Source organism: Rana temporaria, chromosome 11, assembly GCF_905171775.1.
Source record: "Rana temporaria chromosome 11, aRanTem1.1, whole genome shotgun sequence".
In the NCBI taxonomy this organism is placed as follows: Eukaryota; Metazoa; Chordata; class Amphibia; order Anura; family Ranidae; genus Rana; species Rana temporaria.
The window spans coordinates 42,898,887-42,970,975 of record NC_053499.1 but is presented as its reverse complement, the minus strand read 5'-3'; the positions used below and the strand labels follow the sequence as shown (position 1 = coordinate 42,970,975).

General features: G+C 46.6%; 1 protein-coding gene and 1 long non-coding RNA gene across 2 annotated transcripts; one reads left to right on the top strand and one right to left on the bottom strand.

Annotated features, from left to right (window-relative positions):
* Positions 1-18,591: 18,591 nt before the first annotated feature.
* LOC120916885 lies at positions 18,592-19,571 on the bottom strand. The gene is made up of 2 exons (XR_005744111.1): positions 19,088-19,571; positions 18,592-18,887 (listed from the first exon to the last, which is right to left on the bottom strand). It is a non-coding gene; the product is annotated as an uncharacterized LOC120916885 (long non-coding RNA).
* Positions 19,572-23,635: 4,064 nt separating this feature from the next.
* On the top strand, positions 23,636-40,663 carry LOC120917275 (interferon-induced transmembrane protein 3-like). Its single transcript, XM_040328444.1, has 2 exons — positions 23,636-24,036; positions 39,843-40,663. The coding sequence occupies exons 1-2, from the start codon at positions 23,794-23,796 to the stop codon at positions 40,056-40,058; spliced, it is 459 nt and encodes a 152-aa protein (XP_040184378.1). The 5' UTR covers positions 23,636-23,793; the 3' UTR covers positions 40,059-40,663.
* Positions 40,664-72,089: the final 31,426 nt, after the last annotated feature.

Genomic DNA, 72,089 nt, shown 5'->3' with positions numbered 1-72,089 from the left:
TTATTGTTTCACTTTAAGAATTATTAATTTCACTGCTCCCGAAAAAACGGCCGTTTTAAAAAATAAAAAAAGCATTGATACATGTTCCCTGGGGCAGGACTGAGGTCCCCAAACACTTTTTAGGACAAAACTTGCAGATTAGCCTTTAAAATGAACACTTTTGATTTCTCCCATAGACTTCTATAGGGAGTTCGGCGCGGCTTTACATATTAGTTTCAATGCGCCGGCTGCTACGATGGTTCATGCGCCTGATTAAGCCTCCACCCGGAGTACTAATTAATGCATGAACCAGCGCAGCGCACATAGCTTAGTAAATCAGGCCCATTGTGTTAGACCCGCTGAAATCCATCTTGTGAAGGTTCTAGGAAATGTGAGGGCTGGGTAAAACTTTGAGTTTCTCATAAAAGATATAAGGGGTACATGTGGGGATTGTAAACCCTGGGTCATTTTAAATCTTTCCCAAATAGTGATTGTATGTTTTGTAATCTTATTGTCGATTATTTTGTGGTTAGAGGAGGTGGACCATATGAGATTTGGTATAGAGATTGGGTCGCTATCAATGGTTTCAATTACTACCCATAGTGGAATTTCGTGGCTTGCATGGTATTTGGGAATATTTGCTATTTGCGCAGCATGAAAATAAGTGGCAAAGTTTGGGAAACCTAAACCTCCTTTAAGTTTAGGGAGGTATAGGGTATGTGGAGAGATTCGAGATTTTAAAGTGCTCCATATAAATGATTGTGTTTTTCGTTGTAGGTTTCTGAGGAAGTAGGCTGGAATAGGAATGGGTAAAACTCTAAAGAGATATACAATTTTGGGTAATATAGTCATTTTTATAACATTTATTTTACCTAACCAAGATAAGGGGAGAGTGGACCATTGCTTTAAATAATTTGAAATTTTCCGTAACAGTGGGGGGTAGTTGGCGGAGAAAATATCTTTTAGATCAGGGGTAAGTACAATACCTAGATATGAGAGATGTGTCGCGGACCATGTAAAAGGGAGGGATATCTTCGATTGTTGAAGTATATCTGGGGGCAAAGAAACGTTTAAAGCTATAGATTTTTGCATGTTTATTTTTAATCCAGATATATGTTTATAACGTTGGGAGCTGTAATATGGGGGGAGGACATGAAAATTAAAATATCATCAGCAAATAAGCAGAGTTTATGATGGTGGCCAGCCAGTTCTATACCACATTTTTTTTTTTTAAACTTTCTTTTTTTTTTCACCTGGTAACCTTACAAAGAAACTAACTTCCTGCTCCTTCATGTGTACTATTTTTTCCCCAATGTATTCATTGGATCAGCCATGGTTGTCACACAGGCTAGGCTACCACCATGTCGTTTTGTTTTTTAATATGTTTTATTGAGAGTTTTGCTAGAACAACAAACTACAACTATGGCCCGGATTCACAGACATCTTACGCCAAAGTATCTGTTGATACGCCGCGTAAGTTCTAGGATGCGCCGTCGTATCTATGTGCCGTATTCTCGAAACCAGATACGCCTGAATTTCGGCTTGATCCGACCGACGTAAGTCTCCTACGCCGTCGTATCTTGGGTGCATATTTACGCTGGCCGCTAGGGGCGCTTCCGTTGATTTACGCGTCGAATATGTAAATGACCTAGATACTCCGATTCATGAACGTACTTGCGCCCGTCTCAGTAAGCTACGCCGTTTACGTAAGGCGTACGTCCGGCGTAAGTTTACCCCTCATAAAGCAGGGGTAAGTCATGTTAAGGTATGGGCGCAGGAACAGCGTCGTATTTTACGTCGTTTACATAAGTCGTATGTGAATGGGGCTGGGCGTAGGTTATGTTCACGTCACAGGCATTGAGCCGGCGTATGTTAGGGAGTATATGCGCTGTGATTCTGAGCATGCGCGCGCATGCGCCGTTCGTTCGGCCATGCATTTACATGGGGTCATGGTTAATTTTAATACAACGCGCCCACTGCCTTGCTACTTTGAATTAGGCGGGCTTACGCCGGCCATTTTACGTTATGCCAGCGCAAGAAAGGAAGCAAGTGCTTTATGAATACAGTACGAGCCTCTCTATGTTACGTCGGCGTAGCGCATATCAGATGCGCTACGCCGCTCTAAAGATACGCCGATCTCTCTGAATCCGGCCCTATGTCTTTACTTCAGTTTATGGCAATACACACATGGAATGTACAGGTCATGTCACTTTAAAGCAGTGCAATAATTTAAAATGTCATCCAGACCCAAATACCGTGCATTGTGTAGTAGGGTGACCACGTGTCCCGGATTGCCTGGGACAGTCCCGCATTTTGCAGGTCTGTCCCGGCCACATTCATTCCAGGACAATACAGTGTCCCGGAATGAAACTGACACAGCCACCCCCCCCCCGGGCCAATCTGATGCCCCCAAAAAAGGCTGCCACATCACCACTTTACTCACTGACAGTACTTGTCCTGGCCAGGAATGCCTGGAGGAGCACAATCCCACCCCTGCTTGTGATTGGAGAAATCATAAATCCCACCTCTTGTGTCCAATCACTGTGCTGTGATTCGTTACAGCACAAGCTGATTTTTGGAAAGGGAAGGTGTCGCTGAATGGTAGTTTGGAAATGTGGTTACCCTATTGTTTAGTCATGCGCTGCAATGGAGAAGTGTTAGTTTTCCTTCTGTTTTCTGCATCTGCAAGCCTATTCTAACCAAATGGACTGGCTTATTTAAACACACATGGCTGCTGAGGCGCAATGAACCCAGGTACCCCTTAACTGCAATATATACAGTACCTGTCACCGAGAATGTGTTTCCAGCACGACAGCATCGCGCTGATTCTCGGCGACAGGGTACCGACATCTCGCATTCGCTGGAATTGGAAAAGCACATTCCAGCGAGAGCGTCATAGAAGCGACAGGGATCCGACTTGGATTCCCGCCAATTCTAGCCGCGGCGTTTGGTATGAATCATGAGGGAGAACTCCACGCCAAATTTTAAATAAAAAAACGGCATGGGTTCCCTCCCAAAGGGCATACCAGGCCCTTAAGTCTTGTATGCATTGTAAGGAGAACCCCCTACGCCGAAAAAACTACGTGGGGGGTCCCCCCACAATCCATACCAGACCCGTATCCAAGCACGCTGCCCGGCCGGTCAGGAAAGGAGTGGGGATGAGCGAGCGCCCCCTCCTGAGCCGTACCAGACCGCATGCCCTCAACATGGGGGGGTTGGGTGCTCTGGGGCAGAGGGGGGCCCTGCAGCCCCCTACCCCCAAAGCACCCTGTCCCCATGTTGATAAGGACAGGGCCTCTTCCCGACAACCCTGGCCGTTGGTTGTCGGGGTCTGCGGGTGGGGGGCTTATCGGAATCTGGGAGCCCCCTTTAATAAGGGGGCCCCAGATACCGGCCCCCCCACCCTAGGTGAATGAATATGGGGTACATTGTACCCCTACCCCATTCACCTGGAAGAAAAATGTCAATAAAATAAACACACAACACAGGGTTTTAAAATAATTTATTAGTCAGCTCCGGGGGTCTTCTTCACTCTCCGGGGGGTCTTCTCCACTCTCTGGGGGGTCTTCTTCCATCTTCTCCACTCTCCGCTGTCATCTCGGCGCTCCCCGCTTCTTCTCCCGCTCGCTCTCCGGTGCCTTCTTCTTCAGGGCTGGCCGCCGCTATCTTCGTGTTAGCTCAATTACTAGCGGCGGCGCAAGCCCGCTCTTCTTTGCCGTCTTCCGCCTTCTTCTTTTCTTCAGATGTTGACGCGCCGCTTCCTCCCGCTGTAATGCCGGATACATGGCTCGCACTGATTCATATAGGCCTCTTATGACGTCACGGTCCCATCATGCTCCGGGGTCACCTACTGTATGTAACTAAAGCCTCCCCCCCCCTGCCCCTTCACCCTATTTAATACACACTCTTACAACAATTAGGTTGGAAAGGGCAAGGCCACAGCTTTATTAAAGCCAACATAACATTTTGAACATTAAACATTTCATAACCAGTGCCAGTCACAGTTGTACAGTGAGCACACAATTCCAAAAGGTGGGGAGGGGCCTGTCCTTACCATAAGTGCTGGACAGGCCGCCTACTTCCGATTTCCAACCAGGGCATGATCCATTACAGCCATTTTATGCTGGCAAGGTCAAGAAAACCGCAGCAAGCTGTGACATATCAAAGAAAAAAGTGGAGCGAGGTTGGGCAGCTCTTCCCAGCACGTTTCCAAAAAGACCCAGAATTCCCTGGGGCGATCCCTTTTACCCGAGCTCAGGCCCATCCCATTCCCCAAATTAACCAATCCTTAAAGCGGAGCTCCACCAAGGAACAACATTTTTTTTTTTTATATACATACCTGAGTGCCTGTTGCTAGGCAGATAGTCCTAATCTGCCACTTCCTGATCAGCTTCATTCTTCTGTTCCTCGGCTGCCTCCTGTGGAATGGAGGAGCGGTGTCTTCTGGGACATTGTGTGTGTCCCAGGAGGCATCATCCATTCACGGCGCGGCTCGCGCATGCGCAGTAGGGAATCGGGCGGTGAAGCCGCAAGGCTTCACTTCCTGATTCCCTGACCAAGGATGGCGGCGGGGCAGCCGAGACCCGAGCATTTGCTCGGCTTCGGCTACCGTCATCGTGGGCACCCTGGACAGGTAAGTCTCCTTAGTAAAAGTCAGTAGCTACAGTGTTAGTAGCTGCTGATTTTTTTTTTCACCGGACCTCCGCATGACCACCACCTTGTACAGTACCTGGCCATGCCCCCCACAGTCAAGCCTCTCTTACCCTAAGGGGGCTCAAGAGGCCTTCATTAGCACCTGAAATCAGTAACTTAGTGGGATAGTGTAGGAATGCTTAAAGTGGACCACGTAGCATGGTAAATGTATACTAAGTAATCTGTAAGTGTAACAGTTTCAGTGCAATGAAAAGCACTCTATGAATGGAAGACCTTTCATTTATCCACCTATCCTCCATTCATATGTAGCATCCCCTAGCGTAGCTAGAGTGCTAGAGTTAGGTTTTTGTGAGTGTAGGTAAATATGTGCAGAAAATTCTAGAAGGATGGGAGTAGAGGGGAGAAGGAGTTGCTTTGGGTATTCAAGAGGGTCCTGACCAATCCCCAACAGATGGGTTAGCAGGGGGCAGGCCCCCTCAAATACTCAGGGTCAGCCTAGCTGGGGGATGTGGAGTTCGGGTGGAAGCTGGAGATGGAGTGTTAGCTGTCACCAGTCTGGTCTGGTCACCAGTCATCTCTATGCTGCACATTCGTCGGACGGCGATCATCTCTCCGTGCCCCCGATGTGACGGGAGAGCCCGGAGAAGCACCGGATGGCGGCGGGAGGGGGGATGTCCCCTCCCGCCGCCTATAAGAACGATCAAGCGGTGGAACCGCCGCTATTATCGTTCTTACGGTGCGCAGGATCACCGCCGGAAGAAAATGATATCTGAATGATGCCTCTAGGTGCAGGCATCATTCAGATATCCCCGCACAAAGTACAGGACGTCATATGACGTCCACCCGGGATAACAGATCCCCTTTTTGGACGTAATATGACGGCGTGCGGTTTTAAAGTGGATAAGCTGCAGCAATGTTAACATCCACATTGCATCTCTTTCCGCTGGCAGATGTTGTGCGTAATGACGTCACATTAGGCACTACCATTGGCATTTTGTAATACGTTTGATGTTGTCAGGGGTGCCCCTGATGATGTCAAACATATGATAAAATGCGTTGGGTAGTCATAATGTTATGACGGTGGTCATATTGTTATTCCTGATTGATGTATATTGCTGAAATATTCAGCAGAATTTTATAGATGCATACCAATGTTTACATCAGCCCCATTCACCAAGGGGAGCTGGTAGTCTAGTGCAGTGTTTCTCAACACCAGTCCTCAAGGCGCCCCGACAGGTCATGTTTTCAGAATATTCATTATTTTGCACAGGTAATTTGATCCATTTCACTGCCTTACTAATTACCAGAGCAGTTTCATCTAAGGTAAATCCTGAAAACATGACCTTAAGCGCTGGAGTTGAGAAACACTGGTCTAGTGTACATACACTGTGTGTAAAAACCTTGTAATACTATAGTAAGAAAAGTGTTCTTGTCTTCACCTTCAGGTATGTACTATATATATTATGACAGTCAGATGTGTATATAGGCTACTGACACTTCTGTTGTTCCTGCTTACTTGCACTGAAGTTGCAGTCTTGTGTATACTATATTTCCAAAAGTATTGGAACACCTGTCTTTACACGATCATGAATTTTATTGGCTTCCCAGTCTTAGGCTCCATGCACACTGAAGCTGATAAACTGCAGTTTATTGGCGTTTTGACTTTTTTTTTTTTTTTAAACCCATAAACTGCACTCTATGTTAGCCTATGTGTCCATGCACACATGGACGTTTTTTAGTGTTAATGAGCAGTGGAGTTTATGGGCTTTTTACTGAACGCCAGAAATTTGCGTTCAAAGTGCCGTTTTTCGGCGGGAAAAAATGCTGCTAAACGCTTATAAACGCTCAAAAACGCAGCTCGCCAGCGTTTTTTAGCGTTTTTGTATCCATTGAAAAAAAAAAAAAAAAAAAGCTACACTGAAAAACCTTAATAAACGCTATTGCAAAAATGCTAAAAAAACTTTGAAAAGCTCCCTGCAAAGCTACTGGCGTTTTTTTCATAGATTTTTTTAGCTTCCAGTGTGCATGAAGCCTAAACCTCCGACAGCAACACAACCAAAAATCGAAATACTGTTTTTTTTTTTTTTTTTTATAGAGTAGAAGACTAGAACCCCTGTGAGCTTTTTATTGCTTGTTGCAGTCTATTTGCTCACTCCATCTAGTGAAACCATCGTCATTAGAATAGACGGGAGTATGGAATGACAGACAAAACCTGACAAAGGTTATAAGCTTTCCTCACTCACATTTACCAGACTAAAAAATAAAATAAAATAAAGGTTTTAAATTATATTTTTATTCCTGACACCTAACCGATACAAAAAAAAAAAAAAAGAAAAACATACAAAACGACTACACATTCCCATTCATATAACCTTTTATGAGCACTGGAGCTAACAAAGATGGTTAATCTGTGGTTATTGTAATTAATCGGCCTATTTATTTCTGGAATATTTAAGCGTAATATTGTGTTAAGAATCTGGGTCATTGCTGGGTGTGTTCGGTATGCTATATTATTTTATGTGCCTGAAGGATGTGGATTCACATATCACATCAGTTGCAGTTCCTGCTCTACGTAGAGAGAGGCATGGATGAAGCAAGAAGCTAACTCGGTGAACTATGACTCATTGTTCAATGTAATAATGTTTTTCTTAGGACTTCCACGTATTTATGAAAAAAATAAAAAATACTACATGAATGTAGAGCAGGCTGCGTAAGTGGGCAGGTGGGGCCTACAGAGGTAGCTGTGTGGTTGTTTGTCACATCCTCCATGTTTTCCCATGAATTAATTGGGCACCAAGTACCGGGTCACATGGAAGGCCTACTCCGTGGGTTCTTCTGGACTACGTTAGGCACTTTGTTATGGGGTCACTTTACTGCACACATGGGGGCAGGGGCGGATCCAGGGGGGCAACAGAGCAATTGCCCCCCCCCGAGAATGTGGGTGAGTGGGCTGGCGGGCTGCTCCGCGGTTGAGAGAGCGGGTGACTCCGTGGGTGAGAGAGTGGGCCACTCCGCGGGCAGGCTGGGCTGTCGTGCGGCTCAGTTGGTGAACAGGCGGGAGCTCAGCGGGCGATTGAGAGAGCGGGCAAGCAGCTGGGCGGCTTGGTGGGTGAGCGGACGGCTGGCCAAACAGGGAGTCGGCAGGTGGGGGACATCATCTCTCACCGCCCAGCACCCGCCCTGCATCTCTGCAGTGCAGTTCAACCCTCACTGTGCAGGCAGCCGCAGGAAGCAGAGAATACTGCTAAAATACTTTCTCCCAGCACAAATTATTGCCCCCCCTACCAGCTCAAATCCCCCCCCCCACCAGCTCATCCTCTATTTCCCCAATACCCCCCCCCCCCTTAAAAAAAGTCACTCCTCTTGGCACAAATCTTCTACTCCTCAAATCTCCCCTCCGAATGCACATCCCCCTCACTCTGAAAGCGGTAGTAAACCTAGCTCCTTATGAAATACTTACCTTAGAACGAGGCGTCGGTGTCCCTCCTGGTCCACACCGAGGCAGCTGACATTTCGTTTATCTTCCGGGTATCGCGGCTCCAGCGATGTGAGTGGCTGGAGCCGCAATGTCGTCACTCCCACGCATGCGCGCAGGAGACTTCTTTCCGGCAAGGTCCGGCGGCTGCCGGGCCTTAAGCCGAAAATCCCCTGTGCGCATGTGCCGCTGTATTCAGCGGCTCATTGGGAGGGAAATATCTCCTAAACCGTAAAGGTTTAGGAGATATTTTTTTTTTTACCTAAAGGTAAGCTTTATTATAGGCTTACTAGAAAAAACAGCAATCAGCGCACAAATGTTACAAATAAAACTAAATTGATTGCAAGCTGAACACCAACAGAGGCAATCACAAAAAAACTCAAAAAGTACAAATGATAAATAATAGTAAAAGTGCAGCGCAAATAAAGTTCTTGACTGAAGAATCAAGAATTAAGATGACACCCAGTGAGATAGCAAAAATCTTCGGCAAATGTGATGATAATATCCTCCACCAGTAGAAGAAGTGCCTCCTTACCAGATGAGTTGGACCATATGTTTTCACAAGTGGTCAAAGACAGCTTGTTCTTACCATAGGGGAGATGGTGCAGTGGAGTCCAATGCAGCAGTGAATAGTAGGTCCAATGTGGAACACCATAGAATCCATCCGCAGATAAATCCCAGCAAATGGGTTTCAGCGGATAGATCCTATGGTGTGTACACGCCAGCGGATCTGTTTCCGCGGATAAATCTCCCCTGGGATGGATTCCAGCAGATCGAATATTTGCTGACATGCAGAACATATCCATCTGCTGGAGTCCATCCCAACGGATGGATCCGCTGGTCTGTACAGACTCACCGGATCCATCCGTCCGAAGGGATCCCCCGCATGCGTCGTAATGATTCGACGCATGCGTGGAATTCCTTATATGACAGCGTCGCGCACGTCGCCGCATCATAATCGCGGCGACGGCGCGACACGTCATCGCCAGAGGATTTCGGCGCGGATTTCAATGCGATGGTGAGTACACTCCATCGCATTAAAATCTGCTGAAATCCTCGAGAGGATTTATCCGCGGAAACGGTCCGCTGGACCGTATTCGCGGATAAATTCTATCGTGTGTATGGGGCCTTAGTCTGGTATGTCTGCAGACAATCTGCTAGAAAACAACTGGCCAGTAGGCGATAGGCAATGTAAAATAGAATAAAAACTCGGAGCAACAGCCACGAGCAGCAGCAGAAAGGACGCGGGTGACGTCACAGGAAAAAACTCCTCCCCCGAACGCACGTTACGTCAGGATTGGACTTTGTCAGAGGTGGGTGAACTTCCACAGGATGGGAACCTCTGTGGTGCAATCTACTCCCATTGCCATGGGAGACAGACTGCTGGTGGAAGGAGTGCCAACATCTCCCCCTTCACATTACTCCACACTGATGCCATCATACCCCAATATGTTTAGGATTAAGTATGAGCTTTATGTTCGCCTGTTTGCCGAATAGCGAACAATTTGGGGTGTTCGCGGCAAATTTGAAAGCCGTGGAACACCCTTTAAAAGTCTATGGGAGAAATCAAAAGTGCTGATTTAAAAGGTTAATATGCAAGTTATTGTCATAAAAAGTGTTTGGGGACCTGGGTCCTGCCCCAGGGGACATGTATCAATGCAATCATTTTTTTTTTAAAACTGAAGTTTTTTCGGGAGCAGTGATTTTAATAATGCTTAAAGTGAAACAGTAAAAGTGAAATATTCCTTTAAATTTCGTACCTGGGGGTGTCTATAGTATGCCTGTAAAGTAGCGCATGTTTCCCGTGTTTATAACAGTCTCTGCACAAATCACATTTCTAAAGGAAAAAAAGTAATTTAAAACTTCTCACAGTTATAATGAATTGTCGGTTCCCGGCAATACAGATAAAAGTCATTGAAAAAAAAGTTATGGGTTCCCCCCTTAGTCCATTACCAGGCCCTTTGGGTCTGGTATGAATATTAAGGGGAACCCTGAACCAAAATAAAAAAAATGCGTGGGGGTCCCCCCCAAATTCCATATCAGGCCCTTCTGGTCTGGTATGGATATTAAGGGGAACCCTGCGCCAAATGTTTGGCTCATTCCTATTTAAGACCCATTCAATCACTACGTGTTTGCAAGTTACTTACACTACAACCCTTTCAGTAACTTTAGACCAGAAAAAAGACAATGTTTCAAAACTTTACTTAAAGTGGTTGTAAACCCCCGGATATAACATTATTTAAAAAAATAGCACATATCACAGGCAGCTGATCGCTGCCTGTGAAAGTGTACTCACCGCCGTCATTAGCTCTAAAATCTTATTTTTAGTTTTGATGACGTCACCGCGCTTGCGCATTGTAGCCTCGCAAAACCGGCATCTGAATGGGTTGCCGATTTTCATTTCCATTCTTTCCGGCCCTGAATGTGAGCGAGCTTCGTGGGCGAGCTTCCCCTCTGTCCGCAGAGGAGAAGTCTCGCGATGCTATAGTCCTCCTGTTCCTGATACCCCCCTTCCCGTGTGACTGAACATTCATTGCCGTGTATCATGGTTGCTGCGGTAACAGCAATCGACATCGAGGCTTGGTAACGGCGCTGCGGCGCATGCGCGAGATTTAGACCAGGGAATCAGGAAGGGCGGAAGTGTCCTCAGATAAGGATTCACTCAGCAGCACTAACAATGGCGATTTCTACAGTATGTCCGAAAGGAGAGAAAAAAACATTTTTGCGGGCCTCGTTTTTCACAATCTTATATGCAATATGCATTGCCATGCCCTTGTGTGACATGCTATTTAAAAAATAGAAAAAATTGTCCGGGGTTTACTTCCTCTTTAAGAAAGTGCAAAATGAACATCTCACAGTCCAACAGATAATGGCATTTTTCTTAGTTCCTAGTTCCCTAACTCTAACTACAGGCTTGAGTGCTGCACTGGGATATCTACTAAGGCACACGTGTCAAACACAAGGCCCGGGGGCCGAATTTGGCCCTCAAGGCCATTTTATAGGCCCCTTGTATTGTTCCTGCAGCTGCGGCAACCCCCTCATTGTTGCCCTCATATTGTTTAGCAGTCAGCAGCAGATTGGCGAACAGAACTCCTCCATCAGATCCTACACTTCTTCATGCAGCCACCAAGATGCTCATATCTGCCCCCACCCCTTTCCTGTCTCAGTATTCGGCAGCAGAGAGGAAGACAGAACTCCTACTACAGATCCTGTGCCTCTCTGTTCAACTGCCGCCCCCCCCCCCTTACAAGGTAAGGGGGGGGGGGTGCACTGTTGTGTAAGGGAGGATGGGGGACTCTTGAATTCTGATGATGGGAGGGGAGCTCTTGACATCTGATGTAAGGGGGAGTGGAGTACTCTAATATCTACTTTTACAGATACAACTGGCCCTTTGAAGTTAACCATAATTCTGATGTGGCCCACAATGAAATTGAGTTTGACACCCCTGTGCTAATGTGTATTCCAAGCACAGATAAGTCCTTTTACAGGCATGTTCATGTAGCTACAAGTCCTTCAGAGGCATACTCCAGTGCTGGTGTCTTCAGGGCAAACTGCAGGTGCAGATGACTTTACATTCTAATGCTGATAGATGGCCCCTTGCTGCTCCTCGCGGGTGTCATTCTCCCTCCCTTAGTGCCGGTTCAAACTACAGCGACTTGGGATCCGACGTATCGCCCCAATATGCGCAACATGAGAAATTCCATTGCAGTGAATGAGAGCCGTCTTAATGCACACTACTGAAGTCGCTCCGACTTCAGAAAAGGTTCCTGTACTACTTCAAGGCAACTTGTAGGCAACTTGTACCCATAGATTTCAATGGAAGTTGCCTCCAAAGTCAGATAGATCACTGTCTTAACTGAAGCAACTTTACAGGAACAGAAAATAGTTTTCTCAGGCAAACCCCTCCCTCCCTCAGAGCTGATTATTGTTTGATTTGCCACTGGCAAAGTCGCCTGTCCTGGAGGCGACTTGAAGTCACGTTGTAAGTCGCTCCAAGTCGTGCTGAAGTCGTCTCGCAAAGTCGCACTGGAAGTCGTGTTTCCCCTGTGTGAACCGGCACTTACGGGTACACAATCTCTCTTCTGCAAGGGAAAATGTTCTCTCTGGGGTTCTCGTTAGAGGGAAGCCTAAACTCTCTCCATACCAGACCACTGAGCGTGCTCGGTCTTGAATAGGAAAGTGCCGGAAACTCGCGCATGCGCACTGATCGTGCCGGTTCCATGCGCATACGCGGGAGTGACGTCATCGCTGCTCCGGCCAGTCACAGAGCCGGAGGGGCGATACCCGGAAGTCACTCCGGGTATCATGGCGGCTGCGGAGGAGAGGAATGAGGGTCGCTGCGGGGGCTTCGATCTAAGGTAAGTAATTCATAATGAGCTAATATGCTAGTCAGACTAGTTCATTATGCTTTTGTCTTGCAGGGTTTTTTTTTAAATGTGTTTTTGGGTTTACAACCACTTTAAGCTCCATTAGCTTTGGTGGAGGGGAGGTAAGGCATAAGGGGGTCTCTCATTAACCATTTGACCTCCGTAAAGGTTTTACCCCCATCCTGTTTGGCACTGCGCTACTTTAACTGGCAATTGTGCGGTCATGCAATGCTGTATCCAAACAAAATGTATGTCCCATTTTGCCCACAAATAGAGCTCTCTTTTGGTGGTATTTGATCACCACTGGGATTTTTCTGTTTAAGATATAAATGAAAAAAATACTTAAAATGTTGAAACAAAATGATATGTTCTACTTTTTGTTATAATAAAAAATATGCAATAAACTCAAATTTTTCCAAACATTTAGGCCAAGTCTGTCATGTCTTTGGTAAAAAAAATCTCAATAAGCGTATATTTATTGGTTTGTGCAAAAGTTATAGCGTCTACAAACTAAGGTACGTTTATTGGAATTCACGCAGCTTTTACTTTCTGATTGCCTCATTTCTTGAGGTACTAAAATGGCAGGGTAGTACAACCCCCCCCCCCAAATGACCCCTTTTAGGAAAGGAGACATCCCAAAGAATTTGTTGAGAGGCATGTTGAGCCCATTAAATATTTTATTTTTTGTTACAAGTGATTGAAAAATGACAAAAAATGTATAGAAATGTACACAAAGTTGTCACTAAAATAATATATTGCTCACATATACCATGGTTATATATGGAATTACACCCCAAAATACATTCTGCTGCTTCTCCTGAGTATGAGAATACCACGTGTGAGACTTTTTGGGAGCCTAGCTGCGTACGGGACCCCGAAAACCAATCACCATCTTCAGGATTTCAAAGGGCGTAAATTGCTAATTTCACTTCCCCACTAACTATCATTGTTTCGGAGGACCCGAAATGCAAAGATAACACAATGACCCCCCCCCTATGACCCCTCTTTTGGAAAGTAGACGCCCCATTTTCTGAGAAACGTATTGAGTCCATGGAATATGTTATGTTTTTTTTACCACAAGTTTCTGGAAAATTACAATTTGTTTTTTGTTTTGTTTTTCATACAACGTTGTCACTAAATGATATATTGTTTAAAGGGGTTGTAAAGGAAAAATGTTTTTTTTTCATAATAAGCATCCTTTAGGCCTTGTACAGACGACCGGACAGTCCGCTGAAAACGGTCCGCCGGACCGTTTTCAGCGGACATGTCCGGCCGGAGATTTCTGTCTGATGGTTGTACACACCATCAGACAGAAATCCGCGCGTTGTCTGATACTTGTCTGATTTTACTGACCACCGTGATGGGAGGGTTTACTGCGGTGGTCAGTAACTTGCTCACCCCCTCCTGGGAACTACATCTGTGCGTCAGGATGCTCTCTACGTGTTAGAGACTTCAAGGAGGTGTGAATTACTGAGCGTGCCGCAGTTCATACTGGGAAATGTAGTTCTTACATGAACGAGCGCCGCAAACCAGGAAGTGAATGAGAGAACAGAAACTAGAACGCCGGAGGTGATATAGATGTAGGAATTTAATAGGTATTTACTCGTTTTTTAACAGAATCATTACACTATTCTGTCTGTCTACCTTGCAGACTTTAATTTCTAGGCAAATTTTTTTTTTCCTTTTAAACATGGCATGGTTATACGTGGTTGACTATAATGGCATCATATGTGCAACTGATAAAACAGTCGATATTATAATTAAAAGGTTTTTATTACAAAAATAGAAACATTCCATAACATTTACAATAAAATATCAGTTGTGACAACCATGAGTCAACTTATCGTTGGCATATACAGTTGCAATAAAAAGTATGTGAACCCTTTTGGAATGATATGGATTTCTGCACAAATTGGTCATAAAATGTGATTTGATCTTCATCTAATGCCCCGTACACACCATCACTTTATGTGATGAAAAAAAATTGACCGTGTGTGGGGGAAAACGTCGTTTTATGTCTTCTAAAAAACGACCAAAAAAAATGGAGCATGCTTCAATTTTATGTGTCGTTTTTCAAAACGTCAACTTTTACTTCACAGAAATTGACCGTGTGTAGTAAAAAACGTTGTTTAAAACGACGTTTTTTCACCCACGCATGCCCAGAAGCTAGTTATGAAGCGAGCTTCAATGGAAAAAGTGGCGAGAACGTAACCTCGCTTTGCTAGAACATTGTGAGAAAAACGATGGTGTGTAGGCAACTTCGTCTTTGAAAATTGAAGTTTCAAAAACGTCATTTTTTACTTCACAGAAAATGTCGTTTTTTTCATCACATAAAGTGATGGTGTGTACGGGGCATAAGTCACAACAATAGACAATCACAGTCTGCTTAAACTAATAACACACAAAGAATTAAATGTTACCATGTTTTTATTGAACACACCATGTAAACAACAGCATGGCGCTCGCTGTTCACCTTTGTTGACGTCTATTAGAGCCTATGGATCTAATCAGGTGTTTCCAAAAAACACCCCCGCCGCTGTAATTCAGGCGCCCGGCGCCCGAAAAGGGCCAGGCGCCTGAATAGGGGGTGGCAGCGGTGACCATAGATAGATTCATGCACTGCATGAATCTATTGGTGATAGAGGGGAGGCAGCACCGCCACTGCCTGCTGTAATCATTGCTGGAAGCACTATGTGTAATCACTGGGCCAGATTCAAGAAGCACTTGCGCCCGCGCAACCATAGGTTGCGCGGCGCAAGGGCTTACTTGCTCCGGTGTAACGAGTGCTCCTGATTCAGGAACCTCGTTACACCGACTGCAGCCTAGGATGTGACAGACATAAGCCTCCTTATGCCTTCACATCCCAGGCTGCATTCTTGCGTTGGCCGCTAGGGGGCGCGGCCATTGTGATCGGCGTATAGTATGCAAATTGCATACTACCACCGATTCACAAAAGTTGCGCGGGCCCTGCGCACGCAAGGTACGGAGTTTCCGTACGGCGACTTTAGCATAAGGCTGCTCCTGCTAATAGCAGGCGCAACCAATGCTAAAGTATAGCTGCGCTTCCCGCTCGCGACGTTCAAATTTTACGTCATTTACGTAAGTGAACCGTGAATGGCGCTGGACGCCATTCACGTTCACTTAGAAGCAAATGACGTCCTTGCGACGTCATTTGCCGCAATGCACGTCGGGAAAGTTTCCCGACGGAGCATGCGCTGTTCGCTCGGCGCGGGAGCGCGCCTAATTTAAATGATTCCCGCCCCCGGCGGGATCATTTACATTAGGCAGCCTTACGCCAGGCTGTTTAGCATATCGCCCGCGCAATTTACGGAGCAATTGCTCCGTGAATCGCGGGCAAAGCGCAATATTTGCGTGGGCGCAGAGAAAAATTTTTGCTCTTTGCCCACGCAAATATTGCGCGAATCTACCTGAATCTGGGCCACTGTGTGTGTTCGTACAGCAGCAAATAGCTGTGGCCACTGGCAACCTGTCATTATACTGAATGGGGCTAGTGGATGCAACTAGCTGCTCACAGACGCAGCAGGTAATCTCTGATTCATGCCACTACAATTCACACTGGTCTAAATCACGAGTGTGAATGTAGTCATAGGTCCCTTTTACACGGATGTTACCATGAAACTGATTCCACTTGCTCAGCAGGGGATTGCTCAGCTGATCACGCTGAGAAGGCGGATGACAGATCCGTCTCCACTCACTGTGCAGAACAGACACAGGCACAGTTCCACTCTCCCCTATGGGGAAATCGGATGGAAATGGTCTGTTTTCATCCGATCTTATCCGATCCAATCCGCCAGATTGATGGAAAATAGAACCACCATCCACACAGATTTTGTAGGCAGGATTGGGTCGGATAGCGGCAGATTTCATCGTACATGTCCCTGCTGACATCCGCCGCTCTATAGGGGAGACTGGATGCTCCAATCAGGTCCGCCTGAAAAACTGACAGGTGGACCTGATCAGACAGCCCGTGTGAAAGGGACCTAATGCTTGCCAAATGCCTCTAATACATTTTCATTATACACTGCTCTTATACAAGCTAAAGCCTGTGTGAAGTTGGCTTGACAGGGTCAAACACCCCCTTGGCTTGGCTCTGAACTCCTTGACTCTGGGCTAACAACTGTTGAGACCTGGCTCTATTTTAAGAGACTTGTTGATGTGTACCGGTGAACATGTCAACTGGAATTGAAGCAGTTAACAAAGTCTTTCAGTAATATGATCTTGCACTGCTGTAATGGAAAAAAGCTAAAATAGAAGAATACTCAGATTTGCATGGGGCTTGGAACACACAAATTTAGACCCAGGTAAACCAGTTTTTCTTCCACCGAATACTGGATTTTTTTTTCTTGCGTCACTTACAAGCATGATGGCTCTATACTTTAAAAAAAGCAAAAAAATAACTGTTACAGGAAAGCACGTCCACTTTTTAACCCGTTCCTGCCTGGACCCAGGGGTAGGGACCTCGTATTGGGTCTTGGCAGCATACCATGGGCACAAGGCCCTCCAGGGAAAACTATCCTTCTCTACCTTGTGTGTGAAGATGCCTACAGGCTGGATATCCTGTCGACAGTCCTCTCTTCACCTGCTTTAGGCCTTACACCAACAAACCCAAAACCCCATGTTGCCCCTTGAGCTTAAAGGGGTTGTAAAGGTAATTCCCCCCCCCCCCCCCTAAATAGCTTCCTTTACCTTAGTGCAGTCCTCCTTCACTTACCTCATCCTTCCATTTTGCTTTTAAATGTCCTTATTTCTTCTGAGGAATCCTCACTTCCTGTTCTTCTGTCTGTAACTCCACACAGTAATGCAACACTTTCTCCCTGGTGTGGAGAAAGCCTCTTGAGGGGGTTGGGGGCGAGCAGGAGTGTCAGAACACCCAGTAACACACAGCTCCTTTCTCTATCTGCAAAGTAGATAGCGTCCTGACCCTCCTGCTCGCCCCCTCAAGAGCCTTTCTCCACACCAGGGAGAAAGCCTTGCATTACTGTGTGGAGTTACAGACAGAAGAACAGGAAGTGAGGATTTCTCAGAAGAAATAAGTACATTTAAAAGCAAAATGGAAGGATGAGGTAAGTGAAGGAGGACTGCACTAAGGTAAAGGAAGCTATTTAGGGATTTTTTTTTTTACCTTTACAACCCCTTTAAGTTTTGGTTGCAGGATATCCCCATCTAGAGTTTAGGTGAAGGAGGAACCCACACCAGGAATGCCTTTTAACAGTTTAATGAATCAACAGAAGTAAAGGTGTTTACTTTAGTCATCTGTTGGAGTTGGCTGCATCAGCTTAGCCCATTCCTCCCCACCCTGGCATCCATTTAAAACTTCCGAATACCTGGGGGCGTGGGAAGGATCGGTGATCATGTAACCACTGTAATTGGCTGTCACAGTGGTAACATAATTGGGAGCTGGCTACTGACCATTAGTGGGAAGCAGGAGCTTAGTCTCTGTGCTGGAAGCACACTCTCAGCACAGAAACATAGGCTGCCTAGTGCTGCATATATACAGTATTGTGTATGAGCTTTAATCGCACCCTTTTATTGCCACACATATGTGTTATGTGAGCGGCAAGAGGCTAAAGTAAAACTTAAATCTTCACACTTCATTTTGGATAGAATGTAGAGGGATTAGAACACCTGTCAGTTTTTTTTTTCTTTGCTGTCTGTGCCCTCGTTAGAGAGATTTACCCTCTCAATTGGTCCTGTATACAAAAAACTTGAAGTGTCACTCAAAGGACTGCAAAATTTGCCTGCAGTCCAAAGCACAGATCGGGTGCTGACGTTCAAATAAACTCATCCAGACTATCTGAAATAGATTGGAAAAACAGAAGGTGGAAACATCGCATTCCGGCACCCAGCCACTATATAGAGAGGTAAAAATATGGCTTTAGCCTGAAATGCTCCTGGCTATGCTCCTCTAACATGTTTTGCCCCACCTATAGGGCTTAATCATAAATTCTGATTTGTGATTAAGCCCCATAGCTGGTGTAATAGATTTTTCCCTGGTCCAATTCCAGGATACATGTTCTATTCTGCCGCTGAGTCAACTTCATGAAGATGTGAGCATACATGCATGTATAAGAAATCAAACCGCTTCAGTCTCCATCATCAACTCAAACAGGAAACCCTTTATTAAGGTTACAGCTTTTATAGCCAAAGTTACATAAGCAAACGTCATCACATATGGGTGCATCTGATTGGCTCATCCACATATGGTCTTCTCTCATTACATCTCTTCCTGGCCACGAGGCTTCACATTCCAGGACATGGTGGCCATTTTCCCTTTGCTCGGTGGGAGGAGGGAGGAGTGGAAAGACATCTGTTTCTCATCTTCACTCTGGGATGAATAAGTCTGTCATGACTTTCATTCAAGGAAAATAATACTAATGTTTCTCACGTGAATACTAATAAAAGAAAGGAAAGCAATATTTGAGTGGTTAAAAGAGAAAGATAACTTAGACATTTTATTTCACTCCATTACAGTGGGGCTAAACATGTTTGAGAGGAGCATAGCTAGGGTGAGTTCAGGTGGAAGCCGTATCTTTGCATACATAGTACATACATAGTAGGTGAGGTTGAAAAAAGTCCATCAAGTCCAACCTACCTTTCTATCTAGTAGCTGGGTTCTAGTGTGCGGCGTTTCCACCTGTCTTCCTCTCTATTTGTCCTGTTTATCACCAAGAGAAAGTGAAAGAAAATCCTAAATTTTGGGTTGTCCCCAGAACAGTAATAGAGGTGCAATCTTTTAATGGGGATGCTAGTTCTGGTGACCTTGGTGGCAAATGGGGATACCCTTATCCTAGAGATTTCCTCTCACTTCCTGTTTTCCTACATGCTTATCTGGTGCAGTCCTCCCATTGAAAGAACGGTAATCACTCTCCTTGTGGCGGCCACCTCAGGAGACTTTGTGCCTTCACACTATACCCTTACCCAGCATGCGCCTCTAATAGCAGGGGCAGGGCTGGCACTTTACCCTACTAGGCTTCTGGGATTCCTGACATCTAGTGGTCAAAGAAGGAATTACAGCATGCTACCTCTGTGCCCTAGCCTACAAAAGGAACTTTAGTACATTTTAGTTTTGCCTCCTCCCCCCCCCCCCAGCATGCCATCTTTATTATTGTGGCGCGAGTGCGGATGTGGCAAAGAGCTCTGTGGCATATCTGAGCATGCATGGTTTTTGTTTTCCATGTAGCCCTCTTTAGGCGGGGAGGTTATGAGAATTGGCCCTACACAAACAGGATATTGCACTAAACCTGTAGGTAAATAAGAGTACCAGAACCTGGAGTGGAAGAGTGGGTTGGATACTAAAGTTGGCAGTGCCTCCATGCAGGACAATGCCTCTGCAAAATATTCCTTCATCTAAACAAAGTAATTGGGAGAAGAACTACTGCAACCAGCATATAGCATGGACAGACATGCAGAGCTTTGGTACTTCCATACCAATCCTGTCTTTACGCATGTGCAGGCAACTTGTGCGTGTGCAAATCAGTGTGCTCTATCAGGACCTGTAACCTTGTGGCACAGCTGCGCACATGTAGAATCCAGGGGGAGGGAAGGGCGAACATTTTTCTTGCCTAGCACAAAAATGCTGTTAAAGAGGAAGTAAAGACACCTGAAAAAAAATAAACCCTGAAGGACAAAGGCATACTTACCTGAGATCGGACCCCCCCGCAGTGGCCCTCGTTCGCCTCCTCCGTCGCTAACCTTTACTCCCGGAGTGACTTCTGGGTATCCCGGCTCCGGCACTGTGATCGCGGGATTTAGAAAGAAGCAATGTCTCCTGTGACACACGGACGTTTTTTGTCTTGTAAAAAAACGTAGTTTTTTCTCATGAGAAAAAACCCGAAGTTTTTCAAACTTCATTTTAAAAAACGACGTTGCCTACACTCCATCGTTTTTTCAAAATGCTCTAGCAAAGCACGGTTACGTTCAACACGTACGACGGCACTCTGTTCCATTCGAGCTCGCGTCATAACTTGCTTCTGAGCATGCGCGGGTTTAAAAACGTTGTTGCATTACAACATTTTGCTGTTTCGTTATAATATATTTCGGATTCATTTAAATTTGTTACTATTGCGATTCTGAGATTCGGATACCTCCGAATCTCAAAAGAATGAAAATTTCATCTGAATTTTGATTTGTAACTAAACGAATTTCACATGTCTTAGGCCCCATACTCACGAGCAAACATGTCTGCTGAAACTGGCCCGCAGGCCAGTTTCAGCAGACATGTTTGGTCGTGTGTGGGCGCGAGCGGGCCGAATTCCAGCAAACATTTGCCCGCCGGGCCTTTTCCCAGCAGACAAATATTCCTGGACTTGTTTTAAAACAGTCCGCTGGAATTCTGCCCGCTCGGACATGTACGGTCGTCAGTACAGACCTACCGTACATGTCCAGGCGCCCGCCGTCCCTCGCATGCGTCGAATGACTTCGACGCATGCGTGGAAGCATTTTAAAGGCGGGCCGCCCACGTCGCCGCGTCATTGTCGCGGCGACACCGCGTCATCGACGCGGCGACACCGCGGACACGCCCCGCGTATTGTTTACGCGCGGACTTCTGTACGATGGTGTGTACAACCATCGTACAGAAGCCCTCTGGCAGACATGTATGGTGAAAACGGTCCGACGGACTGCTTTCACCATACATGTTTGGTCGTGAGTACCCGGCCTAATAGGTAGGTTTTCATATTTATGGTAGAAATTATTGAAATACTACTAGATGACACTTTTTGGTTGTTTTCAGCATAGGTACAAGCTGGAGTAATGAACCCCGACCATCAGGGGTCAAGTCCTGGGGAAAAAAGTGTGGGAACGCCCACCCAAGATCCACTCCCCGCACCATAAAAAAAAAATGATACGCCCATATGCATAATTACTAAACCGCATGTTTTGTTTTTTTTCTTCATTGCGGAGGTCTGACGCGGGTTATCGCGGGATTTAGAAAGAAGCAATGTCTCCTGGGAACAATGACAAAAGCTCCCAGGAGACATTGCAGCATTGAGGAAGTGACGGAATACCCGCACACTACCTGATAAATCCATATACAGGAAGCGGCCAGTAACATAAAGGATTACCAAGGTTCGCCTGCCCCTGACAGTGACTCGAGCTGGGCATCGCCGCTTGGTGAAGGATTGGCTCCGGCGGCTCGGCTGCTCAAGTCCTGCAAAGGGAACTGCGTTCCTGCTGTGAAAAAAGATGCAGGAACTCCGTTCCCACGCGTTCCCGCAGGACTTGAGCCCTGCCGGCCATCAAATGATTTACTGTACTCAGGGATACAGGGCCGGCGCTAGGCATAGGCAAGTCAGGCGGCTGCCTAGAGCGCCAGGGTAGGGGAAGCGGCAAAATACCTCCTGGACCTGCATTTTTAAAAAACATGCCTTATGGTGGCGCCAGCCGCCAGGTTAGGGGGCTGTTGCGCCTGTGGAGACATCGCCTCCACAACGCTTTTCTTAGCCTGCAGTGCCGACCATAGCAGAGGCAGTGAGATGAGGGGAGAGAGCCGGGACAGCAGCTGGCCGGAAGTGCTGCTCGATTGATGGTGGTCAGTGAAAGTTGAAGCGGCCAGGGTGAGATGGTGTCTGAAGCCCTGCATGCAAGTCCGTGCCTGCCGCGATGTCCGATCCCCCCCCTCCTCCTGGTTGCTTGGGGATCTGTAGTGGAATGTGAGAAGAGGAGACAGACGGGCAGCAGCGCGGTTCATTAGGTACATTAGTGTAAGCACAGGCAGGATGCTCAGTGCTGCAGCATCCTGCACCCAGTCACAAGAAATTAAAAAATGTACTCTGCTTTTAAGTTTACTGTGCATTGCACTGTGTACAGAGGGGGAACTGGTTTGTGTGTGTGGGGGGCAGATATATATATATATATATATATATATATATATATATATATATATATTTATATATATATATATACATATGTGTGTGTGTGGGGGGGGGAGGGGCAGAGTGGAAACTGGTGGGGGGGGGCAGAGATGTGCAGGGGGGTACAGTGGGAACTGGTGTGTGGGGGGACATATACAGGGGGGTACAGAGTGGGAACTGGTGTGGGGGGGATACAGGTGTGTGAGAGAAAGACAGGTGGGGGGGGGCAGATGTGCGGGGGGTACAGTGTGGGAACTGGTGTGGGGGGGCAGATGTGCAGGGGGTTACAGTGGGAACTGGTGAGTGGGGGGACAGGTGTGTGTGTGTGTGGGGGGGGGTACAGAGTGGGAACTGGAGTGGGGGGGACATGTGCAGGGGGGTACAGTGGGAACTGGTGTGTGGGGGGGACAGGTGTGGGGGTTTGTACAGAGTGGGAACTGGTGGGGGGGGCAGAGATGTGCAGGGGGGTACAGTGGGAACTGGTGTGTGGGGGACAGGTGTGTGGGGGAAACATATGTGCAGGGAGGTACAAAGTGGGAACTGGTGTGTATGTGGGGAGGGGGGACAGATGTGCAGGGGGTACAGAGTGGGAACTGGTGTGGAGGGGGAGACAGGTGTGTGTGGGGGGTACAGGTATGTGTGGGGGGGTACAGAGTGGGAACTGGTGTGTATGTGGGGAGGGGGACAGATGTGCAGGGGGTACAGAGTGGGAACTGGTGTGGAGGGGGAGACAGGTGTGTGTGTGTGGGGGGGGGGGGGTACAGAGTGGGAACTGGTGTGGGGGGGTTCAGACTGGGGGGGAGACAGGTGTGTGTGTGTGGGGACAGATGTGTGGGGGAAACATATGTGCAGGGAGGTACAGAGTGGGAACTGGTGTGTATGTGGGGGGGGACAGATGTGCAGGGGGGTACGTATGGGGAGCGAATAGCGTGTGCGCGAGGGGGGGGGGGCGTCAAAATGAGGCTTCGCCTAGGGTGTCAAAAATCCTTGCACCAGCCCTGCAGGGATATGTGTGCGGACTGCTGCTGTATGTTGAAATATACTGTGTGTGTATATATATATATATATATATATACACATACTGTATATAATCACAACATGTGACCATCAGGCTGTATCTGCCACAAAGCCATCCTGTCTTCAGGCTTGGACAGATCAACATACACGCAGTTTATATCTTTATATGATCTCATGTTGATCCAGAAGGACAAGTTTACTGTATCTCCTTATTAGTGTAACCCTCATTTCCTGTAAATTTCCCAACTCTGGTCACATTCCTTTATTTCTTCTGTTAGAAGCGTAGGAGAGAAGAGAAACTTTCTCCTCAGACTCCTCCTTTCCCTCCCACCAGTTAACGTTACTAAATCCTCTCCAGTGTTCCACAAACACTCTTCTCACCAGAGCTCTGCAGAGAGTCTTCTATTCTTTCCTCTGCTAACCGGGAACAATGGAAACCAGCAATTACAACCAAGAATTCACCTCTCCACCGAAGTACAGCGAGCGTGGCTATGAGCCGCTGAAAGAAGACATGGAGATTCATAGTCAACCGATCCAGCACATCCAATCGACTGTGGTGACAATAATGCCAGAGGAGCCCCCAATCCGAGATCACATAATCTGGTCGCTCTTCAATGCCATGTACTTGAACTTCTGCTGCCTCGGGTTCTTCGCCCTCATATTTTCTGTCAAGGTAAGAGGAGGTCTACTCTTCAGGATTCATGCCAACAATGTAAAGCTCTGTACACACGATCAGTTTGTCCGATGAAAACAGACCGATGGACTGTTTTCCTCAGACAAACCGATCGTGTGTGGGCCCCCATCGGTTTGTTTTCCATCGGTGAAAAAAAATAGAACATGTTTTAAATTTTTCCTATGGATAAAAAAACGATAGAAAAAAACGATCGTCTGTGTGGAAGTCCATCGGTCAAAAATCCACACATTCTCATAATCAAGTCGACGCATGCTCGGAAGCATTGAACTTCATTTTTTTCAGCACGTCATAGTGTTTTACGTCACTGAGTTTTGGCACGGTCAGATTTTCGACTGAAGGTGTGTAGGCAAGACTGATAAAAGTCAGCTTCATCGGATATCCAACGGAAAAATCCATCGGATGAGATTCCATCAGATATCCGATCGTGTGTACAGGGCTTAAAAGTTGTTGTTTCGCTCACATCGGGCTGAAACAGATTTGGTTTACTGTTGAACTGCTCTAAATCATCAGTTCGCACCATAGAAATGCAGTCCAGAAGCATTACTGCATGCGTGTTTTTGATGCGTTTCCGGTGCATTTTTGATGTTTTCCAGTGCATTTTTTCCCCTCTTTTTTTTCTTCATGGGGACATTCCGGTACAGTTCAGGAAAAATACATGTTCTACTTTTTTTTTCTGGAACGCATTGGAACTGACTGCACTCGTGAACTATGCCATTAGAAACCAAATAACCTACTATACATGCGTTTCCGATGCAGAAAAAAAACGCACTGTACTTTATGTGGTGTGAACTAGCCCTGAAGTGGGTGATAAATCATAATAAATAATTGTTTTCATTGGACAAACTCAAACAGCAGTAACTAGTCAACAAAAAACATAAACTTAAACGGGTTGTAAAGGTACAATTTTTTTTCCCTAAATAGCTTCCTTTACCTTAGTGCTTAGTCCTTCACTTACCTCATCCTTCCATTTTGCTTTTAAATGTCCTTATTTCTTCTGAGAAATCCTCACTTCCTGTTTTTGTGTCTGTAACTACACACAGTAATGCAAGGCTTTCTCCCTGGTGTGGAGTGTCGTGCTCGCCCCCTCCCTTGGACTACAGGAGATTCATGACGCCCACTAACACACAGCTCCTTTCTCTATTTGCAACGTAGAGAGCGTCCTGACTCTTCTTTAGTCCAAGCGAGGGGGCGAGCACGACACTCCACACCAGGAAGAAAGCCTTGCATTACTGTGTGGAGTTACAGACAGAAGAACAGGAAGTGAGGATTTCTCAAAATAAATAAGGACATTTAAAAGCAAAATGGAAGGATGAGGTAAGTGAAGGAGGACTCCACTAAGGTAAAGGAGGCTATTTAGGATTTTTTTTTTTTTACCTTTACAACCCCTTTAAGGTCACTGCGCAGCAATGAATACCTGAACCAACACAAACCCCACCATCTTAAGCAGCTGAACACAATGAGAACTACTCACAACAATGAAAGAAACAAAGAAAACATATGCTGTGATTCTACCTAAAGTCTAAAGCTGGATACACACAATGCAATTTTCTGTAGATTTTTTTCCTTTAGATTTACCAAAACCATATAATATGAGGTCAAACCTTAAGACCCCTTTCACACTGAGGAGTTTTTTAGGCGGTACAGCGCCGAGGGCTTTCACACTGAGGCGATGCGCTGGCGGGAGAGAAAAAATCTCCTGTCAGCAGCATCTTTGGAGCGGTGAGAGGAGCGGCATTTATACCGCTCCTTCGCCGATCCTTCCCATTGAAAACAATGGGAAACCGCAGCAATACCGCCCGCAATGCGCCTCTATAGAGGCGCATTGCGGGCGGTATTAACCCTTTATCGGCCGCTAGCGGGGGTTAATACCGCACCGCTAGCGGCCGATTCCCGCGGCAATCCCGGCGTTTTTTTTAGCAGCGTTATACCGCCACCGCGGCTCCCGCCCCAGTCTGAAAGGGGCCTTAGAGGTTCAATTTGTATGCAATCAGGCAGGCCTTTGCACTATATGGTTCTGGTAAATCTAAAGGCCCGTACACACGATCGGATAATCCGACGGGAATTGACAGGATGTCGATCTTGTGTACACAAGTCCGTCACACAAAAATCCAAAGTACAAACACGCATGCTTGGAAGCAATGCTAACCATAACACAACATTAGCAGAAGTTGCCCAAAGGGGCGGCGGTATTAAGCTGAAAAAACACGTAGATCCATGTTTGTTGGCCGACAACTCTTTGCCGTTTGTCTGCAATACAAGTTGATGGCCAACGCCCTTTGGACAAAAGTCTGAGGCTTTGTCCTCAGAAAGTCAGATTGTGTGTACGAGGCTTAAAGAAAATCAGACAACAAAAGTTGTGTAGTGTGTATGGGGTCTTAAGGCCCGTACACATGATACGAAAATCGGATAGAAAAATTTGTCCTCATCAGTGTCTCCATCAGCGGTGTCCCCATGTCCCCATCAGCGGTGTCCCCATCAGCAGTGTCCCCATCAGTGGTGTCCCCATCAGCGGTGTCCCCATGTCCCCATCAGCGGTGTCCCCATCAGCAGTGTCTCCATCAGCGGTGTCCCCATCAGTGGTGTCCCCATCAGCAGTGTCCCCATCAGTGGTGTCCCCATGTCCCCATCAGCGGTGTCCCCATGTCCCCATCAGCGGTGTCCCCATCAGCAGTGTCTCCATCAGCGGTGTCCCCATGTCCCCATCAGTGGTGTCCCCATCAGCAGTGTCCCCATCATTGCTGATGGGGACACCGCTGATGGACACACGAATGATGGGGACGCGTGCGTGTTTGGGGACACCGGTGTCCCCATCAGCGGTGTCCCCATCAGCAGTGACCACATGTCCCCATCAGCAGTGTCCCCATCAGCAGTGACCCCATGTCCCCATCAGCGGTGTCCCCATCAGCAGTGACCACATGTCCCCATCAGCAGTGTCCCCATCAGCAGTGACCCCATGTCCCCATCAGCAGTGTCCCCATCAGCAGTGACCCCATGTCCCCATTGGCGGTGTCCCCATCAGCAGTGACCACATGTCCCCATCAGTGGTGTCCCCATCAGCAGTGTCCCCATCAGCAGTGACCCCATGTCCCCATCAGCGGGGTCCCCATCAGCAGTGACCACATGTCCCCATCAGTGGTGTCCCCATCAGCAGTGTCCCCATCAGCAGTGACCCCATGTCCCCATCAGCGGGGTCCCCATCAGCACTGTCCCCATGTCCCCATCAGCGGTGTCCCCATCATTGCTGATGGGGACACCGCTAATGGGGACACCGCTGATGAGCACACCAATGATGGGGACGCCGCTGATGGGGACGCCTCTGATGGGGACATCATGATGGGGACATCGGTGTCCCCATCAGTGGCGTCCCCATCATCAGTGACCCCATGTCCCCATCAGCGGTGTCCCCATCTTTGCTGATGGGGACACTGCTGATGGGGACGCCAATGATGTGGACGCCAATTGTGGGGAGGCCGCTAATGAGGACACTGCTGATGGGGACACCGGTGTCCCCATCAGCGTGGTCCCCATTAGTGGTGTCCCCGACAGAGGTGTCCCCATCAGCAGTGTCCCCAGCAATGTTCCCATCAGCACAGCAATGTAGCAATCTCCCCTGTAGTGTGCTTATCAGCGTTGTGCAACACAATAACACGATCAGCCTCTTACCTCCGTACTTATCGACTTCAGCTCTTCTGCAGCTTTTCTGCAGCTCCCGTCTCCGAGGTGCAGCACCTCCCCTCTTCCCAGTGCCGATCCTAAGCAAAATGACATGTCACATTAAAGTTGAGAAGCGGGCGGGGTGGGCGCTCTGCCGACAGTGACATATCACAATAAAGATTAATGTTGCGAAGCGGGGGGGAGGGGGTGCTCTGCTGTCGGAAATGACATCTTACATTAAAGTGAGAAACAGGGAGTGCTGACTTCTTACCTCTTCTCCCATGCAGCCAGCGAGTTGCGAAGCGGGGTAAGGGGTCGAAAATGACTTCTCACCAGGCTAGGCCTCTAGTAATTTGGGGGGCCCTCCGCAGATTTCCGGGGGCCCTAAGCGGCTTGCATAGTGAGCCTATAGGGCGGATCGGCCCTGCCTCTTACCGCTCGCTGTTTGAAGTTATGAGCCTTCCACGAGTGACGTCACAGGCACGGCACCTCCCCTCTTCCCGCCCGCTGTTTGAATTAACGATCCTTCCACGAGTGTAGCAGCGGGCGGGAAGAGATGGTGCCGCGCCTGTGACGTCACACGTGGAAGGATCGTAACTTCAAACAGCAGGCGGGAAGAGGGGAGGTGCCGCGCCTTGGCGGTCCCAGGCAGCAGCCAATGTAAAAAAAACGGCGCTGCTTCTCTTTTTTTTTTTAAAGCGGCGTGGCAGCATGGGCGGCTTGGTTTACACTGCGGACCGGATAAAACACACAATCGGGCCGGATGTGGCCCGCGGGCCGGGGTTTGGAGACCCCTGCTCTATAGCAAACCTTATACATTAGTATTGTATATTCTTAGCTTTTAAATGCTATTCCAAAATTGTAAAGTATATCTAAAGTCAGAACTTTTTTAGATTTGGATGGATTGGAAAGAATTTAGAACACCTGTCAGAGTTGTATTGCTATTTTCGTTCCCTTACTCTGTCCAAAATGGAAAAAATTACCTTTTGTTTAACTTAAAACATGCTTCAGTCAGCCTAAAGCCTCATACACACGATCGGACTTCCATTGGACTTTTCCGTGGATTCCATGTTCCACGGTCCAGCGATGCAGCCGCCCCGAGAGTCCCTCCTCTCCACTGGCGCCTCCACTGTTTCACGGCCGGGCAAACACTGCACATGCGCGAGTCGCGCTGCTCTCTCGGAGTAGACAGGCGATCTTCTGGGACCTGCCACGTGTCGCAGGAGATCACCTAGAGGGAGGGGCCACCTAGGTGGAGAGGAAGAGTTGCCTAGGCGGAAGGAGGAAGTGGGACAGAAGGTCCCTAATGAAGCCCCCACTCCCCCCCTAAACAAATTGCATGCCAAATGTGGCATGTAAGGGAGCGAGGAGTGCTTAAAGCGGAAGTTCCACTTTTGGGTGGAACTCCTCGTTAAGTTAACGACACCCCGCAATCAGTTTGCAAAACGCAATCCGATTCTGGTGTGGACAAAAAAAGGGTCCTGCACGAGTTTGGTCCAAAAGCGATGCAAGTTCAGCCATACAGTTCGTATGGCTGAATTTGCATTGTACAGGCATCGCATGTGATCTGCACTGCATTGCGGTGCAAATCGCATGCAATGTCTGGCATCGCACTAGTGTGGACCGGCCCTTAAAGGGTCACTAAAGGAAAAACATTTTTTGCTGAAATGACTGTTTACAGGGTATAGAGACATAAAAGTTAACTGATTCCTTTTAAAAATGACTAAAAATAGATAAAAATAAACCATATAATGTGCCTGTAGTTTCACTTTCGTTTTTAAACTGGTTTCATGTTTATGTGAAGTAAAGAGACACACAGAACAAAAACAAACAAATCCAGGGCAGTGTTTTGTTTTTAAAATGAATCTGATTGGTTCTGTTAAGTTTTAGACACACAGTAATGACAGCTTAGACCACCGTGAAAATCTCCCAGTACGATGGTTATAAGGAAACAGACAACCAGGAAGTGTGGAGATCAGAGCAGTTTTACAGCAACATCAAAGCAAAAACGAACAATGAGGACATGAAACCAGTACTGCAGTAAGGTAAAGGAAGCTATTTAGCTAAAAAAAAAAAAAAAATCCTTTAGTGACCCTTTAAACTGAATGGGTTGTTTTTTTTACAAGTTGATCATTTACAATCACTTTAACCACTTCCCGCCCGGTCAATTTACAATTGAAGTCCGGGAAGTGGTTGTGAAATCCTGACTGGACGTCTATTGACGTCCTGCAGGATTTCATGCTGGCACGCGCCCGTGGGGGCGCGTAGCGCGGCGATCGGAGATGCGGGGTGTCAGTCTGACACCCTGCATCTCCGATCTCGGTAAAGAGCCTCCGGCGGAGGCTCTTTACCACGTGATCAGTCGTGTCCCATCACGGCTGATCACGATGTAAATAGGAAGAGCAGTTGATGGCTCTTCCTCACTCGCGTCTGATAGACGCGAGTAGAGGAGAGCCGATCAGCGGCTCTCCTGACAGGGGGGGTTCGCGCTGATAAACATTGTTTATCAGCGCAGCCCCCCCTTGGTTGCCCACACTGGACCACCAGGGAAGGGGCAGGAAAAAATAAAAATAAATGAGAAAGATGCCAATCAGTGCCCACAAATGGGCACTGACTGGCAACATGGGCACAAGTGATGCCCAGCAATGCCATCAGTGCCACCCCTCAGTGTCCATTAGTGCCACCTCTCAGTGCCCATCCATGCCCATTGCCCACCCTTGCCCAGTGCCCACCTATCATTGCCCATCTGTGCCAACCATAAGTACCCATCAGTGCCACCCATGAGTGCCCATCAGTGTCGCCTATGAGTGCTCATAAGTGCCGCCTATGAGTGCTCATAAGTGCCGCCTGAGTGCCCATCAGTGCCGCCTATGAGTGCCCATTAGTGCCACCTATGAGTGCCCATCAGTGCTGCATACCAGCACCGCCTATCAGTGCCGCCTATCAGTGTCCATCAGTGCTGCCTATCAGTGCCGCCTATCAGTGCCTATCAGTGCCCATCAGTGCCGCCTCACCGGTGCCCATCAGTGCCGCCATATCAGTGCTCGTAATTCGAAGAAGGAAACTTACTTATTCACAAAAAAAAATAACAGAATTTTTTTTTATTTTTTTTTAACATTTTCGGTATTTTTTTTGTTGTTGCGCAAAAAATAAAAATCGCAGAGGTGATCAAATACCACCAAAAGAAAGCTCTATTTGTGGGAAAAAAATGATAAAAAAATTGTTTGGGTACAGTGTAGAATGACCGCGCAATTGTCATTCAAAGTGCGACAGCGCTGAAAATTGGCTTGGGCAGGAAGGTGAGCAAGTGCCTGGTATGGAAGTGGTTAAAGCATCCTTCGGACTTAGGCTGCATTCACACCTGAGCGACAAAACGCCCGACGCCGGACGCTTCTGCCGCTAGAGGGGAGAATTCCCATTGCTGTCTATGGAGATGGTTCACATCTCATAGACGCCGAACGCCTGTCGCCTGAAAAAAAGTCCCGGACCCTTTTTTTCAGGCGACAGTGGCGTTTTCCCATTGACAGCAATGGGAAGACTTTTGAAAAAAAAAAAAAAAAATGAAAGTTTCATAATCGCGGCAAAATACGCCGATACCGCCGAACGCGCCTGTCGCTCAGGTGTAAATGGACTCTAATACACACTCAATACATACTTCAGTGGGAATTCTGAGCGTGACTTTAAAGAGACCCTGTCACCAGACCTCACATTTAAATGAAAACCTTGCAGCAGTAGAGGATAATAATCACGTGCATGTTTCCTTACTTTAAAAAAAATGTTTTTCCCCTATTATGACTCATGAAATTTCAGTAGAAATCTGACCACTTCCTGGAAAAGTCATTTCCTGTCTGTGCCAACCCCTCATCCCGCCCCCTCCCCATCTGGCAGTTCGGGAAGCCTGAAACGTTAATGATAGTTGGGTATGCTTACGGAGCATCATTTGATTGGCAGCTCTGATTCTACGTGAGGCTACTGATGTCCGATTCAAAATGGTGGCGCCCAGCAGTAGTCTCAGGCCTGTTCAGTATTGTAATATCATCAATAATTTAAAGGGGATTAAATGCACAAAACAAGGTTATTTGATATGTATTCTTATGGGAATATTTAATAGTATAGGGATGTGGTCTCTTTAAACAAGGCTTCAGCAATAGATAAGCTGAGATTAAACAATGGTCCTGTGTATGAGGCCTTAAAAGGAAAGTTGGCATTCAGTTTTGGACAGATGCCAATGTGATAAATTGTCCACCGGTGTCTCAGAACATGTTTTTCTTTTGAAATATTGTTCCCAGCACCTCCCGCCCACCAAGGTCATTATGGTGTCATCGTACACGATCCTTTCATTTGTATTAGTGAGCTTTCCCGGGAAAGGGGAAGTGGAGGGAGAAGAAGATGCACAGCTCGTGTTTTTTTGTTTGTTTTTTTTTTACTTTTTGTAAGTGGAGATTCTCAAAATCTAAAATCAAATGGGTGATTTAGCGTAATTTAATCAAACCTAGGATAGGGCCCTGAAAATTGTCTTATAGTAAAGAGTAGAACCTTAGAAACAATTGTTTCTGTTTTGCAATTTATGCAAACTTGTTACATTAAAGCGGAGCTCCACCCTCCACCTTCACCTCTGCGAATCGGAAGCCTCCCCCCCTCCGGTGTCACATTTGACACCTTTCAGGGAGGAGGGGGGTGCAGATTCCTGTCTTAAGACAGGTATTTGCACCCACTTCCGGCCACACAGTCTGCGGGTAGACTGCGGGCAGGACGTCACCTCCCATCCCGTACCCCCCGTAGTGTTCTGGGAAACACTTGGCTCCCAGAATACAGCGGGAACCAGTCAGCACGGTGCATCGCGACTCGCGCATGCGCCGTAGGGAACCGGGCAGTGAAGCCGGAATGCTTCACTTCCTGGTTCCCCCACCAAGGATGGCGGGGGGGGGGGGGGGGGAAGGAGAGTGACGAGCGATCGCTTGTCCTCTGCTGCGGACGGCGCTGGACTCCAGGACAGGTAAGTGTGCTGATATTAAAAGTCAGCAGCTTCAGTATTTGTAGCTGCTGGCTTTTAATCATTTTTTTTTCAGCGGACATCCGCTTTAAAATGTCTAGCTCATCTATGGCAGGGGCGGACTGACAACTCATGGGGCCCCAGGGCAATAGGAGATTATGGGGCCACACAGTATACACACAATATACATACACAGTATACATTTATATAAACACATACACACACAGTATACATACACACACTGAGAAGGTACTGGAGAGGCATGGTAGCTATAATGTTTGGATTATTAGACCAAAAGGATGTTGGTAAGGGACATTTCAGGGACAGATGTAAAAAAAACACATATTTTTACATACTGTCCCTGGTTTTACTAAGGCTGGAAACATTGATGGGGCCCCCTAGTGGCATGGGGCCCTCGGGCAGTGCCCGAATGGTCAGTCTACCCCTGTCTATGGGATACTTGCACTAAAATATTTAGGCTACAATGATCCCATAGTACTGACACTGTTACTGATATTATAAATTCTCGCATACTGCTCATTATTAGTTGTTAAAGCAGAGTTCCACACAGAATTACACATTTTTGAGTAATTAGTTATGCTTCACTGCATTAAAGTATTTAAAGCGGTGTTCCGCCACCAAATGTTTTTTAAAATACAGCAGCTACACATACTTCAGCTGCTGGCTTTTAATAAATGGACACTTACCTGTCCTGGAGTCCAGCGATGTCGGCACCCGCAGCTGCCGCCGCTATTGCAAGTAAGGGTGCCCGGCAGGTGCCTTTTGGCGCTCCGCTCCTCTCTGGTACTGGTCCATCGGCTGGGAGAGGTGGAGGGAGCCCCGCGCCGACGTCACAGGCCGGAAGTGGGAAAGGATACCTGTCAAAGGTATCCTGTCCCCCCTGCCCCCCGAAAGGTGCCAATTGTGGAACCGAAGATGGGGGGGAGAAATCCGATGAGCAGAAGTCCAACTTTTGGGTGGAACTCCGCTTTAATGCGATATAGCATAACTGATTACCAAATAATAAAATCAAAAAAATATTCTGGGTGGAACTCCACAACTAATAATGAGCAGTGTGATTAACAAAATCGCTGCTCAATTCCCATATTTTTTTTGGTTACTCACGTTTGTCTTCTGTAATGCAGAGTGCTTCCATCTTCACTGTGGGCATGTGAAGCCCACTTGGAGTCTGTTCCAGGATAAGGTGCTGCTGGCTACCCAGCATGCACCTCTCGATCTCACGCATTAGCAGTATAGCGCAAAGATTATCTTGTTGCCATAACAATGGACGGCGATGCCTGTTGTCTCCTGGGATTGCTGACACGCATCTCCCAGGAGACATTGCAAAGCCAAAAATTATGTGCAGGCCCGGTCGCCCGCGGTCGTGAGGAAGGAAGTTAAAATGGAATAAAGAGTTAATAAAGTAACTGGTCCCCAAAAAAAAAAAAAAGCCAATTTGTAATTACTGCACAAATTACTGCTGGATGGTAAAGACTTCAAAATGTGTGTGGAACTCTTCTTTCATTTTTGTTTTATATCCTGTAGCTATTAATGGCCCCTACTAAGGCACATTTATGCTGTCTAGGCCTTCTCTCTTGTTTTATTGATGCCCTCTAAATTGTTATGTTCTTTTATAGTATTCTAAGATTGTGAACTGTTTGATTTAAAGCCGAGGTCCACACAAAAATGGAACCTCCTCTTTTCACATTTGGCACCTTTCAGGGGGAGAGGGGTGCAGATACCCGTATAATACAGGTACCGGTATTTGATCTGCCACAGCCTCTGGAGAGTTTTAGCCAGATTCACAAAGATCAGTAACTCGGAATCTAAGCCGTCGTAAGTTTAAGTGTATTCTCAAACTGAGATACACTTAAACCTAGCTAAGATACGACGGCCTGCGCCGTCGTATTTTAGGGTGCAATTTTTCCGCTGGCTGCTAGGTGGCGCTTCCGTTGAGTTCGGCGTAGAATATGTAAATGACTAGATACGCCGATTCACAAACGTACGTGCGCCCGTCGCAGTAAAGATACGCCGTTTACGCAAGGCGTTTTCCGGCGTAAAGTTATTCCAACAAATAGTTGGCCTAGCCAATGTTAAGTATGGCCGTCGTTCCCGTGTCAAAATTTGTAAATTTTACGTCGTTTGCGTAAGACGTCCGTGAACGGGGCTGGATGTAATTTACGTTCACGTCGAAACCAATACGTCCTTGCGGCGTACTTTGGAGCAATGCACACTGGGATATGTACACGGACGGCGCATGCGCCGTTCGTAAAAAACGTCAATCACGTCGGGTCACCAATCATTTCCATAAAACACGCCCCCCCCCATCCTCATTTGAATTAGGCGCGCTTACGCCGGCCCCATTTACGCTAAGTAAAGTTAGGAGGCAAGTGCTTTGTGAATACAGTACTTACCTCTCTGACTTAAGGCGGCGTAGCGTAAAAATGATACGCTACGCCGCCTTAAAGATGCGGCGCCCTACCTGAATCTGGCTATTTGTTTTATAAATCTTTTTTTCCAGCAAGTGTTAAATGTCAGCACAGGAGGGGGCGAGAGCTTCCCAGGCTGAAGGAATGCAGGGGTGGGGGGAGTTAGTAATCTATCATGGCAGGGAAAGATTGAAAGCAGCGGGGAGAAAGAGCCAAGGGTTGCCTAGCAGCCAGAGGAAAAATTGCACCCTAAAATACGACGGCGCAGGCCGTCGTATCTTAGCTAGGTTTAAGTGTATCTCAGTTTGAGAATACACTTAAACTTACGACGGCTTAGATTCCGAGTTACGTTGGCGTATCTACTGATACGCCGGCGTAACTCTTTGTGAATCTGGCTAAAACTCTCCAGAGGCTGTGGCAGATCAAATACCGGTATCTGTATTATACGGGTATCTGCACACAAAAAGTGAACCTCCGCTTTTCGAAACCCTCCCCCCCTCCGGTGTCACATTTGGCACCTTTCAGGGGGGGGGGGGGGTGCAGATACCTGTATAATACTGGTATTTGCACACACTTCCGGGAATAGACTCGTATGGGAGCCACGCCTCTTTGCGTCATCCCCGCTGTCTTCTGGGAAACACACTGGTCCCAGGAGACAGCGGGGACCAGTGAGGGTGTGCAGTAGGGAACCAGGAAGTGAAGCCGCAACGCTTCACTTCCTTATTCCCTCACCGAGGATGGCGGCGGGGCAGCCGAGAGACGAGCGATTGCTCGACCTCGGCAGCCAACATCGCGGGCATGCTGGACAGGTAAGTGTCCATTTATTAAAAATGACCAGCTGCAGTATTTGTAGCTGCTGGCTTTTAAAACAAAAATTTGGGTGAACCTCCGCTTTAAGAGAAAATTCAGGGAGAGAAAGAGCAGGATGGAATTTTTTTTTTCTTGAATAAACACATTTCTAACAGTGAATGTGGTTTTTGTTCAGAAAATCATTGCCAAAAAAGGAAAAGCAAACAACCTTTTGTACTTCCGATGACTTGACAAATGTCATTTGAATGTACTTATGACAGTTTTCATATGCATGTCCGTACCAACGTTTGTTGCAAAATCTACTAGTGTATAGCCATGATCTGATCAGTTACTGTGTTGCCCACCTCCACATTATATGGCCAATCAGAATTGGCTGGAGAAGGCGAAGTGAACACTGTGCAAAAAAAATTAACTAATATATGTAGAGAGACAACCTGTATGTGTGATGTGTGTCCAATGCAGTTTTGCACTTTTGAAGTACATATACATCCAGTCAGAGCTTTTTTTCTCAGAAAATAGGTGCAGGAACTCAACCACGACCCCGTTCAGATTTTACAATCAGTTGACGGGTCTTAAAGGGGCATTAAATACCAGGATTGCATTACATACAGAGTGCAGAGTTCAGGGGGTTACACACAGAGTGCAGAGCTGTCACTTGTAGACACAGAAACCGGACTTTTGTGTTTACAGGTGATTGTGGTGAGCAGGCACCAAAGGGTCTGAGCCAGAGGTGGTGGAACTGAGTTCCCCCAAGTTCCCCCTGAAAAAAAGCCCTGCATCCAGTTTGAAACACATAACAGTGCCTGACTCTTTGTAAATACTTGAAAAATATGACTATAAGGCGGTTCTGATTTTAGACATTTGTGTTGCACGTTGTCAATCATATTTATGTGTATTTATGTGTATTTATGCACGCATTTACACGCAAAATCCATTAATATTTATGCTCATTTGCACGTATTTGTGTGCATTTGCATGTAAAATACTGACGAAATACTGACTGGGAACAGCGATTTTTCTATTTTTTTTTTTATTGAAGAATATGCAGCGCTTTATTACGCTTTATTACACACTTGTGTGTACAGGCTCATTGTAAACAATGGGCTGCATTTTAGATCAATAAAAAAATAATTGGGTGGAGGGGGGATTATGGTGAGGGGTTGTTTTTCAGGGGTTGGGCTTGGCCCCTTATTTCCAGTGAAGGGAACTCTTAGGCCCCGTACACACGACCGGATCTGTCCGCTGGGATTTATCCGCGGATCAGTTCCAGCAGATTGATCCGGTCGTGTGTACGGCCTAGCGGACATTTTCAGGCGGATAAAAATCCAGCCGACGGATTTTCAGCGAATAAAATTTTCTTAGCATGCTAAGAAATCTATCCGCTGGAATCCTGTCCGCCGGACTTATCCGGTCGTCTGTACAGACTCACCGGATAAGTCCGCCCGATCCCCATCCCTCGCATGCGTCGTATTGATTTGACGCATGCATGGAAGTATTTACCTTCCAGGGTCGCGCACGTCGCCGCATCATCGTCGCGGCGACGGCGCGGCCACGTCACCGCGGATGTATTCTGCTGGGATTTTGATCTGATGGTGTGTACAGCCATCAGATCCAAATCCGCCAGAGGATTTATCCGCTGGAAACGGTCCGTCGGACCGTTTCCAGCGGAAATCCTCTCGTCTGTACGAGGCCTTAAAGGGGTTTTAAAGTGTCATGGTTTTTCACCTTGCATTAGGGTGAAAATCTTCTGTGCTTAACCTGCCCCCCAGACCTTTTTTCTTACCTGAACCCGGTCGTTCCAGCGACTGCTGTCTCGGGTCCTCATTGGATAGATTGATAACAGCAGAAGCCATTGGCTCCCGCTGCTGTTAATCAAATACAGTGACACGGGAGCCAAAGGCGGGGCACGTACTGCTGTCTGTGTCAATGGATGCAGCAGCGAGACTCGTGAGCATGGGTGTCCCCAGGGAAAGCGGCTCTCTGTGGGAGCCAGGAGCGCCGCTGGGGTAGCCCAGAAAAGGAGCATTGGGGCTGCTCTGTGCAAAACCCTTGCACAGAGCAATTAAGTATGACATGTTTGTTATTTAAAAATAAAAACCTTTACAATCACTTTAAGTCAAATTTTGGACAATTTCAAGCTCCCAATTTTGTGGGAGCAGTTTGGGGATGGCCCCTTTCTGTTCCAACATGACTGTACACAAAGCAAGGTCCATAGAGATATGGATGAGTGATTTTGGGGAAGGAAGAACTTGAGCCCTGACCCCAACCCAATAGAACACCTTTGGGATGAATAAGAGCAGATTCTGCAAGCCAGGCCTTCTTGTCCACACAAATGTGCTTCTGGAAGAATGGAATGGAAGAATGGTCACATATTCCCATAGACCAGTGTTTCTCAATTCCAGTCCTCAGGCCCCCCCAACAGGTCAGGTTTTCAGGATTTCCCTCAGATGAAAATGCTGTGGTGATTACTAAGGCAGTGAAACTGATCAAATCACCTGTGCAAAATAATGGAAATCCTGAAAACCTGACCTGTTGGGGGGGCCTGAGGACTGGAATTGAGAAACACTGCCATAGACACACTCCTAAACCTTGTGGACGGACTTCCCAGAAGAGTTGAAGCTGTTATAGCTGAAAAGGGTGGGCCAACTCAATATAGAACCCAGACTAATGTCGCGTACACACGATCGGTCTGATGGACCGTTTTCATCGGACGAGCCGATCGTGTGTGGGCCCCATGTTTTTTTTTCCCCATTGGTGAAAAAACTTAGAACCTGTTTTAAAATTATCTGATGATTAAAAAAACGATAGAAAAAACGATCATCTGTGGGCACGTCCATCGGTTAAAAATCCACGCATGCTCAGAATCAAGTCGACGCATGCTCGGAAGCATTGAACTTCATTTTCTCAGCACGTCGTGTGTTTTACGTCACCTTGTTCTGACACAAACGTTTTTTTTACTGATGGTGTGTAGGCACGACTGATGAAAGTCAGCTTCATCGGATATCTGATGAAAAAATCCATCGGTCCGTTTTCATCGGATGAACCGATCTTGTGTACAGGGCATAAGACTTGGATGCCAATAAAAAACTGTTGGTGCTATATAAATCTTGTATAATAATAGATAAAGTTTATGTGCGTTTAAAAGCAATACTTTTGGTAATAAAGTGTATATTTAGGAAGTTTCCACACTTTTTTTAGTAACTCAAGAAACTCAGACACAACCTCCCCCCGCCCCCACTGTTTCCAATGAAAATATGATTTAAAGCGGAGTTCCGGCCACAATTTCACTTTTTAAATATAAATACCCCTGTAATACACAAGCTTAATGTATTCTAGTAAAGTTAGTCTGTAAACTAAGGTCCATTTTGTTAGGTTGTTACAGCATTTAGACACTTTATAAAATAGAAGCTGACTGGGGCCATCTTAAGTGTGGGCATCATGAAGCCAGACTGTATGACTTCCTGGATTTCAGCCTTGCAGATCTCGCACATGCTCAGTGCTGCACAAGCAGTGTAATAGGTTTCAGATCAGGTTTCAGCACCTGTACTGTCCAAGTCACATGATTCTTCAAGACTGGGGAGTGCACAGACTCCTGGAAAGTTACACCCACTACATTCCCAGGAGTCTGTGCGGTGTAGGTTAGGAAGCTTAAGCACCTAGGTGCAGGAAGAGGGAAGATTAACTATTCTGCCTAGCAACAACACTTTGAAGGCATCTAAAAAAATAAAAAATACATTTTCTTAAAGGACTAATGACATTTTTTTTAAAACTACTGATGTAATGTTATATTTATGGGTGGAACTCCACTTTAATTCTGATTCCTGCTTTTATTATAACTAATAACAGACTTGTTCTACTTTGTCACTATCCTAATTTTTTTTCTTTTCCTTCTTTTATAGTCCCGGGACAGAAAGCTGCTGAGAGATGTGAATGGCGCAACCAGCTATAGTTCCACAGCCCGTTCCTTAAACATCGCTGCCACCGTTCTCTCCATTCTGTTTTCAATTGTCTTGCTAATTATAATGATAGTTGTACGAGTGAACGCTCCAGGCCCTGGCTTTGGCCCTGAAAATACAGATCTAAGCTACATGAATGATTACGGACGTGGAAAGTGATGGCCGATCAACGACAGCAATGCCTGAGTGTCTTTATGACCCTTTTTCCTTTCAATCGTAACTCCTATTTTTTTAAATCTCTAAATGTTGGACTAAAATGTTATTACACTGGTTGCCACGCTCCTAATCTGTAAATGGGTGTAATGGTAGCCTGGCATTCAAGCTTCAAGGTAGCTGTGGGAGTCTCAATTCATTTCTATGGCTGAATGGAGAAATCGTTCAAGCGTGTTAGGGATTAATGTAAGGATGGGTTTGGGTGGTTAGATGTGCAGTGAATGATGCCATCTGTATGAGGACTGTCACAGCTCCTTTGAAGCTGGTTTAACTGAGGTGAAGGGTCTCAGCATTGTCCTTCAGCTAGAGACGCAACTCCCTGCCTCATTAGACTAGACAGCATTGCCATAAGCATCTACCTACATAGATCAGAGATGGGTAATGGACTTGTATGGATTTATCACCTATTTAGTACAGAAGTCCTGAAAGCACTTAATGGGCACCTTCACACCAGCAAAACACGCCACTTACGGTACCCAGCCCATTCAAGTCAATCTAACCTAGTGTACTACACTGCTTTAAAGTGAGCTACCACAAGATGTCCACTATTACCAAATAGAAACATCTGTATCTCACTTGGATTTCGTTTTATGCTATAGGGTAAGGTCTGAATTGATGACTAAAGCCTCGTACACACGTTCTGACTTTTCCATGGATTTTGGTCCGAATTGCGTTGGCCGTAAACTTGTTCTGCATACACACGGCCCAACATTTTCAGCCAACATTCACCAAACCACATGGTTTTTCAGCTGTTTACTGCCACCCTTTGGGCAACTTCTGCTATTGTTGTCTGATGTTTAGCATTGGTTCCAAGCATGCGTGTTTGTACTTTGGATTTTAGTTGAACGGACACGAACAGATAAACCGACGTAACAGATTTATTGCCAGACAGTTGGTGATCATGAACAGCCAACATTTGTTGTCGTTAATTCAGCCAACAATTGTCTGATGGAGCATACACACGGTCGGATTATCCGACACAAGATGTCCATCAGACAATTACGGACATAAAATTGGATCGTGTTTACGGCCTTTTGACCTGCTAATTGCCATTCCAGCTTTTAATAATACTGCTACAATATCCACCACTCTAAAGCCTCTAAAGCCCCGTACACACGGTCACACTTTTTGCCAACCAACTTCAAAATCTGCACGTCTTCTAATTTGTCCGACCGTGTGTACGCTCCATCGGACCAACTTTTTCGGCTTTCATCCAACAAAAAGTTGGGTCTGCAAACGGACCAACTTTTCGGCAACAAAAGTCCGATGGTGCCTTGTCTGACTGTGTGTACAGCAAGCCAACCAACTTTTGTACAAAGTGCAAATACGCATGCTCAGAACCAATGTTAAAATCAATAAACAATAGCAGAAGTTAACCAAAGGGTGGCGGTAAAGAGCAGAAAAACCATGTGATGTTGGGTAATTTTTAGAAAAGTTTGCAGAAAAGTCTGAGCGTGTGTATGCTATGGGTGTGACCGGACAAATCAATTAGGACAAAAATCCAAGGGAAAGTTTGTTGGATGTCTGCCCATGTGTACGAGCCTTTACACACGATTGGATTATCCAACGGGAATTGTGTGATGACTGTTGTCGGAAAATCCGACCGTTTGTATGCTCCATCGGACAATTGTTGTCGAATTTTCCGCAGACAAATGTGGGATAGCATGCTTTAAAATTGTCCGCCAACAAATGCGTGTTGGCGGATTATCCGAACGTTTTTCTCACAAGTCCGCCGGACAAAATTCAAAAGTACAAGCACGCATGCTCAGAAGCAATGCCCACCATAATACAACATTAGCAGAAGTTGCCCAAAGGGTGGCGCTAAAGAGCTGAAAAAACACAAAGTTTCGTGTTTGTTTGCTGACAATTCTTTGCCGTTTGTATGCAATACAAGTCCACAGCAAATCCCCTTCGGACAAAAGTCCTACGCTTTGTCCGATAAAAATCCGATGTTGTGTATGAGGCTTTACTGGGCACCAAGATGGCAACCAATGATGCTTAGTCACAAAACCAGGCAAAATCAGCAAAAGGAAGGAGTATCTCTGCCTATGAAATGTAAAATGTGATCCTGTAACATCTATTCACAGGCAGGACTTTTTAAAAGTTTAAATTGTTATTTGGTTCACTGGGCCTCGTACACACGGGCAAACATGTACGATGAAAACGGTCCGCCGGACCGTTTTCAGCGTACATGCCCGCCCGGAGATTTCTGTATGATGGCTGTACACACCATCATACAGAAATCCGCGCGTACACGATACGCGGTGACGAGGCCGTGCCGTCGCCGCGACGATGACGCGGCGACGTGCGCGGCCCTGGAAGTTCAATGCTTCCACACATGCGTCAAAGTCATTTGACGCATGCGAGGGATGGCGGCCGCTCGGACATGTACGGTAAGTCTGTACAGACGACCGAACATGTCCGACGGGCAGGATTCCAGCGGGCATGTTTCTAAGCAAGTTTAGAAACATTTGCCCGCTCGAAAACGGTCTGGCGGGCAAATGTACGCTGGAATCCTGTCCGCTCGGCTGTACAGACGACCGAACATGTCTGCTGAAACTGGCCTGCGGACCAGTTTCAGCAGACATGTTCGGTCGTGTGTACGGGGCCGTATTGGAAAGTAACAGTTGGTATGATTGTTCTATTAAGGTTAAAGAACATTGGTGTCTACTCTCTATAACACTTGTGTGCAACTTTTTTATAATCCCAAATTTTTGATGTACGTAATTTTATCTTTTACCTAAAGGTTAATAATGGCTGTTGGTCATTAACTTTTCTGTACATAAAGGGTTCAACGTACTGAATGTTTTCTATTTACTTAATAATAAAACTGATATTAAACTGCTTATAACTTCAAAGTGCCATTTTCACAAGTGCACAATACTTTTCTTCAGATTTTGTAGCTTTTCTATGATAATATGTATTTTTATTACAAATGCAATTGTATTTTCGGCCAAATTTTGATTATTCATTAAGAGGGCTGCTGTCTGTAAATCATGACAACCAATCAGGCCAGAATCACACTAGTGCGTTGCGTTTTGGAGCTCTGTTGTCTTTGCGAATTTCTCTATAAGGTGTTCTGCAGATCAACTGCATTTTAGTTGCAGATCAGGTGCGAATTTGGAGACCTGGGAGAGGGGAGGGGGAGGGGGGAAGTGTATTGAACTGAATGAGACAAATACTGAAGAGAAATGAACAGATCTGCGAATTCAGCTGCGTACCCATAGAAGATAATGGGACTGAATTCGCACCTGAACCGCACCGCAAGACATAAAAACCGCACGCGGTTTGGAGGCAATACGCAGTGCGGATGCATCGCACATATGTGAACCAGCCTCATTGAAAACAATGTATTTTGAAATGTCCTGCGAATTAGATGCGGTTTAAGCCGCACTCAATTCGCATAGGTGTGAACCTGGCCTTATAAATCATTTTGCTCTGTTTGGTTGGTATATTAGGCTAAATACCACTGCTGTTTGGTGTTTTGCTTTTTATGTAATTCATTTGATGAAGTATGGGAAAATGTTGGCTTTTATTGTCTTTACATCTCATAGTTCTTTACAACTTTGTTTTCTGTGACAACACTTGATTGATTAGAACTGATTCTTTTTTGTGATTGTGGTTTTGTAATATTCTCAATCATGGCATGCTTAAAACATACAAATTAAAGTATATCTTAAAATGCCAAAAATGTATTGTTGTGTTTTACTGTATTAAACCAAAGAGGCATAAGAAAGAACTTTGCAACAGGAGTTATATTTAACTACTTGCCGACCAGCCGTTGTCGTTATACGGCCGCAGGTTGGCTCCCCTGCACAAATCACTGTAGCTGTACAGCGTCCGCTTCAAGGATGTAGGGGGAGCACATCTGCCCCCGCGACAATGACGTTGGAGCTGATGGCCCGTATTCACAAAGCACTTATGCCGGTGACTTGTCCTCAATGTTCCACTGTGGGGAAAGTTCCTTCACTGACTGCGCAGGCGCAAACTTCCCGACGGAAATTCCCGAACCTCGCCCGGCATCCAGGCTCATTCTTTAACATCCCCGTGGATTGGAGGATGTTAAAAAAAGAGCCAGGAGGCCGTGCGAGAGAAGCGAGCCGTCCGAGCGCAGCGAGGACGTGAGGCCGACTGGCCACTTACCTCAAAATCCACGTCGCCCTGGATGCCGGCCGCCGTTCGGGATTTCCGTCAGCAAGTTTGCACCTGCGCAGTGCTTGAAGGAACTTTCCCGCATCAGTTCGCGCATGCGCGGGAACTTCCAGGACACCTGGAACCAGCACGGCAGATCACCGGCGTATCTCGAGATACGCCGCGTAAGTGTAACTATGCACCGTTGTATCTGTGCGCCGTGCCCACAAAACCAAGATACGCCTGAAAATAGGCTTCCTACGACCGACGTAACTTGCCTACGTCGTCGTATCGTGGGCGCATATTTATGCCGGGCGCATTTGCCGCTCCCATAGATTTTCTATGCACATATGCAAATGAGGGAGATACGCCGATTCACAAACTTAGTTGCGCCCGGCACATCATATACGCGGTTTGCGTAAGTCGTACATCCGGCGTAAAGTTATTCCCCATATAGGAGTCGCAACTCATGCAAAGGTATGGACCAGGGAACACAGCCGTCGTATTTTACATCGTTTACGTAGTACGTGAATAGCGCTGGGCGTAGGTTACGTTCACGTCGTAGGCAGTGATCCGTCGTATCTTAGGGAGTAGTTCCGACGTGATTCTGAGCATGCGAACTGGGATGCGTCTACGGGACGGCGCATGCGCCGTTCGTTTTAAGTACTTCTATGACGCTTGGCCCATCATTTGCATGGGGTCATGCCTCATTAGCATGGCTCACGCCCACTTCCACCTACACTGGCTTACTCAGAGGAAACCCAGCGTATCTTTAACAGCGAGTGGGAGCAAGTGCCTTGTGAATGCAGTGCTTGCCTTTGTGGGCTGCGCCGGCGTAGCGTAAAAGAGATACGCTACGGCGGCATAAATATGCGCCGATGTCTGTGAATCCGGGCCGATGTGTGTGGCTGGTGGCCGCAATGTCTGCCGGTGACCCACGATCGCTAATAAGAGAGACAGAACGGAGATCTGTCAATGTAAAAAGAAAGATCCCCGTTCTGTCAGGAAAGTAGAAAGAGATCTGCTGTTCCTACACTCCCCCCACAGTTAGAAACACCTCCCTAGGGAACACTTAACCAGTTGATCGTCCCCTAGTGTTAACCCCTTCCCTGTCAGTAACATTTATACAGTAATTAGTGGCTCTTTTTCGCTCCGATCACTGTATTAATGTCAATGGTCCTAAAAAAGTGTCAAAAGTGTCCGATCTGTCTGCCGCAATGTCACAGTCCCGCAAAAAAAAATTGCTGTAAAAAAAAAATGCCATAAATCTATTCCCTATTTCGTAGACGCAATGGCTCAGATTCACGTAGATAGGCGTAAATATAAGCGGGCATAGCGTATCATAGTTCCGCTACACCACCGCAACTTAGAGAGGCAAGTGCTGTATTCACAAAGCACTTGCGTCTAAAGTTACGGCGGCGTAGGGTAAATGTGCTGGCGTAAGCGCGCCTAAATCAAATGAGGAACAGGGGGCGTGTTTTATGTAAACTAAGCATGACCCCACGTAAATGATGCTTTTTTCGAATGGCGCATGCGTGCGCTACCCCCCCCCCCCCCCCAAAATAAAAAAAACACCAGCCGTCACTAACGCAGATCCACGTACTACAGACTTCCTGCCAAAAACAATAAGGAAATGGATACATTCTGTACAAGGAGAGAACAGCAGTTAATGGTCTTAGTACAAGGCGTTCCTACTCAGAGACAAAGTTTCACAATGGGCCACTGCACAGACTTGCAGGAAATACACAAAGCATACCAACATGCAAGTACACATACCTCTTGTATTTACGGTCAATAAACATTGCTCATCAATAATGCAGAATATCATTAAGCAAGTATTGCCGTCAAAATCTCTGCCAGCCGCTAAACGGGCCGAGTTATTGGCATCTAACCCGATCCACTGTTTGCACCACTTCTGAGTTGGTGTAGGCCTGTTAGCTGAGATTGTGATGGCAATACTTGTTTTATAATATTCTGCATTATCGATGAGCAATGTTCACTGACTTTGTGAGTAGGTTTTAACTGGGTTACAAATAAATGTTATGTTATTTTACGGTATTACATCAAATTTCTTTTTCTTTTTTTTATGCTGGATGCCTGGTGGACCCTAAAGGCCTCGTACACATGGACGGACAGTCCGCTGAAAACGGTCCGCCGGACCGTTTTCAGCGGACATGTCCGCCCGGAAATTTCTGTCTGATGGTTGTACACACCATCAGACAGAAATCCGCGCGTAAGCAATACGCAGGGACGTGGCCACGCCGTCGCCGCGGCGACGATGACGCGGCGACGTGGGCGGCCCTGGAAGTTCAAAGCTTCCACGCATGCGTCGAATCAGTACGACGCATGCGAGGGATGGCGGCCGATCGGACGTGTCCGGTGAGTCTGTACAGGCGACCGAACACGTCCGACGGACAGGTTTCCAGCGGACAGATTTCTTAGCATGCTAAGAAATTTTTGTCCGCTGGAAACTGTCCGATCCGCCGGACAATTGTCCGGTCGGGCCTACACACGACCGAACATGTCTGCTGAAACTGGTCCGTCAGACCAGTTTCAGCGGACAGATCAGGTCGTGTGTACGGGGCCTAAAGGCTGAAAGTTTGATATCACGGGAAAGTTGGGAGCAATATCCTGGAAAATATATATGCCAATAATTTTTAGTAGAGGCATAAATATTTGGTGAGTTGATCACAAATCATGTGGTGAATTGGATGAAGAGTTGACACTGATTGGGTGTTTGAATAATGGACGGTTAATATGTACAGTATGTGAAGCACAGAAAACACTGGCTCATTGGTGCTGTAGACTGTTATAGTATACACTGTATGGAAACACTTTAGAATTTGGTATGATTTATTTTCATTTAAAGTGGAAGTTCAGGAAAAACCTAGCGCTAAACCTGCTATCTGCCACATTCTAAACCTAATCTATCAAACCCTGGAAAGCAAAAACCACTATATTATTCGGCAGCTGATCCGGTTCGGTCCCAGCATCAGCTGTCAGCGGTGACTTCAATGTGGAGGTGGGTATGGGAGAGGCAGCTGACAACAGAAGGCCCAAAGTAAGTGTACAGGTGCCATCTCTTCCCAGCCATTTCACAGCCGTTGTCGGTTCCAGTTGCGGCCCCCTGCATTGAGGGCGCATGGGTTCCGCCCCCCATCCCTGCCGCCACCTCCCTATCCATGCGGCCGGCCTCTTTCAGGATGCCGGACAGATGTATTCCTATGGTGGGGGTGTTTTTTTTTTTGAAGCACGTGATTAGAGTGAGAGGCTCTTATCGGCTTAAAAAAAGGGTGGGCTCGGGGCGCAGAGAGTGTACCCTGATCCAACTCAATTGTGTGACCATAGCAAATACATTTTTTCTATATTCACACTACAGTGCCTCCCCGCCAATCGGTGAGACCTGTTTCCCGATTGGCCAAAACGCCAGGCAAACCTATTGGATGCCTAGCGACGCTTTGGCAAGCTGAGAAAGCATGAGAGGACTGGACACCTCCGCTGCTACAGTGCTGCCCCGTGCGGGGGGTGCAAGTACCAGCTACGAGCCCCGAGCAGGGGGGGTGGGGTGTGCCAGTGCTGCGAGCTGCGAGCCCTGTGCAGGCGAGTGCAGGTGCCAACTGCGAGCCCCGAGCGGGGGGGGGGTGGGCAAGTGCCAGTGCTGCGAACTGTGAGCCCCGTGCAGGGGGGGCGTGCAAGCGCCAGCTGTGAGCCCCGTGTGGGGGGTGCAAGCGCCAGCTGCGAGCCCACGTGCGGGGGGTGCAAGTGCCAGCTGCAAACCCTGTGGGGGTGCAAGTGCCAGCGCCGCGAGCTGCGAGCTCTGTGGCGTGTGCCAGTCCTGGGAGGGTTGCTGGGGGGTTACCATATCTCTAATGCTCACCTATATACCTTATAGCTAATAATCACCTATATACCTTATCTGTACTGCTCACCTATATACCCTATCTCTAATGCTACCCTATATACCATATCTCTAATGCTGCCCTATATACCCTATATGTAATGCTCACCTGTATACCCTATCTGTAATTCTGCCTTATATACCCTATATGTAATGCTCACCTATATACCCTATATGTAATGCTCACCTATATACCCTATCTGTAATGCTGAGCTATATACCCTAATCTGTGAGGCTGAGCTATATACTCTGTCTTGTGATGCTGAGCTGTATATTCCTGACACTATGGGTGGAAGTAAAAATGCAGGTGATCTTGCGCTAAAGAAAGTACACTCTAAAAACACCCTGATAGGTGGTGCACAAAAATGCTATCAGATAAATGAACAAGTGAGCATATATAAAATGCTGGTGCATAAATACATCAATGTAAATACATAAAAAATATACTGAAAAATATGTAAACAAAGTCCACTTAAAGTAAATAGATATCAGTCCTGAGAGGTGGATAGCTATCTCAATAAGTGGGTGTCCCAATATTGGTTCCCTTGGTTCCCAATGGATGATGGATATTGGAGTGAAAAAGTGATAATAGATACGTACAGAATCCTGGTAAGACTAGTTTCACAGAACTCTCACCTCTATTATAGTAGTAATAGGCATATAGTGATATCGTATATATCAGCCTCGAATTTAGCTCTCTCCCATTTTTCTCCTCTTTCTTCTCCAATGGTATAATATACTGTAAGAATATAGCTCTGACCATTACCTCCTTCCTCACCCGTGGGTATTCTGATGTCTCCGTTAAAGTGAGCGTTCCAATGGAAGGGACATAGAAATTGGAGAAAGAGAGAGAAAAAAGAGGCCTCCAATGGTGCAGTACCGTTAAAATGTAGGCTTTATTAATTGCTAAAAAGGTGGACCGCTACATGGACCGCTACATGAAAAAAATCAATTTAAGAGCATTGGGCGGAAGTGATGTTTTGACGTCGCTTCCGCCCTGCAATGGTATGGAGATGGGTGGGGGGCCATCTTCCCCTCACTCGTCATCCTTCCCAGGTAGGGACAACATCTACCACCACTGATAAAAGTGATCTCACTGCAAATCCGCCGCAGAGACCACTTTTATCTGAAAGTGGACTGCCCGCTCTTGAAGAGGGTATAGGGGTTATGGTAGCTAGCAGCTACCATAACATCAGTATTATTTTTCACAGTAGCAACGTATAACGACATCGGGCGGTCTGTAAGTGGTTAAACAAAACCTGTACCACTCTGTGTGATTTGAGGCTAGGATGGAGGTTCACCTTCCAGCAGGACAATGACCCCAAACACAATGCTAAAACAACACTTAAGTGGTTCAAGGGGAAACATGTAAATGTGTTGGAATGGCCTAGTCAAAGCCCAGACCTCAATCCAATAGAAAATCTGTGGTCAGACTTAAAGATTGCTGTTCACAAGCGCAAACCATCCAACTTGAAGGAGCTGGAGAAGTTTTGCAAGGAGGAATGTGCAAAATCCCAGTGGTAAGATGTGGCAAGCTCATAGAGACTTATCCAAAGTGACCTGGAGCTGTGATAGCCGCAAAAGGTGTCTTAACAAAGTATTGACTTTAGGGGGTGAATAGTTATGCACATTGACTTTTTCTGTTATTTTGTCCTTTTTGTTGTTTGCTTCACAATAAAAAAAAAAAATCTTCAAAGTTGTGGGCATGTTCTGTAAATTAAATGATGCAAATCCTCAAACAATTCATGTTATTCTAGGTTGTGAGGCAACAAAACACGAAAAATGCCATGGGGGGGTAAAAACTTTTGAAAGGCACTGTAAATAGCTTTGTGTTATTTGCAAACACAGAGTAGTAGTTCCAGAAGTCGAAATTGGTGCATACTACTTACCTTACCACATTAGACCAATCATAGCATAAATAATTTCATTAAAGTGATTTGGTTAAATACTCAAATGCTCATTTATGTCTAGGGGGTGTGGTAGAGCACTGGACCCTGCAGCCTCTTCTCCCCTGCACTGATACTCTCTGGTATTATCATGACTGATGTAGGCCCAGGCAAGGCTGAGTCCTTACCCGCTGGTAAGTAAGCGAGGCATGGTTCAGGGTCAGTAGTAAGTAACACAATTCAGCAATAAGTAATGCATCTACTATACAAGATGATCCACACTGGCATAGGGATCATCAGGGCTGGAACTACCTTGGCTTACACTTACACCCCCATTACCACTATGTAGCTTCTATTGGCTATCTAGGCACTGTAAGGGGTTAGCTCGGTAGCGTTCCCTACACACTGAATTATACAGAGAGGCAGCCGTGGGTGGTTGAAAAACAAGGGTTACAGTTTATTCTTCCATATTGCTGGAAACAAGTGCAAGCATCCAAACAGCATAAACAAAACATAAAATAAACCCTGGCCACTTGGGCCGTCTACCTTCACAACACAGGAACCTACCTATGGAGTCTGGCACAGCCTACTGCTGGGAAGACACTGCTAATCTTCCAGCAGAAAACAATAGTCTTTTTGATTTTCTTATCACACAGCAAAAATATCAACAACCACTTCACCTTCAGAAGTCTTCCTCAGCTCACTGCTCTCCTTAACTCAACAAGCCTCAGGATGCAGCATTCAGTAGTAATCCTCTTGACAGCCTATAGAGGCCTTAATTTTTCCATTCTGAACAGCTGAAGCTATCCAACATCCTTAAACCTTTCTGGCTACCTCTGCAGCCAACACCTGATAGTAATTGGTGAATTTTCTAAACAAGGTAGAAATGTATCTCCCGTTTGTGACAACACCCCCAGATTTACCTGACTTCCTGTCACAGCACTTAACCCTTGGGCAATTCGATGTGCAGTGGGCTAAGGATAGATAACAGAGTGCAGTTGTAAATAGGGTTCATTCACAACAGAGGCCAGTCACTAGTGGTGTACCACAAGGCTCTGTACTAGGTCCTATTCTTTTAAATCTATATGTAGGTGATATAACTAAAGGGTTGTTGGGTAAGGTTTGTCTTCTTGCTGGACAGGCAGGCTCAATGGAACACTTGATCTTTTTTTGCTGTCACTTTTCTATGTTTCTATGTAGTCTTTTTTGTGCCTGGCTATTGCACTAACCCAGGTTGACCTAACTTCTCTCTTGATTGCCCCCCTGCCTTGATCCCTGCCTGGACCTGACTATTTTCTTGCCAACCCCTTAGTGTACAGTCTCCAAACTGTAGCTTTCCTCTCCTTGCCAAGGGCTGTGACTTGGTGCCAGCTTGCTGCAAAGAGGCCCATCTCCATCATTAGGTATCTGATGAAGATCAGCTGGTGCAAAGAGTTTGTGCCTTAAGTGAGCCCACATCACCACCCAGTTGTTAGTGCAACAATAAAAAAAAATTGTATATTATGAATGTTCATATTTTATTGCAACATCTTATAAGGATTCTTTCATTTTTTCCACTTCCACTTTGCACTAGTGACAGTCTCAGATCCCACTGCTGGCACTGGAATGTGACGATTGTGCATTCATCCTCTCCCCCTATGGGACAACAAAGAGTCAGCAGACTATAATAGCTAGATTCAGGTAGATGGGCGCATCTTTGAGGCGGCGTAGCGTATCGTATTTACGATATGCTGCCGTAAGTCAGAGAGGCAAGTGCTGTATTCACAAAGCACTTGCCTCCTAAGTTACGGCGGCGTAGCGTAAATGTGCCGGCCTAAGCGCGCCTAATTCAAATGAGGATGAGGGGGGCGTGTTTTATGTAAATTACTCGTGACCCGACGTGATTGGCGTTTTTGCGGTGACGTATACAACACCGACGTTCTCTGACGCGGAAGTTCAATGCTTTCACGCTTGCGTCAAATCAATTCAACGCATGCGCGGGATTTCGGGACGCTGGTTATACGTCATAACCAGCGGACATGTCCGATGAGTCATACTGACCATCGGACATGTCCGACGGACATGGTTCCAGCGGAAGAGTTTCTTAGCATGCTAAGAAACTTTTGTCCGCTGGAAACCTGTCCGCTCAGCCAGGAATCCGTTCCGGTAGGTCCTACACATGGTAGGAGTTCACGCCCCGTTGTGACGACATGCAAATCATCCTCATTTTGTCTTCTGAATCGTCTCCTGGGAAGCGTGACGCTGTGCTCCCAGGAGACATTGTGCTGGGAGATGAAGGGACACACCCACTCCCGCGGGAGGCAAGGCAGGAATTGCCTGTTACAGACTCCAGAGAAAGGTATTGCAATGCTATTTTAAAGTATGGATAACGATCTGTGTATATACACACATCGATAGTCTTATTAAGCAAAACTTTAGATTTAGGGTGAACCTCCCCTTTAATGTCAGGGCCTCATATACAGTTTATGGTTGTCACGTCTACCCCAACACAGGTGGTCAGACTCTATATCTGGCTACTGTGTTCTTCACCTATAGCAGCCCCCTTTCCCATAAGGCAAGCAGGCCTACCTGTACTTGGTTGCCCTCACTTATACACAATTCTATAGTGCCTGGCTACCACCTCAGTGCATGTGCAAACTAAGCAAAGCAAACACGTACTTGCGGTAAGCGGACAGGTGGCGTGGTTCTATGACTGTCCAGGTTAAAGGTAGGCTGAGTTCAGGGAATAGTCAGAAATCCGGTCCAAGATCATGCATAGGGATCCAATGTTGCAGAGCAGGGCAGACAGACAGACAGACAGGGAGCTTGATCAGGAATAACACACGTATCACTCTCTATCACACGCAATAAAATGAGGGCTTAGCTGGCTTATAACAGGCTTGAGTTTCCACCCAGAGACTGACCACATCAATCAACAGGTGGACAAAGACAGGGAGAATGCCATAGCCAAATCCCGGATGCTGGAATTAGGAGCAGGAGCACTAAGTGCTCCTGACAATGGTCGATGGAATCTAGGAGGGTGGAGAGAAGTGTGTACCTTAGAGAGGAATAAAGTGACAGAGAGTCAAGTGGAACCTTGTGTCCCATCAGCTTTCTGCCCCTCAGAATATTGATGTGTTTGGTGTCTACCTGATTGTTATTTTCTTATACATTTGGGTAAACACAGGGCTGGACTGGGACAAAAATTTGGCCCTGGACTTCATCCAGACCGGCCCACTTTAATTCAATAAAATGTTGCCCCAACCCCCCGAAAAATCACGCCCATCAAAAGGCCCCTACATCCATTATTGTATATCATGAGAGGGTGAGAGAGAGGGAGGGTTGAGGGAAAGGGGGTGAGAGAGGGGGGTGAGTGTAAGAAAAAGAGAGTGAGTGTAAAAGAGAGGGGGTGAGAGTAGGACCCCTTTTTACACTGAGGCGTTTTTTAGGCGCTTTTGGGCTAAAAATAGCGCCTGTAAAGCGACTGAAAAACGCTTCAGCTGCAGTCCCAGTGTGAAAGCCTGAGTGCTTTCACACTGGGGCGCTGCCAGGGCGTTAAAAAAAAGTCCTCCAAGCAGCATCTCTCTTTTAAAAAACAGCCCACTGAGCCATCGGCCCACCGGGAAACTCCCTGTAGTCCCTATGGCCAGTCCATCCCTGGGTAAACACATGTTATTAATGTAATTTTATCAAAGCAGGAATTTTAGATAATTTGCCCAGTTTGGCAGCTCGATCTCAGGTTAAAAAATAAATTAGGAATGTGTATCATTTTAAACTGTTCTGCCAGACTATTTATGACCTGACTCCACTGGCAGTGTTTTCAAATTCTGCTTAGTACTGTTTAAATACCGTACATCACCAGAAACTTTATGACCCGCTGCCTGGGATCTAATGTTATCTGCTTTCCATCTCACTTGGGGCTGGTTTTTGTCAGTTGTGCTGGAAACTGGAAACATTTTTCAAGGGTGTTTTATTCTGGTATGTTTATTTTTTTCACTTTCTCGATTACAGACATATAATTTAAATATGACCATCTTTGATTTTGGTTTGCAAATTTTGGAGAGGCATTGTGTACAACATGGCTTACCCATTCTCCTCACCATTTTTTGGGGGGCGCGCAAACAAACTGAAAAAAATAAACATCAAGCGCAGCCACTGTGCCCATCAAACGCAGCCACTGTACCCATAAATTCCCGCCACTGTGCCATCAAACGCAGCTACTGTACCCATCAATTGCTGCCAGTGTGCCCATCAATTGCTTCTAGTGTGACCCATCAATTGCCGCCAGTGTGCCCCATCAATTGCCGCCAGTGTGCCCCATCAATTGCCGCCAGTGCGCCCCATCAATTGCCACCAGTGTGCCCCATTAATTGCCACCTACTGTGCCCGCCCTGTGCCTGTCTCCGCAATGTCCTCCACGCTCCGAGTCCTCCATGTCTTCTCCCATCCTCTTCCTGCTCTGCTATGATTGGACGCCTGATAGGCGTCCAATCACAACGCCTGTCATTTCAGCTAATCAGGTGACAGGGTAACCAGACCCGAGCACCTGATTGTCTGAGAGGCGGGTCAGCGTTAGGGAATTTATTTGCTTTCCTAACAAAACACTGTGTAAACAGCGAACGCACAGCATTGCGCCCGCTGTTTACCATTTTGGAAGCCTATTAGAGCCTATGGCTATAATCAGGACACCTATTAGAGCCGATGGCTCTAATCAGGCGCTTCCAAAAACACACCCCGCCGCTGTAATTCAGATGCCAGACAAGGGGCCGGACACCTGAATAGGGTGCGGCAGCGGCGACAATAGATAGATTCATGCAATGCATGAATCTATCTATTGGTAATAGACAGGTGCAGGAGAGAGGGGGCGGCCCTCCTGCACCCTTTATGGACGCTCCGCTACTGTTCCTCACTCATTTTGGGGTCAGTCATCACAAACCTGTTGAAGCCTACATGGGATCCTAATGGCTGGGTCCAAATTTTCTTCATGCTTTTTAGGCCCATTGCCCTGTATTTAACATGCATAGATATGTGAAGTGATGCTGCACAGCGATGATGGCATCTGGCACATAAATGGGAAAAACATGGTCAGGTTTTGGGCCATTTGAGAGTTATCATAAAGAAAACACCAGCCAGAAGAGTTATTTTGCAGAGCAGATGAGAAAAGTTCCAGACCAACAACACTGGGTAATTGCACCTGTAAGGCCCCGTACTCACGACCAAACATGTCTGCTGAAACTGGTCCGCGGACCAGTTTCAGCAGACATGTTTGGCCGTGTGTAGGCCCGAGCGGACCATTTTCGGGCGGATCGGACAGGTTTCCAGCGGACAACTGTTTCCTGGACTTGCTTTAAAACAGTCCGCTGGAAACCTGTCCGCCCGGACATGTACGGTCGTCTGTACAGACCTACCGTACATGTCCTGCCGCCGGCCATCCCTCGCATGCGTAAAACAGTCATTTCAGCAAAAAAAATTCCTTTAGTGACCCTTTAAGTATAGCCGAGACAGAAAACATATGTGGTACCAGCACTTTAAATAAGGGCCATTATTAGGGTATTTAGTACATATAAGTGAAAATGGGTCTGATTGCTAATAGTGTATTGAGCTTGGAGGGGCCCAGATTTTGACCAATCCAAATATGCCAGTGAGATGGGCTGTTAATGTTAGCATGTTTGATAATGATGTCAATGGTGTCAATTCTCAAATTTTCTACTGTGATTTGTAGTTTTGCCACTAGGGATGGTGTTGAGTTGTATAGTGGCATAATGTCATGTATTTTCTAGTGGAATTACTCCATGTCTTCCCATTCCTGTTGTTTCCAATAAAACAAAAAAAAAATGCTCAGCCATGGGTCAAGCAACATCTTGACTGGCAATAGTCATATCTGCATATTGTTAGTATTATTATTATTCAGGATTTTTATAGCGCCAACAGTTTACGCAGCGCTTTACAACATCAGGGAAGACAGTACAGTCACAATACAATTCAATACAGGAGGGATCAGAGGGCCCTGCTCGTTAGAGCTTACAGTCTAGAAGGGAGGGTCAAGTGGAACAAAGGGTAGTAGCTGTGGGGGATGATCAGATAGACAAAATGAAGATATAGTTGTTAGGTGTGGGTAGGATAGGCTTCTCTGAAGAGGAGGGTTTTCAGGGATCCTCTAAAAGCTAATAGAGAAGGAGATAGATGGACAGATTGGGGTAAGGAGTTCCATAGGCTTGGAGAGGCTCTGGAAAAGTCCTGGAGACGAGCATTGGAGCAGGTAATGAGAGAGCTAGAGAGCAGGAGGTCTTGAGAAGAACGATGAGAATGATTAGGTTGGTATTTAGAGACTAGGTCAGTGATGTAGCTTGGAGCAGAGTTGTGGAAGGCTTTGTAGGTAGTTGTTAGTATTTTGGATTCAATTAGTTGGGTGAGCGGAAGCCAGTGGAGTGATTGACAGAGAGGAGTAGCAGAGACAGAGCGGTTGGTAATGTGGATGAGTCTGGCAGCAGCATTCATGATGAACTGGAGGGGGGATAGAGTATGCAGAGGTAAGCCAATGAGGAGGGAGTTGCAGTAATCAAGGCGAGAGATGACCAGGGAGTGAATTAAGAGTTTTGTTGTGCCATTGGTTAGAAAGGGGCGTATTTTGGAGATGTTGCAGAGGTTGAGGCGGCAAGATTTGGACAGTGATTGGATGTGAGCCTTAAAGGAGAGTTCAGAGTCCAGAAATACTCCTAGGACCTTGGCATGTGGGGATGGGCTGATAGTTGTGCCATCAATTTTCACAGAGAGATCAGGGGAAGAGGCACGTGGGGGAGGAAAAATTATAAATTCTGTTTTGGATAGATTAAGTTTGAGGAAGTGGTGTGACATCCAAACTGATATATCTGTTAGTAAATTAGTTATACGTGAGGAGAATGAGGAAGTGAGTGAGGGGCAGAGAAATAGATTTGAGTGTCGTCAGCATAGAGATGGTATTGGAAGCCGTGGGAGGCTATCAGCTGACCCAGGGAGGAGGTATAGATTGAAAATACGAGAGGTCCAAGAACAGAACCTTGGGGGGACCCCAACAGAGAAAAGAAGAGGAGAGGATGAAATAGAGTTGTAAGTAACGCTAACAGTGCAGTTGGATAAGTAGGTAGAGAACAGTCACGGAGACCAAAGGTGTTGAGTTTTTTGAGGAGGAGGGGGTGGTCAACCTTATCGAAGGCAGCAGAGAGGTCCAGGAGTAGGAGTAGCATATAACATAAAAGATGGATCTCATACTAATTAAAGATCACTATCACAGTTTGACCGATTCGTCACAATGGATGGGGTACCTCCACAACTATGGGCTCGATATTCATAAAGGGGGGCAGGGCAAAAAAAAGGGGGGACCAAAAGGCCATCGCACATGGGCAGAAGTTGCATATGAAGAAGCAACTACGATAACATATTGGATAGTATAAACATTATTGTGTATAAAAGATAACAAAAAAATTGGGAGGTCAATTAAAACACCAATTAAAAGTTGTGTAAAAGGACAACGTTATCACTCATTCTCAACACACAGGATATCACTCCCACATGCAATCATAGCACAATAACCTTCATATACTTCCTAGTATCTATGCCTTGAAATTCTAGGTAGAGGGTCATCAGGTGCTGAGCGATACTTGTTAATGACAGGGCGAGTTGTAGGCTTCTAGCACCACTGACTTCGGTGTTACCTTTGACATTTCCGTGAAATCACGGTTCTCGGCTTAAAGATACATTATAGGAAGAAAAACACATAGGGCCGGATTCACGTAGCTCGGCGCATCTTTATACCGGCGTAGTGCATCTCATATGCGCTATGCCGACGTAACTCAGTGAGGCAAGAACAGTATTCACAAAGCACTCGCTCCCAACGTTGCGCCGGCGTAACGTAAATTGGCCGGCATAAGCCCGCCTAATTCAAAGTAGGAAGGAAGTGGGCGTGATCCATTTAAATGAACCGTGACGCCATGCAAATGAATGGCTGAACGAATGGCGCATACGCCCAGCCTTACGCCCGTCCGGCGCAAAAGTACATCCTGCTTGTTTCCCCCACCTGAAGCAAGGTACTTTTGCTGAGCGATGGCTAATGTTGAGTCTGAGAGGGACAGGAGGAAAAAAAAATTCTCCCCAGATGAGAAGGCTGTCCTCATCTCTGCCATAGAGAAATATGATGGGCTAGATTCAGAAAGACTTACGACGGGCGTATCAGTAGATACGCCGTCGTAAGTCCGAATCCGCGCCGTCGTATCTTTAAGCGTATGCTCAAATTGAGATATGCTTAAATGTTGCTAAGATACGACCGGCGTAAGTCTCCTACGCCGTCGTATCTTGGAGTGCATATTTTCGCTGGCCACTAGGTGGCGCTTCCGTTGATTTCTGCGTAGAATATGCAAATTCTCTCAAGCTGCTCCGGTTCTCTTCTTTTGAGGTCTGACCACCTCTTCCTCAACTGCTCCCTTGACCTCTGCATCTTGAATTTCTGATGGAGAGTCTTCTGCACACTCTCCATTATCTTGGCCTTGACCTTCTTGGGGTTCTTGTAAGGCCCTTTTAGACAATCATAGTCCTCCTTTTTAAGGATGGCAACCATCTCCACCATTTCATCAAAAGCCATGTTGGTGGCTTTGCACCTCCTCTTGCTTCTGGTGTGTGCCTGGCCTCTCTCCTTACTTGTGGTTGCAGCTTCCTGTCTCTCCTGAGTGTCCTCCATCATGTCTTCAGTGAAGTGCATTGACCGACCGAAAAGGGGCGTGGCAATTACTAGCACGATCGTCATGGGCGGGGATACGTGCAGAGCTTCTTGCATGCGTAGTGTATAAAGGGATATTGCGTGAGTGAGAACGTCGTTCGCAGTTGGTAGAAACGTCCGGAAAAAGATCGTGCAGTACGACGATACGAAACTTGATTTTTGGACTTTATGATCAGTGGATGAGTTTGTGGGTTAGATATGGGGAGAAAGCTAAGGCTTGACTGACATTAGTTTTTTTTGCTAAATTTTGACGTGCAGAAATAATGGAGGCCTTCAGAGAACAGGAGTTCTTCACAGAATTTGTTCAAAGGGGGCCCCGGATGGCAACCCCCCTTTTTTCTAGAATTTTTCTTTCCCAAAAAATGATTTATTCAGCCAAGATCTGGCATTGTAATGTCCCCCCCCCACCCCTAAAATAATCGACATATTGTTGCCACACAGCACGTGCGCTTTGGGGGGCCAAGTCTGTATGGCCACAGGCTCACGGGCCACCACTGGAACATCAATGGCCTTATCACCAGGCACAAGTGTCATGTAGTTTGTTGAGGGTCTCTTTAGGAAATTGTGCAATATGCAGCAGCAAAGTATGACACGGTTCAGATTCTACTTAACAAACCTACAGTCCTTGTCTTGTTTGCACAGCCTGTATACTGCTGTTCAAAGTATATAGGGCCAAGGGGTCTTGTCAGGGCCGATCCTCCCTATAGGCTCACTATGCAAGCCGCTTAGGGCCCCGCAAAGCTGCAAAGGGCCCCCCAAATTACTAGAGGCCCCGTCTGGTGAGAAGTCATTTTCGCCCCCTCACCCCGCTTCGAAACTCGCTGGCTGAGTCATTTCCGACAGCAGAACACCCCCTCCCCCCGCTTCTCAACTTTCTTTAATGTGACATGTCACTGTCGTCAGCGCCCCCTGCTTCTCATTTTTAATGTGCCATGTCATTTTGCTTAGGATCCCAGGGAGGTCAGGATCGGCACTGGGTCTTGTAATGACCTGGGGGGAGTGTTGGCAGGGAAACTCATGCTATTTTTTTCAATGATTTTTATCCATATTGCAGGGACCAAACATTACATTAAAGCCGCAAGCAGTATTAAATTACTTTTTTCTGAGAGTAATCTCATGTTGTGCAGGGACATTTCTAAACATGTGCCACTACTATAGACACGCAGCAGGTACGATATTTAAAGGAATTTTAGATTTTTTTTTCACTTTAAGCATCATTAAAATCGCTGCTCCAGAAAAACTACAGTTTTTAAAAGTTTGATACATGTTGCCTGGGGCAAGACCCGGGTTCTCAAAGACGTTTTCCAACAATAACTTGAATATTGGGCTTTAAAATGAGCACTTTTGAATTCGAACGTTCGAGTCCCATAGACTTTAATGGGGTTCTAAATGTTCGCGTGAACGGTCAGTCCATTCGAACGTTCTGATGCAAACCGAACGCGGGTATGTTCGGCTCATCCCTAGTGGTCAACTCCATCTGGTAAGAAGCTGTGTGTGCTTCTGTAGGAGGTGGTGGATTTCTCATTGGGTGACATCTTTATTCACCTTAAAGAGGAGTTCCACCCAAATTTGGAACTTCCTCTTAACCCACTCCTCTCCCCCTTACATGCCACATTTGGCATGTAATTTTTTTGGGGGGGGAGTGGGGGCTTCAGCACGAGTGGGACTTCCTGTCCCACTTCCTCCTTCCTGTAGGCGACTAAGCTTAATCGCCTTCAGGAAGTGGCTGCTGTAGGCGATCGCCTAGGACACGTCACAGGTCCTAGGCGATCTCCTGGCCAATTACGCGGCGCCGGGCCGCGCCGCTCGCGCATGCTCAGTGCCGCGCCGCTCGCGCTCGCGCATGCGCAGTGGGTGCCCGGCCGTGAAGCCGAAAGCTGTCACGGCCGAGTGCCCACACTGAAAATGAAGACGCCGGCCGGAGAGGGGGGGAGAGGAGCGGAGCCCCGGCCGGCGCGTCGCTGGAGCGCTGGAGCAGGTAAGTGCCTGTTTATTAAAAGCCAGCAGCTACACTTTTTGTTGCTGCTGACTTTTAATAAACATACAAATGGCTGGAACTCCCCTTTAATAATTATCGCATGTGGGCAAAGAATGGGCTTTACGTTCACTTTGGTGTAATGACGCGTACACACAGTCTGAGTTTTGACTGGGCAAAACTCAGTCAGAATTTCCAACGTAAAAATAGAGAACCTGCTCTCTATCTAAGTCCATCGGAAATTCAGACAGAAAAAGTTTGATGGGGCATACACACGGTCGGAATATCCAATGAAATGCTCCCATCTGACTTTTTCCATCGGAAATTCCGACCGTGTGTACACGGCATAACTTTACCAAGGAGCGCTACACTTCTTTGTTTGTTTCTGTACATTTGTGCAGCTAGAAAATTGTTTTAGCAGCTATTTCATATATCAGATTGTGTCCAAGCGCATGTTTTTTTCTATTTCTTATGAATGTTTGTGAGTGCATCTTTTCATTGGTTTTACATTTTGTTACATGTTAAAAACATATTACACTATTGGCGGATTGGCGCCTCACTTTCCCCCTACCCTCTTCTTTTGCAGTGGTCGGGTTCCCAGCCCACTCTGAGGGGCAGCCGTAATATTCCCAACAGTGTTCGTCATAGACTATTTTTTATATTCCCAAGCTTATATCGCCGGGATGTTTCTTATGATTTATTGCCTATGAGTTTACATTTTTTTATATGCACATCTAACAGCTTAATGATTAGCAGCCTTGTATTTAAATGTATCTTCCACACACACAATTACATTTTATTTGTATACAATTATGCATAGTTGACAGCAGGTGCAGTGCTGGGTACAACATTGCCGTTTAGTTTATTGTCTCATATAACTATAATTTTAAAAGGAATTTTAAAAGGAAAAGCTGCGCTGCAAATTAAATCAACATAAATATTCAATTATGTTAAAGCGGATGTGCCACGGGAACAAAATATTAAAAGTCAGCAGCTACAAATACTGCAGCTGCTGACTTTTAATATTAGGACACTTACCTGTCCTGGAGTCCAGCGCCGATCGCAGCAGAGCACGAGCGATCGCTCGTCACTCTGCTGCTCCCCCCGCCATCCACGCTGAGGGAACCAGGAAGTGAAGCGCTGCGGCTTCACTGCCCGGTTCCCTACGGCGCATGCGCGAGTCGCGCTGCGCCCGCCGATTGGCTCACACGCTGTGTGCTGGGAGCCGAGTGTTCCCAGCACACAACGGGCGACAGACGGGATGTGACGGAATGCCCGTCTTTCGCCCGTATCGTGTGGCCGGAAGTGGGTGCAAATACCTGTCTTTAGACAGGTGTCTGCACCCCCCTCCCCCCTGAAAGGTGTCAAAAGTGACACCGGAGGGGGGGAGGGTTCCGATCAGCGGGACTCCACTTTAGGGTGGAGGACCGCTTTAAGGGCACACAAAACCCCAGTGCATAAAACTGAAAAAAGGTTGTGCAAAAGTCCATATAGGATGTATCACAGAAGATTGCAGGAAGTGACAGAAAGTTCTCCAAATGGGTGAGGCTAAATATCCAGGCAAAATCTTGTGAATCAGATGACAAATCCTCCACCACTTATGTACCAACTGCTTACCAGAGCAAGAAATAAATCAGGCATGTATACACATAGGTCAGTAAGGGTCCTGGGTAAACTGCCACTCTCTCTCCTGTTTCACCAATCTTCTATGTCAGACCAACTTTCTCCATAGATGTAACCCAGAGGAGAAAAACACTGACATGGTGTGATATCGTTTTAAAAATATTTATTATAAAAAGGTATTGCACTCACATGTATGTCGGTTAAAAAGTGCGATCAATAATATTAGCCGGCCGGCTCTGCTGTCTGCTCGTCCTTCCGGGTAGACAGCGTGGATCGTGGTGACGTCAGCACGTCGCTCCTCCCTACGCCGTTTTGTCACACAGATGACTTCTTCCAGGGGTACGAGCCACGTGCTGACTCGCCACTCTTATAACAGTAAATAACACCCGGGACCGCCCAGCTCTGAACCTTGGGGATCGCGGGCATCGGCCGCCATATTTAAGTTGGGATCGCTGCCAGTATTCAAACTGAATATTTATGTTGATTTAATTTGCAGCGCAGCTTTTCCTTTTAAAATCGTATTTTTGTGTGTATCTGACATATAAGCTGCAGCAGCCTTTTTTATTTTAATTTTTTTAATTTTTATTATTTTTCACATTATTTTCATAGTGTCATCACTATTTCACATATTAGACCTGCGCAGTATCTTCCAATTCATATAACTAGCATACAATCTTATATATAATTACACAGTTGCAGTTCCTGCTCTTCACAGACAGGCTCGGATAAGGTAAGAAGCTAACCTACTGCACTATGATATATTGTATTGCTTGATATAATACTGTTATTCTCATCTGTATCAGATGACCTATATGTGTTTATACAGATATATCTTCTATGACTTAGGCCCCGTACACACGATAGAATCCATCCGCTGAAAAATCCCAGCGAATCGGTTTCAGCGGATCGATCCTATGGTGTGTACACGCCAGCGGATCTGTTTTTCGCGGATATTTCTCCCCTGGGATGGATTCCAGCAGATCGAATATTTGCTGACATGCCAAACAAATCTATCTGCTGGAATCCATCCCAACGGATGGATCCGCTGGTCTGTATAGACTCACCGGATCCATCCGTCCGAAGGGATCCCCCGCATGCGTCGTAATGATTTGACGCATGCGTGGAATTCCTTATATGACAGCGTCGCGCACGTTGCCGCGTCATAATCGCGGCGACGGCGCGACACGTCATCGCCAGAGGATTTCGGCGCGGATTTCAATGCGATGGTGTGTACACGCCATCGCATAGAAATCCGCGGAAATCCTCGAGAGGATTTATCCGTGGAAACGGTCCGCTGGACCGTATCCGCGGATAAATCCTCCCGTGTGTATGGGGCCTACAGTGGCCACATCCTAGGTGGATACGTGTATTTTGAAATTAGAGTTTGATTTTTTTGATTTATTTTAGAGGATTAGTTCATTCCATTTTAATTCTTATTTTTTTTGACAGCTATAGCTTTATTTTGTAACAGAACTTACATTTTAACTCTTGGTTATAATTTGAAAGAGAAAGGAAAAAATGTGAAAAAACCTTCCTGTATTTTTCTCCATGCAACGTTTACATTATTGGCATAGACTTAGATACCCACCCCAACAGATCTCCCTGTAACTGAACCAGAACAATCCTCTTGACTTGGCGCTGAACTCCTTGACCAACATCAACACCCGTTATGAATGTTACATATTTTTGAAACAGTGCATGTTTTTTTGCTGTAAGAACTCCTTTGGGCTCCATGTATACTATCGCTTTTCATAAGCTCCAAAAAAGCTAGAAAAACCCTTGATAAAAAATACTGTTAATGGCATTTTTGTGCCCGCTTCTAGTAGCTTTTAGAAGCTTTTAGGAGGTTTTAGGCACAGTTAGGAGCATTAGCATTGCAGTACAAAGTAAAAAAAATATATATGGTAGGAGCATTTTAGTAGCGTTTAGAAATTGGGAGCATTTAGGAGCATTGAGCATTTTCTTTCTACTTCTTTTTTTGTTTATAGCGCAAAAAATAAAAACCGCAGAGTTGATCAAATGCCATCAAAAGAAAGCTATATTTGTGGGGGAAAAAAGATGTAAATTTTGTTTGGGAGCCACGTCGCACGTCTGCGCAATTTTCATTTAAAGCTAGCACTGATTGTTTGTGCGAAACGCGTCAGTTTTTTTACCCCACTGCTTGCTGTGCTGTGCTTTGTAGTGCTTTTTATCCTTTTTACACCAATAAAGGCTACCTTTTTAGGTTTATTTTGGTGTGCGGCTGTCCATGAATTATTTTCATTGATTTTTTGCCTTGTGAATTGCCAGCACCCACGGTCTTTGAGGAGGACATTGATTGCTTATTGCATTTGCCTGGAGCGGCGGTGTCTCTTTTTCTTAAAGTGTGACAGTGCCGAAAGCTGAAATTTTGCCTGGGCAGGAAGGGGGTATATGTGCCCAGTAAGCAAGCGGTTAAACAAAGTGCATTTATCCTTTTTGCCCACTTTCCCCCTACACAATTCCATGCCTATCTTAAAGCAGTATTAAACCCAAAATCAAACATATAATATATTGCAGGTTATATAGAGGGTTATTTACTGTAAAGTCTCATACACACGATCAGACTTTCATCGGACAAATCCGTGGATTTTTGTCCCAAGGGCGTTGTCCGTGAACTTGTTCTGCATACAGAACTTTTTCAGCCAACATACACCAAACTATGTGGTTTTTCAGCTCTTTACCACCACCCTTTGGGCAACTTCTGCTATTGTTGTCTAATGTTTAGCATTGGTTCAGAGCATGCATGTTTGTAATTTGGATTTTAGTCCGACAGATTTGTGTACACACGATCGGATGATCCGACTGAACACATTTGTTGTCGGAAAATTTGAGAGCATGCACAGCCAACATTTGTTGTCAGAAATTCTGACAACAATTGTCCGATGGAGCATACAGACGGTCGGATTGTCCGATAAAACACGTCCGTCGGACCATTGTTGTCGGAAAATCCGATCGTATGTATGGGCCTTAAGAGAGGCAAGGATGTGGAATTCCCTTCCACAGGCGGTGGTCTCTGCGGGAAGCATTGATAGTTTCAAGCACCTGAACGACAACAACATACAGGGATATGCAATGTAATACTGACATATAATCACACACATAGGTTGGATTTGATGGACTTGTGTCTTTTTTCAAACTCACCTACTATGTTACTATGTAATTATGTACTGATCATTAGATGTGGTGGCTGCAATCGTTTATTTTTCCTTGGATTTTTTCTCCTGTTTTCACCTTGGGATCTTACCAGTAACACAATCCCTGTATTAGTGAGACACCAAACTGGACAAATGAGATAAAAGGCACAGCAGGCAGCAGTATTGTCAGTCTGGGGGAGGGGCGTGTTACATGTATTAGCAAATTTAGATACACTAACAAATGGAAGCCAAACACCAGCTCACACTTTATAATTATGTAGCCGGGAGCTGGCTAAGATATTTCTGCCAGCTGGAGAAGGAGAACAGAATGCTGGGAGAAGTATTATAAAGCCTGTGTGGGGACAGGGTCACTATCTTTGGACATTCACGGTATTTAGACCCATGTCGCGGGAAAAATCACAGGAAATTGGCTTTGTGCCAGTATTCTGTAGGCAACCCGTCATCGGCCGACCACTGGCCACAGCTTCTGGCTATGAAAATATTTCCCTCTGGCAAAGTGTTCAGTGGAGAGGGGAGGGGCCTCTGACCCGAGAAGCTAACCGGCTGCAGTGTAGAAGTGAATTGCTCTGCTATTACACTGAAGAGAGAAGCCGGTTAGCTGCCCGGGTCGGAGGCCCCTCCCCTCTCCACTACACACAGGAAGAGTCCTGCTAGTCGGAGGGAGATCCCACAGCCATATTTTCATAGCCAGAAGCTGCGGCCGGTGGTAGGCTGGTGGTGGGTTGCCTACGGAATACCGGGTGAACCCGTGGATACCACAGAGCACCCTCTCTGACAGTATCCTGTACAATGTCCACACCCTCTCTGAAGTTCTCTTGTACCATGTCTGCACCCTCTCTGACAGTCTCCTGTACCATGTCTGCACCCTCTCTGACAGTCTCATGTACCATGTCTGCACCCTCTCTGACAGTCTCCTGTACCATGTCCGCACCCTCTCTGACAGTCTCCTGTACCATGTCTGCACCCTCTCTGACAGTCTCCTGTATCATGTCTGCACCCTCTCTGACAGTCTCCTGTACCATGTCAGCACCCTCTTTGTAGTCTCCTGTACCATGTTCATGCCCTCTTAGACAGTCTCCTGTACCATGTCTGCACCCTCTCTGACAGTCTCCTGTACCATGTCTGTACCCTCTCTGACAGCCTCCTGTACCATGTCCACACACTCTCTGACAGCCTCATGTACCAGAGGCGATTCAGTTCGCATGTGCCGCGCTATATAAGTTTTTCATTCATTCATTCATTCATATGTGCACATTCTCTGACAGTCTCCTGTACCATGTCTGCCTGGGGGGATGGTGTTTGTAGTATCTGTATTTGCTGATTATTAAACTTTCTGGAATACACATATTTATATTGCGGTGTAGGATCTGGGCCTGCTGTCCCTCCATCCCTCTATCTTTCCTTCTTTCTTTTCTTCGTTCTCTCTCCTTCCATCCCTATCTCTTTCTTTCTTTCTTTCTTTCTTTCTCCCTATCTCTCCCTTTTTCTCTTTCTTTTGCTCTCCCTCTCATTCTCTCTTTCTTTCTCCCTCTTTTCCTCTCTTCCTTATTCCTCCATCCCTCTTTCATCTCAGACGCTAACCACACCCCTTTAAGCCACGCCTGATATTTAATTTAAACCACGTCCATTTTTCGGTGCGCAGCATTCGTTCTTTCTCTCCTCTGCCCGCCCCTAATTAATTTAAGTCCTCGCCTACATACAAAAAAAGCTGTCCCTATTCATTTATCCAGAAATTTGTTGGGAACTGCACTCATCTTCCTGACCACAGCACCTGCAGGAGCCTGCTCAGGACCTTCCATTCCTTTAAGCTTCTATCGTTTGGATTGGGGAGCGGGCGGAAGCCCATCCTATTTGCACCCTAAGAAACACTGCATGCAGACACCTTTACTTTGCTTCATTCACTAAAGCCTTATAAAGTAGAGACTGTACACTTGTTGCTACCACATTGCATGTTGGAATACAGGAGTTGTACTTTGCCCCTTATTTGAGCTAGCTGAAGACACAGAACGCCTGCAACAAAAGGACTCCTCTTGTCCCCCCACCCCCCACCAAAGATCATTGGGTACTATATTGCTATACTTTCTGGGAACTTTTTCTTGTAGAGACCAGTGTTTTATAGTTTGCAAATAATCCATGAAACATTGCTAAAGTGTTGTGCTCATATGGGGAGCGGACCGGACGGCTCCTTGCCTATATGGCGCATCTGGACCACAGACCCCCAGTAATTGTAGCCCTCCGGGCGGCGTCTGGGACCATACTCTCGGACCCCGACCGGGTGGCGGAAGAGTTTAGATCCTTTTATTCGGAACTGTACACTTCCACTGCGCGGCATTCCACGGAGGAGCTCTCTGCTCTCCTACGGGGTGTTACCTTTCCCACGTTATCTGCGGATCAGGTTTCCATGCTCGAGGCTTCTATTACCACCGTCTGTGTGGAGACGGCCTTGGCGTGCCTCCCCACCTCCAAAACTCCGGGTTCCGACGGGCTCCCCCTCAAATTCTACAAGTCCTTTCAGGAGACCCTTGTTCCTAGATTATGGGCGCTATACAATCATGTCTTTGACACGGGTACACTCCCCTCTTCCATGAGCGAAGCCCTTATTGTTCTGATACCAAAGCCTGGTAAGGACCCTCTGCTCCCTGAATCCTACCGCCCCATCTCGCTTCTCCAACTAGATGTAAAAATCCTTGCTAAAATCCTCGCCCTGCGCCTCAACAAAGTCATCACAAGCTTAGTACACCCTGACCAGACTGGGTTCATGCCCAATAAAAATACAGCCTTCAACCTCCGCAGGCTGCACATGAATCTTCAGGCTCAGCATGAGGAGGTGGGCTCCAGAGTGATAGTCAGCCTCGACGCTGCCAAGGCCTTCGATTCGGTTGAATGGAAGTACCTATGGGAGTGTCTCGGTAGGTTCGGTTTCGGTCCCCGCTTCGTGAAATGGCTCCAGCTTCTCTATCATGCCCCCACGGCGCGTATCAGAGTCAATGGTAGGATCTATTCCCCCTTCCCTCTGTCCCGTGGCACTCGCCAGGGTTGCCCCGTCTCGCCCATGCTCTATGCTCTAGCTGTAGAACCTCTCAGTATTGCCCTGTGTTGCCACCCTGGGATTAACGGGTTGCGTTGTGGTCGGGTCACTGAGCTCCTCAGTCTCTATGCTGACTACATGCTCCTCTACCTCTCGGACGCGGGCCCTTCACTCCAGACAGCCCTCCAAATTATAACACAGTTCGGGGAATTTTCGGGTTTACAGATAAATTGGGCTAAGTCCCACATCCTCCCTTTAGATCTCGGCCCCCCCACTGCAGCTCAGGCGGCCCTCCCTTTGGTACGGACGGATGTCATTAAATACTTGGGTGTCCATGTCACCAGATCCCCCCTAGACTACATACGCCTCAATATTGAGCCACTTTTTCATACCCTGAAGAGTAAAACCCAAACGTGGTCCCGCCTCCCCCTTGGAGTTATGGGCCGCATAAGTCTAGTTAAGATGATCCTCCTCCCGAAGCTGCTTTATGCCTTTTGGCATGCCCCGCTGTATATTCCCCCCAATACTTTCAAAGCCATGGAGTCCATTCTCAACTCGTTTATCTGGGGCCCGTCCCGGCATAAACTGCCGTGGCGGGTTCTGAAGTGCCCCTCCAGTCAAGGCGGCACTTCGGTTCCAGATCTATTTCTATACTACGTAGCGTCCCAGCTTTCTAATTTTTCCTCTATTCACCACTCAGATAGGAGGCGATACCTGGCCATGGTGTGCTCCAAGGCCCCTGGCCCGGTCTTACACCCCTTCCAGATCATGTTCTGCGAGCCCCACACCAACCGGCGGACGGGTGACGGGAACCTGCTGCTCTTTCACCACCGTAAAATATGGCAAATTGCCATGTCAGTCGGCGAGGCGCCGTCCCCGCACTCCCACACACCCCTTTGGGATAACCCTCTCTTGCCCGAGCTCGCCAAGGTCCCCGACCATGGTATTTGGGTTAGGACCGGTGTTGTTTACCTTACACAGGTCATCGCGCACGGTTCGGTCAGGTCCTTCCAGTCCCTCAAGGACACCCACACCCTAGCTAACCATATGTTCTTCCGATACCTTCAGCTCCATGCACTTATCACGCAGTTCGGCAATGACATCCCAGTGCTCGAAATCCCGCTACCTGTTGACATCGCTCTGGGTTCGGACCCCAAGAAACTGATTTCCCAATTCTACTCATATCTCCTGGTGCCCTCGTCGGCTGTCGCTCTCCAGAGGGTTAAGTCCCGTTGGGAGCCTAATCTGGGGGTGCTGTCAGGGGGGGACTGGGACGAAGTTCTAGTTAACTGCAGACTAGTCTCTCCCAAAATTTCAGATCGCCTTACCCAGCTATACATCCTGCATCGGTCATACCTGACACCATACCGTATCTCTAAGTTTAGGCCGGGGAGCGACCCTAACTGCCCGGTCTGTGACTTCCCCAACGCCTCCTTTTATCATCTTATCTGGGAGTGCCCCTGTGTGCAAGGTTTCTGGACCCAGGTGGTCCGGTTCCTCCACGACCGTATGGGTTCCCCCCTTTCTCTAAGCCCCCGTCAGTGCTTGTTCGGTCTCTTTTCGCTGTCTGAGGCCGAGAAATATCTCAATATATTTTTACAAGAGACGTTGTTCCTTGCTAGGCTCCAGATAGCGAAAACCTGGATGAGGGCCCCCCTACCCCTACCTTGCAGCAATGGATTAGAGCTGTCAATGCCACCCTGCCCTTCAAAAAGCTACTTTATGTACACAGGGGCTGCCCCGGCAAGTATAACAAAGTCTGGGATGGGTGGGAGAAGCCTCAACCTGTGTTACTCCCGAGGAATAATGTCCCTTGAATGTGCCTGTTGGATGCTTCTGAAATTAGACCTGCAATTCTGCCTCTACCCCATATATTGTTCTATATATGCACATGTAATTAGCTCTGTCTTCGTCACGTCTATTCTGTCTGTACACTTGACATTGTACTGTATCCTTGCTTGTGGTGCATGTTGCACCGATTATCGCCATGTTTTGTAACTTTTTATTTTATGCTCATTAAACGTCGTTTTGATTTAAAAAAAAAAAAACGTGTTGTGCTCATCCTGAGGTTGTGGCAGCAGGGGGCAGAAGGGAGTAGTCTGACACAAAGCCAGTCACTCTACTTCCCTTTTCTTTCATATGGTCATAGACTCTATTAGATTTGCCAGTTGTTGCTGCTATTTCATTTTTATACCGAATGCCCACAATTATTCTGTTTATTGTGCCAACTGTAATCATTTCTTGTGCATCTGCTAATTAATTTGTCAATTGCCAAATATTAAGTAAAACAAACAAATACTTGTTTACTGTATGATAGTGTGGTGTCTGCACTGTGCAGTGAGAAATGTCTGAACCCAGAGTGTCAGAGGATCGGGAGACTGTAAAGGTCAGGGCAACCATTGGGGTTGAACATCATTAAAGTGGAGGTTCACCCGAAAAGTTAATTTTTAACATTAGATTGATGCTCATTTTGTCAAGGGGAATCGGGTAGTTTTTTTAAAATCGAAGCAGTACTTACCGTTTTAGAGAGCGATCTTCTCCGCCGCTTCCGGGTATGGGCTGCGGGACTGGGTGTTCTTATTTGATTGACAGGCTTCCGACAGGCTTCCGACGGTCGCATACATCGCGTCACGATTTTCCGAAAGTAGCCGAATGTCGGTGCGCAAGCGCCGTATAGAGCCGCACTGACTACGTTTCACATTGTCCTCTGGCTATGCTGACACATTCTATGTCTGCCCACTGTGCCCCAGGACCTATGGAGCCCTGTATGAATCTCCTGTATGTGTGTGCTCCCGCCTCATTCTACAACTCTATGTGCTGCCTCTGTGAGCGCTGCACACACAGGCAGTGAAAGGACACAGAGCAAAGGCCACTTACGGAGACAAAGAAAGGAGGAAACACTTGGATCTAGCACAGAACATCACTTTAATAAAAACAAACAATGGAAATCTAACAGTAATGCAATCACATTTGTAAGGTGATGAGGTCACTATATACACAGTGGGGCAGCCCCCCTTTGTCATGCCTATGGGTTTCCATGCAGAGCTTGAATAGAAAGCCTCTGAGCAGGGGCGGCCTGACAACTCATGGGGCCCTCGGGCAATAGGAGATTATGGGGCCCCCAGGCAATAGGAGATTATGAGGCCCCCAGGCAATAGATTATGGGGCCACACAGTATATACAAACACACACACACACAGTATACCTACAAACAGGGCCACTGTTAGAATGGGGCCCCGTACAGTAGGGTGACCAGACATCCCCAGTTTCAGGGGACAGTCCCCTGATTGAGGACACTATCCCGGACCAAGTCTGTCCCTGGTTTTGTCCCCAGATTGAATTTAATAGGGGGCAGGGCAATTTCAAAGACAGTCAGTGCAGAATTAAAATAAAAAAATTAGAATTACACACCCCCGCTCCGCCGTGCCTACTAGCATAAGGGGGGTGTATTATTCCCATTATCTGTGCCCCTTTCTGATGATCATGTGCTGGTCGGAGTGGAGGGAATATTTTTTCAGTTTCGGGCGCATGC

What these genes read in the sequence shown, in the direction of transcription:
- LOC120917275 (XM_040328444.1), top strand. Translation starts at nt 23,794, where the DNA reads ATGGAAACCAGCAATTACAACCAAGAATTCACCTCTCCACCGAAGTAC. An exon ending in CCCTCATATTTTCTGTCAAG is followed by an intron (nt 24,037 to 39,842) that starts GTAAGAGGAGGT and finishes CTTCTTTTATAG; the next exon opens with TCCCGGGACAGAAAGCTGCT.